The sequence below is a fragment of the Gracilinanus agilis genome, chromosome 1, assembly GCF_016433145.1.
Source record: "Gracilinanus agilis isolate LMUSP501 chromosome 1, AgileGrace, whole genome shotgun sequence".
NCBI classification, from domain to species: domain Eukaryota; kingdom Metazoa; phylum Chordata; class Mammalia; order Didelphimorphia; family Didelphidae; genus Gracilinanus; species Gracilinanus agilis.
The window spans coordinates 542,343,306-542,415,394 of NC_058130.1; positions in this window are offsets into that span (position 1 = coordinate 542,343,306).

Here is a 72,089-nt window from a genome sequence, read left to right on the forward strand (position 1 = left end):
AAGAGGAGTAGCAAATTATTCAACCCACAATATAAATGCAGTAGAGGAGAGAGATTTTTTTCCTACAAGTTAAATGCTTAAAATAGAGAAGACTCATAAACACACATTGACAAAGACTTAATACATGATACAATAACATATAATTGCTAGAAATTGGAGGTATAAATACTTTTATCCACCTTACAGATTTGTTATAAAAAAAAGTAGATCATTTTTTTAAACCCATACTTTCTGGTGGAAGGGAAGGGAAGGAAGTAGGTGGTTTGGAGCTTGTTTTGGAAAATATATGTTGAAAATTATTATTACATGTAATTGGGAAAATAAAACATCTCTAAATTTTTTTTCAAACCCTTACTTTCCAACTTAGGATCAATACTGTGTATGGGTTCTAAAGCAAAAGAGCAGTAAGGGCTAGGCAATGGGGGTTAAGTGACTTGCCCAAGGTCACACAACTAGGAAGTGTCTGAGGTCAGATTTGAACCTAAGACCTCTCATCTCTAGGCCTGACTCTCCATCCACTGAGCCACCCAGCTGCCCCCTAAATTGGTTTTTAAAACGTTACCTTCCATCTTAGTATCAATTCTAAGAGAGAATAGTGACAAGGGCTAGGCAACTGAAGTTAAGAGACTTGCTCAGGGTCACCAGATAGAAATATGCCCATTTTAAAATATCATGTTAATGCTATTACACATGTACAACCTATTTAAAATTGCTTAAAAGTCTCAGGAAGTGGGAAGGGGAAAGAGAAAAAGAGAGGAAGGATTTGGAACTTGAAATTTTGGGGAAAATGTTAAAATTGTGGTTTTCTATGTGGTTGGAAAATATAACCTATTGAAGTTTAAAATAAAATGACAATAAAAGTGACATTAAAACAAAAAAATGTTAATGGTGGGGTGCAGAGAAATTGACATAACATTATAAGCATAGATTTATTTTTTTTAATGACCCTTACCTTCTGTCTTAGAATCAACACCGTGCATTGGTTCCAAGGCAGAAGAATGGTAAGGACTGGGCAATGGAGGTTAAATGACTTGCCCAGGGTCACACAGCTAGGAAGTATTTGAGGCAGCATTTGAACTCAAGACCTCTCTTCTGTAGGCCTGGCTCTCAATTCACTGAGCCACCAAGCTTCCCCTTAAGCATTGATTTAATTCAATTCAATAAGCTTTTATACGTGGAAGGAAAGATGTGAAGTGCCCAGGAAACAAAGACAGAAAGAAACAATCCCTGCCTCAAAGAGTAATCTGCATCCTGCCCTCTGGGAGCCATTTCATCCACAAGGCTGCCATCTCTTTTACACCATTGCTTTTGTCAGCCTTCAAGGCATTAAGCACACTCCTTTGATGTTACTTCCTGCTGAACCTGTGCACCTGCTACTCGCTAACACCCAGGGTGTCTCCTTCCTCATTGGCGCATTACAAAGTAGCGATTGTTGTTCAAAATTGCCTGGTTCAGTTTTCACAGTTGCAACTAATGTATACGGGATCATTCTTTCCATTTGTTGGTTGTTGGATCCTTTTCTTTTTAGTCACTGAGACCCTGGCCATAAACTGCATGTAGATTGAGCCCAGGTTCCAGAGAAGTTTAATGAAAAGAAGGCTTTCAGGAGCCTGGTGCCCTTTGCATGTGGTTTTAGTTTGCTGGTTTTGTTTTTTTTCTTAGAGAAGAGTGAAATACACAGGACACATAAAAGGAATGAAAGAAAAGGATCGAGCTTTTTGGCATGAGTTTGACTTTGTTTCTTGTTTAATGTGGCAAAGATATTTATTTTAAAAGCATCGGTAACATTATCATCCTAACTAACATTTTATACAGTTTACCGTGTGCCTGGCTATGTGGATAGAGCACTGGCCATAGAATCAGGAAGATTGACCTTCATGAGTTCAAATCCAGCCTCAAATACTTTCTAGCTGAGTGACTCTGGGCAAGTCATTGCCTTGGTTTCCTCTTCTGTAAAATGAGCTAGAGAAGGAGATGGCAAACCAGCTGTGTGACCCTGGACAAGTCACTTAACCCTGTTGATTAAGTTTTCTCATTTGTCAAATGAGCTGGAGAAGGAAATGGCAAACCCCTTCAGTATGTTTGCCAAGAAAATCCCAAATGGGATCACAAAGAGTAGGACATGATTTAATAACAATGTGCTACACACAATGTCAAGCCCTTTTCAAATATTATCTCATTTGATCCTTACAGCAATCTTGGAGGTGGGGTGGTAAATGTGCTTTATATTCTCCATTTTACAGATGAGGAAACTGAGGCAAACATAACTTAAGGGATTTGCCCAAGGTCACATAGATAGTAAGTGTCTGGAGTCTAAATTTGAAATTTGGATCTTCTGGTCTCCAGACCCACTGCTCTAGATACTATACCACCTAGTGCCCTAAGGAGTCTCAGAGCCTACGATGCAGAAAGAAGAAATACTAGGAGAGTGCATGGGCATGCCATTTTGCCACCTTCTTTTGTCATTCTGCCCCATCTCATTTGCTATGTGTACATCTGTCCCAGCTAGATGAAAAGAGGCAAAGCTGGAAACAAATCTGATTGTAAAAAATGCCAAAGCTCCTATCTTGCCCTCTACATTCCATACTAAAGAACAGACTCAGAACCAAGATGATGTGATCAGGGCTTGGTCCAGAGTCCTGATTTTAGAGGGCATAAAATTTAGGGGCCAACCACAATGTTCAGCATCCATCCTTAAAGCAGTGTTAAAAACAACAGAACTCAGTATCTAGCAAATGAAAGTAATTAATTAAAATAGGAAACCACCAAATGACAGATGAAATTCTTCTCACTCTATTCTATTCCACATTATCCTGCCCCTACAAGCAGTGGCCTCCCCAGCAATCCCCTGATGATGATCTCCATTTTACACACACACACACACACACACACACAAAGTTGGGTAATTTCCAGTTGATGGTGCCCTGTGTGTTATTCGCTCAAGGCACAATTTGTGGTCTTTGCTCTGGGTTCAAAAGTCCTAGCTGCAGCTCCAGTGAATACCTTTGTATGTTGGAAGCAGCCCTGACTCTTCCAGTAAGTCTTCATAAGGATCTGCAAGTTTAATGTACAGTAGTTTTTGCAATTATCTTGATGCCTGTATAGATTTGCATTTGCTTTCTGGGGCATCCAGGGCATCTGGTTAAAAATGGAATGCAATTCAAATAGCGTTCTGGTTGGGGACTTGAGCCGGGGAGGTTTTTCCTTTCAGAAATATAGCATTCACAGGAACCATTGGGAAGCCCCTTGGCGTCCTGGTGGTTTGTGCCTTCTGTCCAAATTCCCTTTATCATTGCACGTGACTGTATTTATATATAATCCATTTCCACCATGTTACTGGAAAGGCATTTAACTAGCTGCCAGCAAAGCAGATTTCCCACCCTGCTCCATTACAATCCATGAAGTCAGTTGGCAGGGATTAAACCTCGGCCTGAAGAGCTGCTCTCTGTTGTACTCCCTCCTGACTCTTCCCTAAGTGACCCATTATTCACCATGTGTTAATTTGATGTTCTATATTGAATCCCCCTGTCTTATAGAATTATCATGATGCAGTCTTCACCTCTTCCCCACTCAAAAGCCAAGCCAGCCCAAACTTTCCAAATTAAAAGGCATGCGGATCCCCTCATTCAGGAAAAGGCAGGGTCTGGGGGGAGATGAATCAACATTCTCTGAATCCTGGTTGGCTCTGAAAACAGCATCGAGATGCCACAGAGAAAAGCAGCCCAACACAGGAGAATCAATTTTCATTAATGATTTCAGATGTGCAATTGGTCTTGGGTTAATTATTCATTTGCATGAGAGTTCAGATTTATCCCACTGATACAGAGATATCGGAGAGAGTCTTAGCACCTCTGACCTACATTCAATAGATTTATTCAACCCATTTTCACTTCACATGCCAGACTCATCAGCCCCTTATTTGATTATTCAATAAACATTGATTTTTAGCTAGCATTTATTAATCACCTTCTATTTGCCAGGGGCCATGCTAGTCAGGGGAGGCACAGAGACCAAAATGAAGCAATCCTGCTTTTTAAAAGCTTTCACTTGAAGGCAGCTGGGTGGCTCAGTGGATGGAGAGTCAGGCCGAGAGACTCAGACACTTCCTAGCTGTGTCATCCTGGGCGAGTCACTTAAACCCCATTGCCTAGTCCTTATTGCTCTTCTGCCTTGGAGCAAATACAGAGTATGGATTCTAAGATAGAAGAGAAGAGTTTCAAAATAAATAATAAAAAGCTTTCACTTTTCCTGGGAGGATACAACAACACATACATAGAAAATGAAATACAAAAATATAGCCAATGTATATTTTGATAGGTGTTGGTGGGGGATGAGGGTAAGTTTCTTGAAGAGACTCTGGAGAAAGTTTGGAATTCTATGAAAAGGTTGCAGTCTTCTTGAAAAGAATCCATGTTGAGACCCAGAGGAGTCTACTCTAGAATATTCTATACTGAGGGTCCTCAATGATAGTGAAACAGAATCCAGTCTTGGGCAACCAAAAGATCTTATCTAAATTATGCATCCCCTGCAGTCCATGGCACCATGCTCTGTTGACAGTGTTGTTGTTATTCTGTTGTTTTGGTCATGTCTGATTCTTCTTGACCCTTTCTGTAGTTTTCTTGGCAAAGATATTGGAGTGGTTTGCTCTTTCTTTTTCCAGATAAATGTACAGTTGAGGAAACTGACGCAAATAGGATTCAATGTTTGCCCAGGGTCATATAGCTAGCTAGTAAGTGCCTATGGTGGGATTTAAACTCAGGTCTTCCACTCCAGACTCAGAGCTCTATTTACTATACTATCTAGCTATAGTGCTGGGAACCAAGCATACTATTCCAGATGCTGTCTGACCAAAGCAGAGCACAAGAGAAATAATACTTCTCCATTCCTGGATATTGTCAATTCAGCCTAAGATTGTATTAACCAAAGATATACCAATAAATGTTTAATAACCAGCTTTCTGAGGGGAAAGAGAAAAGAACTGTGAGAAACTCTTTTTAAGTTTACTCTATAACAGCATTTTTACCATCATTTTCTTTAATCTAGATAATCACATTCGCAGATTTGGTGTTTGTTTGTTTCAGAAGTGTAAATGGTCACATGGAAAATTTACCTATCGGCTGTAACAAGCTGATTCAAACTAGATCCAGCACACTTCTAGCATAAGCCTTCTTGTCTGTCATATCACCTTATTGACTCATATTGAATTTGCAGTTCATTAAGCCGCCACTATCTTGACATTTCTCAGAAGTGCTGTTGTCTCTTCCATGTCTCTTCCATCTTCTACTGATGCAGTTGATTTTTTGCACTCCATGCAAAATATTTTTCATTTATTTTCTCTTTTTTTTTAAATTTGGCCCATTGTTTTACCCTGTCAAGTGATTTTGAATTCTTATTTTTTAATCTCTTATCTTCTGTCTTATAAACAATACTAAGTATTGGTTCCAAGACAGAAGAGTGGTAAGGGATAGACAATGGGAGTCAAGTAACTTGTCCAGGATCACACACCATGGAAGTATCTGAGGCCAGATATGAATCCTGGACCTCCTGTCTCTAGGTCTGTCTCTCTGAGCTAACTAGCTGCCCTAGATCTTCTTGAATTCTAATTCAATTTAAAATCAAAAGGAAAAAGACTTGTATAAAAATATTTATAGCCGTGCTTTGTGGTGGCAAAAAATTGGAAAATGAAGGGATACCTTTCGATTGGGGAATGGCTGAACACATCGTGGCAACTGTTAGTAATGGAATACTACAGTGCTCAAAGGAATAATGAATTGGAGGAATTCCATGTGAACTGGAATGACCTCCAGGAATTGTTGCAGAGTGAAAGGAGCAGAATCAGGAGAACATTGTACACAGAGACGGATACACTATGGTAAAATCGAATGTAATGGACTTCTCTACTAGCAGCAATGCAATAATCCAGGACAATTCTGAGGGACTTATGAGAAAGAACACTATCCACATCCAGAGAAAGAACTGTGGGAGTAGAAACACAGAAGAACAACAATTGCTTGATCATATGGATAGATGGAGATATGATTGGGGATATAGACTCAAAGCAATCACTCTAATGCAAATATTAATAATATGGAAATAGGTCTTGATCAATGACACATATAAAACCCAGTGGAATTGCTCGTTGGCTACAGAAGGAGGGTAGGAGGAGGGGAGAGAAAGAACATGAATCATGTAACCATGGAAAAATATTCTAAATTAATTAAATAAAAATTTTTAAATTAAAACAAATATGAATAAAAACAATTTAACAATTAAATATTATTTTGTCCCCTGTTAAAGTGCCTAGTCAGTGATACACTGATAAGTTTAGTCCATAATAAACTGATAAATTTATCAGTTCTTTATCTTTATCCCCTTATCAGTGATAAACTGTTAAGTGTATCATTTCCTTTTCTGAAGCAAGTTTTAATGCACCTGAGAGGCAAAGGAAGCCAGAGAAATTTAACAAGACAGAAGTGTGAAAGAAAAAAAAAAAAACTTGATCTTCTTCACAATTGTTTTTCTTGGACTTGGCCTTAAATTTCAAAGAAATAAGGGTTAAAAAGTCTAATCTTGGCTCAAAATATCTGTATTACTCAAAAGAATTAGTCTTAGATAAGGGGTAGGTATTTGCAGAGAAGTTTATCATTGTATGTACCTGAAGAAGGCAGACCGTCCCTCACTTTCCCAATCTATAAAATCAGGAAAAATAATGCTTGCTATATGTAATATTTGTGGAGTGCCTAGTTTGAACTGATATTTTATAAGACGAGACAACTGAAATACTATGTGAGTTAATTCGGGCTATATTGTCTTCCCCTAGATGACTATCATAACTTTCTATTTGATCTCCATTCTCTCCCTCACTAGGATATTCTGCACATTATTGGTAAAGTAATCTGAACATGCCAGTCCACTGCTCAAAAACCATCACTAGCTCCCCTAAATTCCATACTCTAATCTAACATTCAAGGGTTGCATGATCTGTCTCCAATTCCTCTTTCAAGCCTTAACCATATCATCACTTGCTTCTCTCTACCACATCTTTCATCCAGACCAGAGTACTTGGTATACCCTGTTTTCCTGTACTTTCCTAACTCCATGCCTTTGCCCATACTTCCCATCCCCTCTAGAATCCTCAGTCCCTATCTCTTCCCAAACATCAACCATCTATTGAAATGTTACCCATCCTTCAGAATCCATTTCAGGTTTGGCATCTTCCATGGAACTTTCTCTCATCCCTACTGCCTCTTTCTTCAGATCCCTAAATGCACATTATTAGTAACATTTCTTAGACACTCACCACACTTTGAATTTGTCCTATACTGTTTTCCTGTCCCATATCTTTCACTACAATATAATTTCCTTGAGGACAGAAACCATATCGTATTCATTTTTGTCTCTATAGCACATAGCAGAATGCCCTGCATATTGCAACCAATAATTATTTAATCTGTTGCTGAAGTTTGAAGAAAAAGAATATAAAGCTACTTAACTTTAAGAATTAGGAACTTTTAAAACTCAGAGATATTAAAAGATAAAAATAATAATAAATGCATATAACACTTTAAGATTTACAAAACTCTTTATACATGCTGTCTCACTTGAGCCTCACAATACTGGGAGGTAGGTGATATTATTCTCATTTTTCAATTGGGAAAACTGAGGTACATAAGCTAAATGACTTGTCCACGGTCACACAGCTACTAGGTACCTAAGGCAGTCTTCCTGACTCTAAGTTCAACATTCCATCTGCCATTAAATTGTGAGTGATTACTAATGATTTTTATTTAACCATTTTGATATTCTCCAGAAAGAACATACTACAAGCACCGTGTCTATAGTCTGGTTTGGGGTTTTGCAACTTCTTTGCCTCCAGTCTACCATGTGTGAACTAGGGATTCTATTCACCTTCTCAGTCAGGGTGTTGAAAATTAATTAGTGAATGTTCAAAGATGCCTTGAGTATGAACATATTGCATAATTGGTGTCCCATTCTCCACTCACTTCCAATTACACTTCCTGTGTGTGTGGTATGGCCAAGACACCAGATCCCTTTGATTTCCAAAAACCTTTGACTACAGAGCTAAGCTTGACATCATAACGCACTGTATCATTAAGAGTCATTAAAGTGTCAGCACCTTTCCAAGAATTTTACACATTATAATGACTACACAAGAAGGCTCTGGCCCAGCCACTCTGAAGCCCACATTCCTAGTCAAAGCATAGGAGCAAACTGGAGCCCCTGGAGAGTAGCAGAAGTGGCCAAGGAGCTAAAGAGTTTAAAATCATCAAGGGGAGAGATGGGAGGAGCTCTTGGAGAAGGGTGATTTTACTGACACTCCTTCCCCACCATCACTGTATGTAAGTAGATCAATGGGATACTTCCCGGCTCTTATTTCCTTCTTTCTTTTTATTTCACACTATTTCCAATCATATGGCTTCCAGGAAAGCAAGGAATGGGATTCCCATATAGAAAAGGCCAGGCGACTTCTTTTTGGACTATATATTTCAGGACAGAGAGCCAATAGGTCAGCTCTTCTGCTGGGTGCAGTCGCCTGCAGAACGAAGGAGCAGGGGTCAGGCAACATGAGCTGCCTTCCTGGCTTGGCTCAGAATCCCTGGTTGCACCATTTCTCAGTTGCCTGGGGTGATCCCATAGAATGTGCCCTTCTAGTTGGTAAATGATGGTAAACGCTTACTGAAGGGCATTCATTATTAATGATGAGTAAGGGAACTCCTGCCTCCTGTGGCAGAAGTAGATACATTTGCTCTGTATAATTGCCCTGCAGAGTTAGCAATGCGGTCATTCAGAGAAAATAAATTGCCCCTCTTCCCATAAGAGTCTCCCTAAGTGTCATGGGAGAGCCAGAGAGAGGTTGGCCGCTGAAAGGAATCTCTTAAAGAAGCTGTCCGAGAAAGAAGTAGTGGAAGCCAGATGGCAGCAAGTTTGCAATGAATGCTGGGCCTTTGGGGTATGTGTATGTGCACTTGTGTGTGTGTGTGTGTGTGTGTGTGTGTGTGTGTGTTTAATAGTGGTAGAACTGTTCTGTCGGCAGACGGCTTTGTTGAATGAGTGTACACAGTGTGTTTTATTTATCAACTGCTCTCAGCATTAGCCCTTCAGAGGAAGTTTCACCTATAAAAGGAAAAAAGAAGAATAAAACTAAAGCTTTAAGAATCAGAACCAGAAAAGGGATTTCACTTGTTATTGAATCTAAACCTCCTCATTTTACAAATAAGGAAACTGGGGCTCAGAGACATTAAGCGATTTGCCCAAAATCATGTAGAAATTAAGTGGTAGAGGCAGGATTTGAATGAAGCCAGGTGCCCTCACTTCTAAAGAGCATTCTTTCACAGTAGGTACCATCCTGCACCCAATTAAATTTGATATACAAATGCGCAGTTAGGTGGCTCAGTGGATGGAGAGCCAGGCCTAGAGGCAGGAGGTTTCAAATCTGACCTCAGACTCTTTCTAGCTGTGTGACCCTGGCCAAGTCACTTAACCTCCATTGCCTTGCCTTTACCATTCTTCTGCCTTGGGACCAATACACAGTATTGATTCTAAGATGGAAGGCATGGGTTTAAAAAAAAAAGTCAAAAATAGTGCTCTCTACCTCCAGATAAAGAACTGTTGAGTCAGAACTTAGATGGAAGCATATGATTTATCACTTGTTCATTTGGGGTTTTGGTTTCATAAGATTACTCAGAAAAATGAACAATATGGAAATGTGTTTTGCGTGATAATACACGTATAACCCAAACCCAGTCACCTGTCAGCACTGGGAGGAGGAAGGTAAGAGAGAAAGGGAGGTAAGTTCAGATCACATAATTTAGAAAAAGTTACATAGAAATTTGTTATTATATGGAATTGGTAAAAAATAAAATAGAAAAGTTGATCAATAATCAATAAATATTTATTAAGCACCCACTGGGCAGCTTGGTGACACAAAAGACATAGTACTGGGCTGAAGTCAGAAAGACTGATCTTCCCAAGTTCAAATCCACCCTCAGATACTTATTAGCTTTGTGACTCTGGCCAAGTCACTTAATCCTGTTTGCCTCAGTTTCTCCATATGTAAAATGATCTGGAGAAGAAAATGGCAAACCACTTTGCCAAGAAAAACCCAAATTAGGTCATGAAGAGTTGGATATGACTGAAAAATGATTTAAAAAAAAAACAACACCTCCTTTATACCAGGCATGGTGTTGAGTGCTGGGGATATAAAAGGAGGCAAAAGATAGTCTCTATCCTCAAAGAACTTATAATCTAATGGAATATAAAAGTTTGAAAAAGCAAAGGAAGCATGAGGAAGGGGTGAGGGACTCAAAAGAAAAATATCCTCCCCCCAAAATGGCATATATTCATTTTAAGGACAGCCATTTCATTCGTCTTAGCCTTTAAGAAAGTGAGTGGTCTAAGGGTTGAGAAGGATAATTGTAGAAATGGAACAAGAGGCCCCAAAATAAAGTAGATGCAAAGATCTAAGGTGGAGTAGAAGTTTAATACATTATTGACAGGGGGAGGGGGCAGCTGGGTGGCTCAGTGGATTGAGAGCCAGGCCTAGAGACAGGAGGTCCTAGGTTCAAATCCGGCCTCAGACACTTCCCAGCTGTGTGACCCTGGGCAAGTCACTTGACCCCCGTTGCCCACCCTTACCACTCTTCCACCTATAAGTCAATACACAGAAGTTAAGGGTTTAAAATAAAATAAAATAAAAACAAAATAAATTATTGACAGGGAAATCATTGACCTAGGCTAACTAGAATAATTAGTCATAAATGAGTCTGATGGTTTTATAGTAGCAGTGTCTTATGCAACCCACAATACTTCAAGTACAGAGAAACCAAATTGATATCTAACTGGAAAATGTTCAACAAAAACAATAAAAATACAGTACAACAAAGATGTTGTTAATTTGTAGTTTTCTAAGCCAATATGTGACCCACAGGACAGGAATCTTTTCTCTTTTAGTTTGACAGTGCTGACTTATAATACATCTTCTCAGAAGTAACCCATGCAATGGTGTGATTTGAAGATAAGATTCCAATGTGACTATGTACCTTTCCATAAGGAAACTGCCAATATAAAATGCAAACATTTAAAACAAGCATATGCTGCTCAAATCTGTTTTAAAATTTTTAGAAAAAATAGCATTGAAAAGAAGTATATTTGAATTATAACTGTGGTGGCAAAAAATCAGAAAAATAAGGGGATGCTCTTCATTTGGGAAATGGCTAAACAAATTGTGGTATCTGTTGGTGATGGAATACTATTGTGCTCACAGGAATAATGAATTGGAGGAATTTCATGTGAACTGGAAGGACTTCCAGGAATTGATGCAGAGTGAAAGGAGCAGAACCAGAAGAACATTGTACACAGAGACTGATACACTGTGGTACAATCAAATGTAATGGACTTCTGTACTAGCAGCAATGCAATGATCCAAGACAATTCTGAGGAACTTATGAGAACATTATCTACATCCAGAGAAAGAATTGTGGGAGTAGAAACACAGAAGAAAAACAAGTGCTTGATCACATGGGTCAATGGGGATATAACTGGGAATGTAGACTCTAAGTGACCACCTTAAAGCAAATATTAATAATATGGAAATAGGTCTTGATCAATGACACATGTAAAACCCAGTAGAATTGTTCATTGGCTATGGGAGGGGGTGGGAGGAGGGGAGGGAAAGAACATGAATCATTGAACCATAGAAAAATATTCTAAATTAATTAATTAAATACAATTGTAAAGAATTAATCGATAATGAAAAAGAAATAAAAGAAATATATTTGGCAATTTCTAGAGCAGTATTGGTGAAATATTGGCATGCGTGCAGAGCTGGCACTCAGGGAGTTGCTCCATTCCCCCACTTCCCAGTGCCCAAGCACATTTTTTGCATGTCCCGCCCTTCTGTCCAGCCATCCAAAGCCAGCACTTCCTCCCTCTACTCTCTGGGGTAATTGGGATGGGGGGGGGGGCGGCTCACAGACAGCTTGAAATTGTAGTCTGGGCACACAAACTTGAAAACCTTCATCAATGCTGATCTAGAGCCTACTAAGTTGGTTTCGTTCATTCAACAACTATTGAGTACCTCCCATATGTAAAGCACTATGCTCAACACTAAAATGAGATGTGAAGATTAAAAAAGAAATGAGTACTGATTCTTAAGGACCTTACAATCTAATAAAGCCTTATGAGAATTCAGTGGAAGAAGAAATAATTTTAACTTGGGATGATTAGGGGAAATAATCATTAGTATTCTTTGTAAAGTAAATGTTTACACTGATGCTGATTTTAACAAGTTGATGTCAGAGTCCCATGATCATTGACTGCAAAGGTCTCTCAATTTCTAACACAAGAATAACTTGAAAAAGTAGAACAGAATACAGGAGACGTTAGCAAAGATCCATCTGTCATGGACCATACATATTGTATCCATGCACCATAATTTATTTAACCATCCCCCAATTTATTACCATTTTGAGCTGTTTCTACTTCTATAAACTGCCTACTCAATTTTTAAAAATGGAACAGAAATTGAGGCTAGGCTCCCTTCCTATGTTGATCTGTATGCAAACTGTTCTATCTTCTCCATATTGAAAAGACCAACATGAAATTATGAAGAGTGGAACAAGCAGAACTAAGAGAACATTATGTACAGCAACCAGAATATTGTTGAAGAATGACTCATGTATGTCTATCTCCAGAGAAAAAACAGATAAATAAGACATCACTTTCTATATACATATATCTTTTTTGTCAAATGATGCTTTCTCTAATGAGAGGGAGGGAGTTAATTGGGTATGTTAATCTGACAAATAAATAAATATTTTTTTAAAAAAGGAGAGATGTCAGCCAGACCAGCAGTCTTTTCCTCATTAGAAAACGCTATCACAAGGAAGTCAAAGAATATATACCACATGGCCTGACCTTTGGTCTGTCTCTTGGTCCTTTTGGTGGAAGGAAAAATATCCACAAAGTTTTTTTTCTCTCTCTTTACTTAAAATAGATGCAGCATAAGTAGTGATAAGCCAAAATTTCTGCTTAACACTGTCACTGTCAGATATCCCTATTACCAAACAGTGCTCCCATCCAGGTAAAGAAGAAAAGGAAAAAGTAAAGGTCTACATCATAGAGATTGCATGTCCATCCTGACTCCAAGATTGTTCTCTGTCTGAATTAGATTTTCCAGAATAAGAGAAATAAAAAATTGTTCTAAGGGACCAGAGGTCCTTTCAATAGCCCAAGGTATGTTAAAATTAAGATAGATTGTCTTCTCCCAGAGCATGGCTGTAGAAACCCTAAACTTTCCTTTACAAGGTGACATTTCATGGAGGTCTAGCCCCTTCCTTGACACTCACTCAAGCTTCTCTGATTCTGAATCAATGCACTGGTCACTTCTTCTTTAATCCTCCTATCAATCCTGATATTCATATTTAGCCCCACTTCTACTCCCATTACACACACACACACACACACACACACACACACACACACACCCCTCTACCCCAAGGAAGGATGCTGTTCTCTTTCTTCATCCTATCCCATCTTCTGACCTTCCTTTGCCCTAATTTTGGCTCATATCATATAGCATTACCCTCCAGCTTACGGGCCTAAGCATCAGTCCATCCTTGCTCCCTCCATTGAGGCAGTTAAAATTCCTTTGCTTAATGTCACATTCCCATGTATCTATTACCTTTATTTGCTTTCCAACCTGATTTCATCCCATAGAGAGTCCCAGAAATCACTCTGCTAAGGCTCAGGTGAACTGGACCCACTTTATACTGTTATTTTGGCAATTATGTTTTATATCAGTCAACAAACATTTACTAAGCACCTGCTGTGTGCCAGATACCAAGGATACAAACACACAGAATGAAACAATCTCCCGTCTCCACACCTAGCTCTCAGTTTTTTGAGCCACTGAGTTGCTTCTTTGCTTTATTAACATTGCTTAAGCTCTGCAGAAATGCAATAGAAGGCTCAGAAAACCATCTCTGGAGTCTGAGTGACTGAAGGACAATAACAGTAATAATAATAATAGCAACTGGCATTATATAGCACTTTAAGGTTTGCAACAGATTTGCTTTATATTCATTATCTCAGCAAGTCCTGACAAAACCCTACTCTGGCAAAAGTTCCCAATCTGTTCAAGATAGCAGCTTCCTAGAATGATGATGGCTTTACCTAACAGGAAATAAAGGCTTTTAAAGTATTCATTGAATAAACCCAAATACCTGATTTGTGGTCATTCAGCCATTTCAGATGTTATACCTTTTGTGACCCCATTTGAGGTTTTCTTAGCAAATAGTTTACTATTTCCTTCTTCAGTTCATTTTATAGATGAGGACCCTCTGAGGTAAACAGGGTTAAATGACTTGCCCAGGGTCACACAGCTAATAAGTATTTGAGGCTGGATTTGAACTTCAGAAGATGAGTCCCCTTGATTCCAGGTCAAGCACTCATTGCCTAACCCTTTTACTTGCTACACTATATACGAAAAACATTTCTTCCTCACAAAGTTGTGAAAAAATGTTCTTAAAAACCATAAAATTCTACTTTTCCTTTAGCAAACCTGTGATTTCATCAGTGTAGGGGGAAAGAGGGGAAACTAGAGAGGAAACTCCCTTTGCCAAAGTAGATCAGCAACTATTCTACAATGTATAGTCTTAGAGAACTAGCTGGGGCACTGAGAGGTTCACTTACTTGCCCAGGGTTACCCAGCCAGGACATAACAGAGGCAATATTTGACCCTGAAGCCAGCTCCCAGTCTATCATGCCATGCTTCCTCTCAAAATGCTATGTAAATGGTATTTTTATTATTATTTAGCAGAAAAGGTGCCCTGACCAACTCACATTAATATTTTGCTCTGGTAATTTATTTCTCATTGCAAATTAATAAATTGGTGTTCAAATGTATAAATTAATCTTTTGTGAGGTTAGTTATTATAAATCAGAGACTTTTTCCCCCAGGATGAACAGTTAAGTACAAAACTAAGAATCTTGACTTCAGAGTAGAGATGGCATGAGAAGATTATAATCTTCCCAGGTTCCTTCTACCCTGAAGCACCAGGAAAGGAGAACCTCTGAAGATATTACCAGACACCCATCCCTAGTTTAAGCAAGAGTCCATTCCCAGCATTCTCTGCCAATCCATGGTAAATTGACCCTCTATGGGCTGCCTCTTGATCCCTCTGTGCCCATATGAATATAGAAAGATAACTAGAGGAATACAAAGGAATCCTTCTCAGCTGCATATGTGAATAAAAAGAGCTCTCTACCCTCATCCAGAATCAGTGGCCTTGACCCCAGAGGAAACATACAGAACTAAGATAAAGGGGAAATGGCGGTCTAGCTAGAGATCTTGCTGCAGCTTTGACCAATTTATTATCACATGGAGACTGATTGATCACACACTAACAGTGAGTTTTAAGCATAAACAATATTATCTCTCTCCCTTTCTTACTATTATAATCATCTTCAGTTTTATAGGAAGAAAATTCCTCTTGATATCCCCATTAAATGTGTCTTTGCAAAATAATTCTCTTTTTTCACTACATCATATGGATTACTCAGTTTTAAAATATTTATTAATTCTTACAATGTGGAAAAGTGTGGATGTGCAGAGAGAAAAGCAAGCCAGTTCCTACTTACTCCCAAGAAGTTCTGTTCTAGGAAGAGACAATACACAGAGGTTTTAGCAGCAAATCTGCTGGAAAGGTCCCATGGTACTTAGACTACAATGGTAAAAAGGAAGACAATACATTTTTCTGGACCCTTGTTCCTCAGGGTTTTGTTGCTGTCCCTTTACCCTACAATAGGCAGTGAGGGTAGATAGCCAGCTAGCTAGCTAGCTAGATAGATAGATAGATAGATTGAGAGAGAGACAGACAGAGACAGAGACAAATCAATAGATAAATAGACAGACAGACAGATAGATAGATCAAAAGATAGACAGACAGACAGACAGATAGATAGATAGATAGATAGATAGATAGATAGATAGATAGATAGATAGATAGATAGATAGATGGATGGATGGATGGATGGATGGATAGGTTGAGAGAGACAGAGACAAATCAATAGTTCAAGAGATAGACAGGTAGAAAGATAGACAGATAGATAGATAGATAGATAGATAGATAGATAGATAGATAGATAGATGGATGGATAGATGGATAGATAGATGGATAGGTTGAGAGAGACAGACAGAGAGAGACAGAGACAAATCGATAGATCAAGAGATAGACAGGTAGAAAGATAAACAGACAGATAGATGGATAGACAGACAGACAGACAGACAGATAGATAGATAGATAGATAGACAGACAGATATAGATATAGATATGAATACATATATACATATATATGTTTATATACCCATGTGTATATGTATATATAAATATATATAATGTCAAAAATTATTGCAATGAAAGAAAACATCTCCTGATTAAGTCATAGTGATTATGAAAGCTGTCCTTTGATATCTTCTTAAGTACAATTTTCACTAATGGGATTGTCCCGAAGATTAATTAGTAAATCTTATCTTCTGGGAGGATTCAGCACTTTGTCCTGGTTGAAAAAAGGGAGCAGACAGGTTTCCATTGCCTTTCCCCCCATATTCCTTTCTATCAGAGGGTTCCTGAAAGCACACAAAATACCACTTTCACCTCAGGAGGGTGAAGAATTTCTCAGCCTCCACCATCAAGAGTTGTTGAATAAGAATCAAGGAGAGTCCTTGGACAATATTCTTCCCCGTTAGAAAAGGAAAAGATTTCTGGGCCACACCTTTTAGCTAAAGAAGCTATATTTCCTAGGTACCATCGGTCTTGAGGTTGGTAATACCAAAGTTGAGAGTTTGGGAATCTGGCTTTCTATTGTAAGGAGAATTTTCTGTGCAGTGTGACACAGCTGGAAAGAATAAAGGATTCGGGGGGCAGCTGGGTGGCTCAGTGGACAAAGCAAAAGGCCTGGAGATGGGAGGTCTCAGGTTCAAATCTGACTTAAGCTGTGTCACCTTGGACAAGTCATTTAACCCCAATTGTCTAGCCCTTCTGCTTGGAAAAATACTAAATGGAAGGTAAGGGTTAAAGGAAAAAAATTAAAAAGAATAAGTAATTGCCTCAGTACTGAAAGGAACTTTTTTCTTCTACTACTCTTTCTATTCAAGTAGTACAGCTAGCTGGCACAGTAGCTAGAACTCCAAGTCTGGAACCAGGAATACCTGAGTTCAAATATGGCCTCAGGCACTTACTGGCTAAATGATCCTAAGCAAATCACTTAACCCTGTTTGCCTCAGTTTCCTAAATCTGTCAAATGAGTGGAAGAAGGAAAAGGCAAACCACTCATATCTTTGCCAAGAAAACCCCAAATGGTGTCACAAAGAGATGGATATGACTGGCAAACAACTAAACAACAAAATGTAAAGACCTTCTGGAATCTACTCCTGCACACAGGAACTCAAATTCTTGAGCCAGTTCCCCGGAGTGTGCCTGACTTCTCCCTTCATGTTTCTAGGAGTAACTCTAAGAGACTAGTAGTTTCTGGTACTGTCATTCATGAGTCATTCAAACTCCAATATGCTTCCCGTGATCAAGGCCAGCTAGATTTAATTAGCTTTTCAAAAGATATTTCATGCAGAAGGAACAGTGAGGACAGTTGGTATGAAAAACAATTCTCTCAAATATAGACTCACTCTTTTTATCCACCCAAAGTTTCTGGAAACAGTGGGCTCCAAAATTCCAAAAGCTAAGAAACATACACGTAGAGAATATATGTGGCCAGAGGGTAAACTCACAATTCCTGGTTCCCAGGAGTCCCTTTTCCCTACTTCATAGAGTTCTTATGAGTTTCTCCTTTAAGTGGAACTCTCATCTAGATTCTAAGGGCCAGTGCTTGGGTAGAGTCCATAGACTGAACTTCTTTCCTTTATAAGGAGTCATGATCCTGAAGGTATTGCTTTCTTCAGGTGACTATTTATCCACATAGGTCTTCAGGTGCTTCCTCTGTGTTCAGTCACCACCACTTCAGTAGTCAATGCTACCTATCATGGCCACAGAGACTTTGATGAGGCCTCTGAATCTTACAAAAAGCACATGGTCATCTGGGATGAAGGTGGGTGGCGTGGGTAAGACAGGGCAGGGTGAGAGAGAAGGAGAAGGAGAGAGAAAGAGAAAAAGAGAGAGACAGAGACAGAGACAGACAGAGACAGAGAAAGAGAGAAAGAGAGAGAGTGAAAGATATTGAGAGAGAGAGAGTCTCTCATGTACCCCAAGTGATTCCTTTTTAGGAGGAGCAAGAGCTCCTCCTCCATTAGACTGACCTTCTACTGAACTGATTCTGCACTGCCTTCTTTTATTCTTAGGCCAGGAGATGTGTCTGATTTTTTTTCAATCAATCATATAGTGTTTCCCGTATAGTATCATCCATATCTGTCCAATGATCAAAGCACTTTAGCTCCTCTCAAATTAAGCATTTTTTTTTCAAATCTAGTTAACACTTGTGATTGGTTGATTGAGTCAAATGGGCTGTTTGATATTCTGTAATTATGTGAAAGGCTAGAGGGGTTTTTTTCTTGGCAGCAGAGGATGGAATTAAGAAAACAGGATAGAAGTGACAAAGAAGCAAATTTTGGCTTAGGAAAGATTTCCTAAAACCTTGAACTATCCAAAAGCAGATTAGTCTGCTTCATAAAATAGTGCCCATCTTTACCCTTCACCCAATCACCAATGAATTTAAAGGAAAGCTGGATGACTATTTGCCAGGAACCATGGTTGGAGTGGGGATCTTTTTCAGGTGTGAGTGGAACTGAAAGCCCTTCACCTTCTGTGGATTGATAAATTTCCATTCAAGGAGAAGCTACACTTTCCATCTTAACCTCTCAGGATCTTACCAATTAAATTGAAAATTCTGCATGTGTTTTTTTTCCCCAGACAAAACAAAGCACCCCCAAACCTCCTATTTGCCCTTAATATTGATGTAATGTAAGACGTGATGAAAAGAGGGATGGAATGTTTTGTTTCCTATTTATTGCACGTCCTCAGCATGATAGCACTGTGTCCATTTCCCAACAGAATTCCCTCACTGACTTCTAGGAATCAACATTCCAGGAAGCATTGACAACATATTCCATATATAGTTATTTAAATACATAAATACCCCAAAATTATGTTCATATTCATGTTCATGCCCATGTAAATGCTGGTCACTCCTCAAGATTAATTGTACTTAAAAAAATTTTTTCATTATGATGATTAAAATCCTTCTTTATGATGTTTCTCCATAGCTTCTGTCAGGAAGCCATATGAAGCAGGGAAGTGAGACCATTACTGAACTAGTTTGCATCAAGTCAAGCCTTCCCATAGACTCCAGCCTGAATTATCTGAGTGTTTGAAGCAAGGACAGAAGTCTAAATTACTCTGATAATTGTTTCAGTTCCCCATATTCTATATTAAGTAGAGTCTGTATATGAAGGATTTAATGGGAGGGATTGACTTTACTTCTCAGAAAATTATTAAAATGGGGGCAGCTGGATGGCTCAGTGGATTGAGAGCCAGGCCTAGAGGAGGGAGGACCTGGGTGCAAATCTGGCCTCAGACACTTCCTAGCTGTGTGACCCTGGACAAGTCACTTAACCCCATTGCTTAGCCCTTCCTGCTGTTCTGGCTTGGAGCCAATACACAGTATTGATTCTAATACTAAAGGTAAGGGTTTGTTGTTTTTTTTTTTAAAGAGAGAAAAAAATTATTAAAATAGGCATGTGTTAGGGTAGTAGTTCACACACAAATAGAATTTAATAGCTTAAAAAGCAATATCTATCCAATGGTTGGAAATATGAATGGGATATTCTAAGGAAATGGTTGTTGTTGGGGGAGAGTTTAGAGGGATGAAAATTCAGAAGTAGGATACTATCAAGTGAGGTCTCATTAGTCCTGGTGAAACATCCAAAGCAACAGTCTCTGAATAGGATTGGCTATTACCAACAAAATACTTCTGGTGCTAAATTTTGCTGATGACAATAAATTAGCAGTCATTTCTAACAGTAGTAAAGGTAGGAAACCATTCTGCCATTCTGGCTAATAAAATTTGAAACGGAGAAGAGATAGATGGCTCAGTAGATTGAAAGTTAGGCCCAGAAATGAAAAGGCCTGGGTTCAAATCTGACCTCAGACACTTCCCAGCTGTGTGACCTGGGCAAGTCACTTAACCTTATTGCCTAGCCCTTACCAGCCTTCTGCCTTGGAGCCAATATGCAGTATTGGTTCTAAAGTGGAAGGTAAGGGTTAAAAGAATAGGAATTGTGTTGAGAAATTGCAAACCAGGCAGCAATGGCAGCACTGATTTGAAACAGAGAGGTTTTGTGAATGAAAGAAACTTGGAAAGCATTAGATACACACTGACACACATGTGCACAGTATCCTGGAGTGACAGACTAGGAGAGATAGCAAATTAGATAAGAGGTGCTGTTATCTCTCAAGAAATAAAGTCAAAGCTATTTTTAGCAATAGATGCAGGAGCTCTGGGTCTGGAACAGGGAGGGGACAGCTTGTTTGTCACTTGCTAATTCCAGTAAGATAGCCTATCATACAGAGCTTGGTTTTAGGTCACTAAAAACAAGACAGAAGCAAAGGAATTGGAAGAAATCCAGAAGTCAACAGCAAAAGCAGCAAAGGTAAATGGAGAGAGTCACTTTGTTTGATTGAAATATGGTGAGGGGAGAAAAAGGTGGAAAAAGTAACATCAAGTGCTAATAGGAGGGCAGAGACCACATGGTACAGTGCAAAGTAGAGGGGGCAGCTAAGTAGTTCAATGGATGGAGAGCCAGGCCCAGAGATGGGAGGTCCTGGGTTCAAATCTGGATGCAGACACTTCCTAGCTATGTAACCCTGTACAAGTCACTTAACCCCATTGCCTAGCCCTTACTGCTCTTCTGCCTTGCAACAAACAGTATTAATTCTAATACAGAAAGTAAGAATTTAGAAAGAAAGAAAGAAAGAAAGAAAGAAAGAAAGAAAGAAAGAAAGAAAGAAAGAAAGAAAGAAAGGGAGAGGGAGAGGGAGAGGGAGAGGGAGGGAGGAAGGAAGGAAGGAAGGAAGGAAGGAAATATTGGACCAGAGTCAGAGGACCTGGATTCATATCTCCCCTTTAGATACTTACTACCTGTACAATCTCATATAAATCACAAAACTTCTCTAGGCCTCAGTTTCCTCATCTACAACATTAATGAGTTAGACTAAATGGCCTAAAATGTCCCTTTTATCTCTATGATTCTATGATTTTAAAGGTATCAAAAGTAGAAAATTATGTTTAATTAAGAACAGACAACTTGAACTTGGCATAAGATGAGACAACAAGAGGCAGCTAGGCAGCGCAATTGATAGAGGACTGGACCTGGAATCAGGAAGACTTGAGTCCTAAAATGGTTTTAGATACTTACTGGCTATGTGACCCTGGACAAGTCACTTAGTTTCTGTTTGCCTCAGTTTCCTCTTTTATAAAATGGGAATAATAATAATAGCACCCACCTCCAGGGATATGAGAGTCAAATGAGATATTTGTAAAGTGCTTTGCAAACCTTAAAGCTCTTTATAAAATGCTAATGATGATGATGGAGTAAGGACTTGCCCACTCTCAAATAAATAGCTTATTTATACGCTAATCCCCACCAAAGATGATCTATATATAAAAATCAAAGCTACCTAAGTCTCAGTGACAAAACAGAGGAAACATCAAAACTTAAGAAATGCAACGTGATGGTGAACTATTTTTAAATTTGTTGATGGTTGCAGTGAGGTGGCTCAGTGGATAGAGAGCCAGTCCTGGGAATGGGAAGTCCTGGGTTCAAATTTGGCCTCAGAGACTTCTTTGCTATGTGATCCTGGACAAATCACTTAGCCCCAGATGCCCACCCTTTATCCCTCTTCTCTGCCTTGGAACTTGATTCTAAGACAGAAGGTAAGTGTTTAAACAAGCAAACAAAAAAAAACTGTTAATCACAGCTTTGAATTGCCTTCATTTTAATGACTGTGCAACTGCACAGTATCACTGAAAATTTTTTATTGTTTAGTCAATTAGTTGTATCTGACTCTTTATGACTCCATTCGCGATTTTCGTGGCAAAAATACTAGAGTGGCTTATCATTTCCTTCTCTAATTCATATTATAGATGAAGAAACTAAGGCAAATAGGATTATTTAAACATTATTTAGACAATTGACTTACCAAAGGACAAACAGTTAGTTAGTGTCCAAGGTCACATTTGAACTCAGATCCTTCTGGCCAGCACTCTGTCCATTGCGCCAGCTCGCCACAATGATTGTAAACTTAATCTTGGCCTCATTAATGAAGGAGAGTAGGTATGGCAAGATAGATAAACGGAAATCTTGTGTTCTTGTTCTGAATACTAGATGAGTGAGTTCCTCAGGGAATAATAGCAAAAGAGTGGCATTGATTTTTTAAAAAAGCACAAAAGTTACCAAGGACACCTCTTTCCTGGCTGGAAACCTAAAATGTTATTTTGAGACAATGAAGGACTAAGTCCCATCCTCTTCTACACTGACTATTCTTCTCTATTGCCTTCATGAGTTAGCTCAGGGTTCTTCTATAGGACTCATTTAAAGGCAGACCCACTTATTGATGCATAAAAAATAGAGCCAAACATTTACTTAGAAATGGCTGAATAGTTCATTGTTGGCAATTAACCAAACTTTGCTGAGCCTCAATTTCCCAATCTATAGAATGGAGCTATGTTTATAGTACCAATTTCATAGGGTTTTGTGACTATCATGCGATAATATTATATTTTGCAAACTTTAAAACATGATGTGAATATCAGTGATTTCATAACAATAAATTAAAATAATAAGAATTCCTGTCTCCATTTATACATCTGTAAAAAGGAGATGATAATAATTTCTTCCCCAGGTTGTTGTGAGGCTCAAATGAGATAATATATATAAAGCATTGTACAAAGCTCTAAAAGCTATATAAATGCTGACTATCATCATCATCATCATCATTATTTCACAGATCATAGATTTAAAGCTAGAAGGAGCCTTAGAGATCTTCTGTTACACATAAGTATGTATATACATGCAAAGCAATAAATAATAATCTAAATAATTGAGAATGTATTAAATATTTTTAACCCTTAACTTCTGTGTATTGGTTCATAGGTGGAAGAGTGGTAAGGGTGGGCAATGGGGGTCAAGTGACTTGCCCAGCGTCACACAGCTGGGAAGTGTCTGAGGCCGGATTTGAACCTAGGACCTCCTGTCTCTAGGCCTGACTCTCACTCCACTGAGCTACCCAGTTGCCCCCAACAATGTATTAAATATCAATGATCATGGCTGGGTTCCATCAACATAATAAAAGTGAGTATATGACCCAAATTAATCTATAGATATAGTAATCATTAAATACTTCATAGAATGAAATCAAACTCATTATGGACTGAAATTCAAGAAAGTCAAGGAAAATAATGGGAGGAAATAGGAACAAGATATGCTTTAACATGACTACATGTCTTATATGATAAAGCATATTATATGGCAAACATTTTATATTTAAATGCCCACATTATTTCTTGTTATATTATAAAAAGTAATATTATTGTATAATGAATTTTTAAAAATAGAAAAGGATGTTGGTGTAAAAATTTGGTATAAAAATATGAAAGACATAGCAAATTAGCAAGACCTAGAATGAAATGTATAAAACACTCTAATGTTCTATTAACCCCAAGAACTCCAAAACGTGGAAGAAGAATCACTTTATTCTTCCATCACAACTGATCAAATTGAGGACCACTCTGATGGGAAAAAAGTTTAGACCTACTTATACTACATAACACAAATTGCAAATGGATATAGGATCACAAATAGGATAAAAATTCATGCCACAAAAAGTCTAGATATAAATGAAAAATTACTTTTCAAATATGAATGGAAAAAGAATCGACAACTACTTGTGACATAGAAAATATAACAAAAGGCAAAATAAATAATTTCAATTCCATAAAATGTAAAAGTCTTGCACAGACATAATCATTACTATTATAATAATAAGATATGGGAGGAAATCTTCTCAGTAAACATCTCTGACAAAAGCCTCATATCTAAAATCTATAGAGGAGAAAAGCAAATCTATAAGATTAAGAAACATTCACCAAAAGACAAGTCATTAAAGGATAGGAACAAAAAGGTTTGAAAAGAAAAGCACAACGTATTAACAACCATCTGGAAAACTGTTTAAAATTACTCAATCAACAAGCATTTAGTAAGTGCTCTCCAATATGTGCCAAGACTTGAGCCAGGTACTGAGGATACAAGGAAAAAAATGAAATAGCCTCTGCCTTATTGGAATCATTAAAAATCAGAGAAATGCAAATGAAAATATCATTTTATTACTACCTATTATCCATAAAAATGATAAATATGTTTTAAGGTGGAAAATGTCAAATTAGGGGGATATGAAAAAGAAAGCTAATTTTGGGGGGGGTTATGAAAGAAAATGTGTCTAAATTGTTTGTGTCCTTTTACCCAAAGATCTTACTATTTCGTTTAAGCCTCCAAGGAAATTATTGAAAAAAATTAAAAGACTCAGTTGTACAAAAGATATTTACTGATGCACTGTTTGTAAAAGCAAACATTTTAAAAATAAATGATATGCCTGCTGATTGGGAAATACTGGGATCAGTAATCGATCTCATCAAATTGGAGGTTACTTTTAATTATGCAAATCAAAAGCCATCCAGGTCAGTCTTTGCCTGTGTCCTGTCAAAAGTTCAAGCCAGATAGCCCAACATGCTTCGCTCTCTCCTGACATTGAGTGGATATTGGGGAGGCATCAGGGTGGACTATTATGTCTCATTCTCACCACATAGCCAGCCTATCTTCTTTGCCATCACATTTTGATGTGTGCCCTGTACTCTAGTTGTTATTTATACCTCCTTATTTGTTAGTTTTTGCAGCTGGCTGGCACCCACTATGTGCCTCTTTATTGCATTTGGATTACACTCATTTAATTGTTTGGAGACTAATATTCCATGACATACTACCATTCCATAACACTAGTAAAAGAATTGATATTAAAAGGGGGGGGGGGGAATCCTTTGTTTCTGTGAGAAGTTTGAAGGTCATTAAAAGGACTTTGTAATTTCCTGAAGGCAATTTAACCTGTTCTCCTTCACTTTAATTCCAATCCCAATTCATGCTCCATTTTATCATTTTCTAGGTAAAATATGTATACATTGATGTTCAAGATCTAAATGTTTTTTATCTAACTCTATGTCATGAACTAGATATTAGGAATTCTTCATCCCCTTGGCCTCCCCTCTTAGAATGGCTAGGCCAACCTCTACTGAGCGATGTCTCCTATCTATATTTCAAAATTATTCAAGATTTCTGAAAGATAGAATAACAAAGATAACTTTGTTTGATATATCTCTGATCATTATCATCAGGTGAGTTATAAAACTAGGATATGGGTACTAGCCAAAGGTGTCTGTCTTTGTGTTGGAGGAGATCCAGTAGAATCTTAAGTTAAACATAAGAGTTAATATTTGATCCTAGAGGCAATGGAAAGACATTGGACTTTATTGAGTAGGGTAGTTATATGGTCAGATATGTGCTTAAGGAAATTCACTTTAGTAGCAGTGTGAAGGTGAGTTAGAATGATGAAATACCTGAGGCAAGAAGACCAATTAGGAAGATATTGCAATAAGTTAGATGAGAGTCAATAAAGGTCTGAACAAAGAGGAAGTTGTGTGAATAGAAAGAAGGATTCAGATATAAAAGTGATGGAAGCAGAAAAAGCAAAATTTAGTAACTAAGTCAGGGATGACCCTAAGGTTTCAAATTTGGGTGAGTAGGAGAAGAATGGTACCTTCAACCATAATAGGCAAGTAGGGAAAAAGGGAAGATTTGTAGAAAAGATGAGTTCAGTTTAGATACATCAGATTTGAGATGTTTATGAAATATTCAGCTTTGAGGAAAATTATTCCTGAATTGTATTATTTAGTAGGAATATTTCTATATGAAAAAATTTTCCCTTAGACTTCCAAGGTCAGGCTATAATGGCCTGTCTCTTGGCTAAAGTTCCAGATTCCCAGGCTAGCAATGTGGGGTGAGACCTTTTATCTTTTGATAAGACCTTGAAAGGAGTAAAGGCAGTACTTATCAACCAAGGTGAACTCTATTTGAAAGTAAGATGGACCAGCCACATTTCCCTGGTATCTTCATTAGTTAGGCAAAAATCCACATCCTCCTATGATGAAGCAATGAAAGAGAAGCTGAGCTCTCTAAGTTTACCTTCTCTTTTGAAATATCCACCAATAGGGACTGTCAGAGGAAGTCCAAGGGGCAAACTGTTAGGCCAATCAGAAAGAGTATACACCTCTCTTAAAGAAGAAAGTCGAGGCTCACTTGGATAGAGAAGAACCATTCTTTGTTAGTTGAGTCATGCAACTGCTAATAAACAATGTTATTCTTAGGGAAATGGCCTCATATTCTTTATTGGTTAAAATCCAGACATTACAGCTTGACATAACAATAGGCAATTGATGATGTGTGACTGGAATTCATGGAATAGACTTGAAGAAACTGAATATCTAGATGTGAGTCACCTGTTTAGAGATAATAGTTAAAACCATGGGAGCTCATAGAGTTACCCAAAAAGAGTATAGTAAGGAAAGATCTAAGAAAAAACTGTGGGGACACTCTCAGCTAGAATTTAGAGAATTTCTAGTAGATTTCTAGAAAAAGGTAAAGAAAGGAAGGAGAAAGGGAGAAGTGGGACTAGGAATCATTCATATATTGCTCATTTTTGAACATGAAACAAAACTGCACATAGTAGGCACTAATTAATGCTTGAGGCAGTTAGAAGACTCAGTAAATAGACCACTAGGCCTGGAATCAGGAAGACTTGAGTTCAGATCTGGCTTCAGATACTTACTAGTTATGTGACCCTGGGCAAGTCATTTAAATTCTATTTGCTTTAATCCAGTGGAGAAGGAAATGGCAAATCACTCCAGTATATTTGCCAAGAAAATCTCATGGGCACTATGGTATATGAGGTCATGAAGAGTCAGTCATGACTAGACAACAATAAAAGCTTGGTGAACAGATAAATTACTGTTAAGGGAAGAGGTGAGATTTTGTAGAAATGACATTAGAACTAAGTCTTGAAGGATGACTAGGTTTCATTGGTAAAACCCAATGGAAGAACATTCCAAATGTAAAAAATGATACCCTGAAAGTCCATTGACAAGCTCAATCAAGATACATATCTTTGAAAGAAAGAGTAGTCTAATTTGTTTATAGCATAGATAATTGAACAGAATTAATGGGAGAAAGGGGCAGCTAAGGGGTTTAGTAGATTGAGAGTCACACCTAGAAACAGGAGTTCTATGTTCAGATATGACCTCTGACATTAAACCCCATTGTCTAGCCCTTATAGCTCTTCTGCCTTAGAACCAATACTTAGTATTGATGCTAAGATGAAAGATAAGGGTTTTAAAAATATTAAACTAAATTTTAAAATTAACACAAAAAAAAGAATTAATGGGAAAGAAAGTTATGAAGTTAACTTAAGGTGAGATTTAAGGAAGAACTTGGTATACTATAGTAGAAAGAACTTTAGATTTGGAGTCAGAAAACTGGGATTTGGCTTCTAAACCAGACAATCAATTAACCTAATTTAAGTGTTTATTTACTGTACTGTTTAAATATTTACTATATACCTTAGAGCTATTCTAGCTCTGAGGATACAAAGGCAAAAATGAAATCTTCTTCACCCTCAGGGAGCTTACAATCTATTGGGGAAAGAGTATGATCCCCTACTTCCTTTATGGCTTTGGGTAAACCATTCTTTGAATCTCATTTTCTTCATCTATGAAATTATGAAGTTAGGGGACAAGTAGGTAGCTCAGTGGATTGAGAGCCGGGCCCAGAGATGGGCTCAAATCTGGCCTCAGAAAATTCCTAACTGTATGACCCTGGACAAGTCACTTAACTCCCATTATCTAGTCCTTCCTACTTTTCTGCCTTGGAATCAATACACAGCATTGATTCCAAGACAGAAGATGAGGATTTGAAAAAATTATAAAATTAAATGAATTGATTTTTAAACTGTTTTAACTCTAAAGCTTATCATGCTAAGAATTTTGGATTTTATTCAGTAGGCAATAGAGATCCACTACTGGGTTATGGGCAAAGAAATTTCCAAATCTGCCCAGAATATGATTAATCTGTTAGCTATAATATGACAGACAGGTTGGTGGGGTAAGTAAGCCACAGGAGCTGTGGACATCAATTGATTAAGAAATTATCCAACGATGCCCCAAACAGAGTGGTAGTGAGGGCCAAAACTAGGTCAATGGCTGTAACAGTGGAGAGGAAACAGATAAAACACAGATTATGGAGACAGAATCAATAGGGTCTCACACATGACAAAATTTATCCAAACCAAAGTGGGCAGCTGAAACACTAATATCTAACATTTAGACAGGACTGTGAGGTCCTCAGAAGGTTTTCTATATTCTCTTAAGTTTTATAAGCACTGTGTGATGCTGCTGCTGTTGTTATTCCCATAGTAAAGATAAGGAAACCAAGGTTCAGAGAAGTTATTCTTTACCCAGGGTCACCCAGCTTATAAATATCAGTAAGCAGGCTTCACACCATGGTCTTCCTGACTCCTGATTACGTGTTCTTTTCCACCATGTCACACCTCTCATAAAGAACAGAACTTGGTTCTGAACTAATCTGTTGGGCCATGCTTGTTTTGAATGTGACATGACACATATTAATTTATCATAATTAAGTCCATTCCAGACCCCTTCACACGGTGCTTCAGGAATAATAGTCTTGTTTCAGTCAGTGGTTTTTCAGTCGTTATCTGACTCTTTGTGATCCTAGTTGGGGCTTTCTTGGCAAAGATCCTGGAATGGTTTGTCATTTCCTTGTCCAACTCATTTTACAGATGAAGAAACTGAGGCAAACAGGGTTAAGTGATTTGATCAGGGTCACACAGCTACTAAAGTATCTGAGGTTAAATGTGAGCTCAGGAAAATGAGTCTTCCTGACTCCAGGGCCACTCTATTCAGTGATCCATCTACCTGCCCTCAGTAATACTATCCCATAAACTATGATCACCTGTTCTTAACTGCAGTTACAGACCGCAGAATAAGAAATTGGATCTTTGTTTACATAGTTCCCTACTTAAAACCCAAATGCATATGAACATAACTTGCCAAGGGAGAGACAATCTTTTAAATCTTTTAAAATATCAAATAGGGGGCAGCTAGGTGGCACCATGGATAGAAAGCCAGGCTTGGGTTCGAATATGACTTCAGATACTTCCTACCTTTGTGATCCTGGCCAAGTCAAGAAACCCCCATTTGCTTACCCCTTGCCCTATTGTTCTAGAATTGCTACTAGGACAGAAAGTAAGGGTTTTAAAAGAATTATAAGAGCACTTACAGAGAGATAGAAGGTACACCTCTGAGATTATTTTAATCTACCTCATTTTATAGATGGGGAAACTGAGGTCTAGGGAGACTGAAGTGACATTCCTTGAGTCATCAGAGGTGGTCATTAAATTCAGGTCCTCTAGCTTTAGGGGTAATTCATTTGCCACTCACTTTTCCCATATTACTTCCCAAATCATTCCGCTTTTCTTTCTTAATCTTTAAAGCAGATACGTGAACCATATTTTTACCACAAGTAGATATTACGATATATGTGTTGAATATCAGATGATTTTTCAGCAAGAAGTTGTTAATTAATGGAGGGGGAAGGGGAGAATCAGGAAACATTGAAGTCAGTCATTTAATTTCCTTCCATATTCAGAACTGCCTGAAGCAATTTCCTGGAAGGAATTCCAATTCTTCCTATTGAACTTCTTTAGCAGCTGGTAACTAAGTTATCAACTCCTGTGAGGGAGATACTTGAGCCTCCAAGGACAATTTGGGTGTTTTCTATATTCATGATGTAGTCACCTTTACTGCAGAAATGGGACTGAAATACTTTCTAGGTTGCTACTTTAATTAAAGAAAACAGTGTAGTTGAGCAAAAAAAAGCTTAGGGCTTGAAGTTTAAAATATCTGATTTCTCAGTCTGGCTCTGCTGCTAATTATTTGTGTGACCCCGGATAAATGACCTCATTTCTCTGCTCCTCAATTTTATCATCTATAAAAATCACAGAATTTTAAAGTTGGATAAAAAGAGATCTTGACAATCATTTAGTTCAACTTCTATGCTTTCCAAATGAGAAAACTGGGGGCCAGGGAGATTGTAACTTGTTCAAGTTTACATAGTTCCTTAGTGGTAGAATTGGGACTTTGATGAATCTCACTATTCAGAGAATGATCATTATTACCCTCATCACCATTATCATCATCATTGCTATCAATGAGCACCACCAATATTGCATTACTTTATTAAAAACTACAGGAAATGGTATTGTCTATTTTTCAATGTGTGATTTCCAATAATAATAATAGTTAACATTTATCTAGCCCTTTGGATTTTCAAAGTACTTTGTGATGGTGAAAGATGAAAAGACCGAAGAAACAAAGGGTCAATATTCCGAGCAGAAAGATTTGTCAAGCCATTCGTGGCACTGTCTAACAAATTGAAACAAGGCTTCTTCCTCAGTTTAGGGCTGGACCCCAACACAGGAGGAGACAGACTTTTATTTATTAAAAACAATTAATTAAATGAGGCCAATTCATATTAAAAGGAAACAATACAACATTCAATAATCTGATTTTTAATTGGAGCAAAGACTTACGGACTTTCCGAGTTGAAAAGGGTTAAACAGGTATAATTTCCTGAATTCAGAAAAGGAGGAATTCCACTCCCCAATCAGTGTCTATAAACAATCAAAGAAACCTGGAAACAATAACTGATTGCTCATCATTGGAGTCATTTAACAGATAAGACATATGGGTTGTGAGAGGAATGAGGACTGACTCAAAAGAATCTTGAACTCAGCATTAATGTGGCAAAGGTGACTTTACTTCATCCTGGTGAGGATGGGTACTCCTGAGCCAGTGTTATAGCCAGCAAGCAAGTACAAGGAATGGGAGCATCCCTTTTATTAATGTGTGTCAGTCCCACCCTACTAACCCCCTTAGCCCCCTCATTCACCACTGGGCGGTTCCTAGAGAGTTATAATCGAGTTCCTAGAATCAGTTGATTGGAATGCAATTTACAATCCCAATCATTCATATTAAAGAAAAGCAATTTTACCTGTCAGCCTCTTAAAGGACCACCCTATCATATGTTCCTTGTCATGCCCTGCTGATGTGGATATGGAGAAAAGGAGCTTAAGCTAAGAACATGAAACAACTCAATTTTCTTTTCTTTTTACTCCATGATATGGGCTTATACAAGAAGTCCACCATCTTGTCAGGACCTGTTCCTCCCAGGTTGCTTGAGATGTATAATTAGGAGAAACCCCTTATACTGATCTTTGGATCTGATTGTATTTCTTGTCAAGGTAATATGGGCTCTTGGTTACTGGTCTCAAAACAAAAGGGAGACGTGGTCCAGTATCCTTGCCATGCAAGACTAAGTTCAAACTGTATAATAAGCTTTTTTCTCCCAATTCCCACAAATGAGCAAAATTTTTTCACAGAACAGAATTTGGAAAAGGCTCATAATTGATTAGAAAGGGAAGTGAACTAGCTCCAGAATTGAGGTGCAAGATGGAGTCCCTTGTGGTTCACTCAATTCCAACAATTAACCACTGTTACTTATTGCTCTGATCCCCTCAGTTCCCTCAGTTTTATAGTTTTAAGGCACTTGAGCCTCACAACAACCTTGAGAGCTAGGTGCTATTATTTATCTTCATTTTACACATGAGAAAACAAACTCAGAGAGGTTATGCGATTTGCCCAGGGTCCCAAAGCTAATAGGAATCTGAGGCTGGATCTGAAACTGGATCTAGCCGGCCCCACTATGCCCAGGATCCACCACATATCCAACAAAGAATTACGTATCAACGTTTATGATTTTAGATTGGCTGGACATGAAAGATCAGTATGGGTTTCCTGGCAGCCCTCTTGTCTACTTCTAGGGAGAAGAAGTTAATAAGCAAATCATCCTATTGGTTCACTCTGTTGTCATAGCAATATTTGCTCAGATTTATCTGAAATCTAGATTTTCCAGATTTATGAAGTGACAGCCCTTACCACTCCTTCTGTTTTTTGCAATTGTCACACACTTACATGCCCACAGCCAAAAGAAAAACTTTTCATAAAACAACCTACATAAATAATTTGAGTAGCACTCAAATTTTAGCCCACTATGAATAAGAATTTATTTCTGCTTTTAACACACACAAAAAATCTTTAACATAAAATAAAAATTTGCAAAAATACATAAATTTTTTATTTATAAAAATATTTTAAATGTTTGTCTTACCTTAATATTAATGTGATGATTCTGTTTACTTTTTGACACAAAGTTTCTCAAATATGATGTCACTGATGATATTAATACTGAGGCTTTTTCAAGTAAGGAAGATTGATGTTATATCTTTATAACAATTACAGTGGAAAACTTTTCACCCAGAGAAGACATGCAGATGTAAAATTTATATTGCTTTGTTTAATAAGTCAAGGAATTCTTTAGGAATCTGTAGCCAAAACATAAGATCCTTCAAATTCAAAAGCCATTTCACACATACTCTTACAAGATGGGCAAACTTTTTAAAGAGGGGGCCAAAGTTAAGGAAATGCTCATCCTTCAGTCTGTTTCGAAGTTTCATTGTATTGTATCCTACTCATTGTATTCATCAGATAAGGAATAATGTCCTGCAGCTGGATAGAACATTTCAGGGGGTCGTATCTGGCCCGCAGGCCATAGTTTGCCCATCACTGCCTTAATGTGTTTTGGGAGGAGTAAAATCAGATGCATCATATTTGTCCACAGCAATGAGGTTCCTAATCAATTAATATCTGAAATATATAGATCTTTTTTTTAAACCCTTACCTTCCATCTTGGAGTCAATACTGTGTATTGGCTCCAAGGCAGAAGAATGGTAAGAGGTAGGGGCAATGGGGGTTAAGTGGCTTGCCCAGGGTCACACAGCTGGGAAGTGTCTGAGGTCAGATTTGAACCTAGGACCGACCTCCCATCTCTAGGCCTGGCTCTCAATCCACTGAGTTACCCAGCTGCCCCCATATAGATCTTTAAAACAAAAAATAATTGTTTCTACAGAGTAGTCAAGCAATTAATTTTCAAGGGAAATGATTCCAAAATTGGGGAAAATGAAATTAAATTATATATATATTTATATATATGTATGTATACACACATATGTAGCCATCAATAATTTTTCAATACATGTAGTTACTTTTATCTTTCTGAGTCACAGGATAAATGTTAAAACTTTTTATCCACATTAATTCCTTATGCTTTGATGAATCTATGATTAAAATATGACTTCATGACATACATTGTAATTAGAAAAATGTGAAATTTTTGTTCTAGTCCTCATTTATTTAGAATCAATTCAGATCAACAAGCATTTCTTAAGCACTACTTTGTGACTATGTATTAGGGAAATAAAAAGAAGTAAAAATAGTCATTCTTCTCATGGGGGGGGTCAGAACATAAAATGCAGAATAAGTAAATGACTATATATAAAGATTTCAGCAGGCAGTTAAGTGGCTCAGTGAAAAGAGCATTGTGTCTGGAGTCAGGAAGACCCATCCAAACATCGCCTCTGCTTACTAGCTGTGTGACCCTGGACAAGTCATTTAAACCTGTATGCCTCAGTTTCTTCAACTTTAAAGTGAGCAAGAGAAGGAAATGGCAAATAACTCCAGTATTTTTGCCAGGAAAACCCCAAATGAGGTCACAAAGAATCAGACAACTGAAAGGGCTCAACAGCAACAGCAACAGCAACAAAATTCAAAGCTAATTTCAGAGGGAACAAACTAGCATTAAGGGGAGACCAGAAAAAGGCATCTTGTAGAAGGTAGAATTTGAGCTGAGACTTGAAGGAAGCCCAGAGTCAGACAGAGGACCAAAAACATTCCAATCCTATGAAACAGCCAGTGAAAATACCTTGAGTCATGAGATGAAGGTCAAGCATGGAGGTTAGTTTCTCTGAAAGTACATGGAAGGAAGTAAAGTTTTTAAAAAAAAAACCTGGGAAGGTAAGAAGAGATCAAGGTAAAAAGGACTTTCAAAGCCAAATAAGATTTTATATTTGACCCCAGAGGCAATAAAAAGTCATTGGAGTTTGTGGACTAAAGGAGTGACATTGTCAGGTTCCAGCTTTAGAAAGATCACTTCAGTAGCCCAGTGGAGGATGGACTGGAATATAGAAAGACCTGAGGCAAGGAGACCAACCATCAGGCTATTGTGAAATTTTAGGTGTGAGGTGATGAAGGACTGTACCAGTCTGGTGGCTATGTCAGAGGAAGAAGGAGGCTCGTGCGAGAGATGTGAAAGAAGGTAAAATTAACAAATTGGTAAGGTAAAATTGGCAAAAGATTGAAGGAAAAGAGGGATGGAGCAAGGAGAGTGAGAAGTTAATGACAACACCTAAGTTGCCAGCTTGGGTAACTGCAAGAATAATGCTAAAAAAGTAAAAAGAAGTTAGGCAGAAAGGGAGTGTTTGGGGCAAAAGATAATGAATTCAGGTTTGGGCATTGTTGAGTTTAAGATACATACAGAGAATCTAATGTGAGACATCCAATAGACAGAATTTTTCCCCAAAAATATCCATTAAATATAACAGGAGGAAATTTTTGTATTAAATTCCTCTTTCTCATCTTTATTATTGTCACTAAGAAAAATGGCAATTCCATCTTTATTTTAAAACCTTTGCATTCTGTCCTACAACAGATATTAAGTATCAGTTCCAAGGCAAAAGAGCAGGGCTTGGCAATTGGAGATAAGTGATTTTCCCAGGGTAATACAGCTAGAAAGTGTCTGAGGCCAAATTTGAACCCGGGGCCTCCTGTCTCTAGGCTGTGCCACCTAGCTACCCCATTTTTTTCTTGAAATTCACCCTTAAAACTGCTATGGCATGAAAAATGCATGTTTCATAATAATGTTGAATTGTCTTGTGCTCTGCCTCCATTTAATCACATTTTTATAGTCTTCCTTTTAATTTGTGGTTTTAAAAATAGATTGCTGTTTTAACAACCTGAAAAACTATATGTAGCTCCTCACTCATGAATTTTCATCTAAGTTATTATGTTGGAAGCCTACAGTAGTTCTAAATTGAGGAAGGGACCACATTTTTCACTAGCATTCATAGGTCTACCATTTTGTCTTGACATTGACTGAACTCTCTTGGTTATATCCAATATAATTTTTCCACATTTTATTATTTTCCCACATAATTTAGTTTTCATTTTTAAAATATGCCAATTATATTAAAGTTTTCTCTTGATGTGGTGTTACCATCAATAGATCTTCAGAATAACAAATCGTTCCTAACATCAGTTTCAACAATATATCACGAATATGTAACAAAATAAGCATCTCTCAGTTGTATTAACTGCCAGCTGGTGTCAATTTTCTATGTCAGTCTCTTTTCTGTTGACTCTCATTTGACCTTTGTTTGCATTGAAAAAGGGGGACCTATTGATGTGGGAATTCTACAATAAATATATACAATAGTTTGTGTCATTGTTTTGCAACCTCCCCCCAAGAATTTCCTTCAAAACCCCCAAGAAGGAAACACCCCCTTAGTTTGGAAAATCCTGTCCTAAGCAATCAAGTTCTTCTGGAACTTGAAATAGATCCTGATTATTACTCAAGAGACCTCTTCTTTGAATGAAACACTCAACAAAAATTGGAAACTCAGGAAAGAAATGACTGCATTTTACCATAATTTCAGTTTTTTGATAGCAGTATAAAGGAACTAGACAGTTGTTTATCTTCCACGTGGTGTGAAAAAGTCTTAACTTAGGAAACAAATGTCTTTCAGATGACCAGGAAGCTCACACTGTTACTGCTAAGTAGCTTAGCTTCAGGACAAAGCCATCATGATTGGCAAAGTATTGGCATTGGGGGCAGAGGGAATATTCAAAGGTCAGATTGCAGAAATTGATTATTGTGCAGATTGTTGGAGGCTGCTGGATCACTGTAGCTCAGGAGACCTGAAGTCTAGAGTACTGAGCCAATCAAATGCCTGCACTCAGTCTGGTATCTCTCTGGTGATCTTCTAAGAACCAGGTGGCCGTAGTCACATCTTTTCTAGAGTCTTATTTATACAGGGACATTTCTGTCTCAGAAGAACTTTCAAGGTAATATTTTCTTTCGCTGAGTTAATTTCTAAAAGATCACGAAAGAACAGATATAGAAAGATCTTACATATTCTCTATAACTTAACTGATTGTTGCAGTCCAAAGACCAGCCTAGTTAAGTACAGAGAAACTTATCAGCAGAAAGTTGTCTTTCAAATGATGAATATTTTTGGCCACAGTGTCTCATGGAAATATATAAAAATGCCAAATGGTCCTCAGATCAGTTAGTCAACAATATCTACTACATGACAAGCACTATCTTAAGTGCTGGAGATGTAACAAAAAGTAAACTATAGTCCTTGTTCTCAAGAGCCTCATAGTCTAATGGAGAAGACAATAGTCAGTGCACTATAAACAAACAAAACAATTCTATATATAATATCTATAGCATATATAAAATCTATAAGATAAAGTTGTGTGCGTGTGTGTCTGTCTGTGTTTCCCATGCAGACTTGAAATTAAAAGGTAAATAAATTGTGTAAACTCTTACCATCAGATTGGAGACTAAAGCAAAGAGTCTCAATTTGTGAGCATCTGAACTACTTGACCACATCACACCAAACCCATGAAGCTGAAGGTGCAGGAAGAATGAATGAACAAGGTTCAGTTGCACTCTCAAAGTTGATTACCTTTTATCTCAGGGTCTTAAATTTGAGTTGGCATAGACCTGTTTCCAAGACTTTTTATTTCAGGGGTTTTTTAAAAGTCAAATTTCAGTATTTATGCAAACTGGGAAAAGATTATAGACAGGAAACATCAATCAACCAGAATTTTTATACACTTATTATGGACTAGGAACTATCAATAAAACAACAACAACAACAACAAAAAACAGCCTCTGCTCTCTTACTAATTCATTAACAGACTGGATAAATAATACTTCTACTAGCAGCATTTCCATTTTGAAAAAGAATTCACAGAAAGATTTCTAAAGGAATTAATTTCAGAAACTCGGACAGCTAGAAGATATTTTTTAATTAGTGAGACCTTTGGTTCGTGTAAAGCATACTGCTGAAAACCATTTATTCTCCTACTTTCAGAAGTCTAACCTTTTCTCTCAAGGAAAATCTTGGATTGATATCTTTCTAGGGTGCGATGGATTATACTTCTCTGAAATCTGTTGTGGGATATGGCTAATGATGTGTGAGATTCAGTTCTATCTTGATGCTGTTACAGGGAGGGATCAGCTGAGAAGTTTGTTTTTTGTTTTTATTTTTTACTCTTCTTCCCATGAATTCTGGTAAAATAGAACCCTGGAGCATAAGGGAAAATGAGTTTACTTGGTTGAATTTAGCTCTTTACTCTAAAGAGTTATCTTAGTGATTCTGATAGCATCTCCCCTCTGGGAAAAATTTGAAAAATTCTGTAAGGAAAAAGCTGCCATGTCTCTTGCTCTCCCAATAAAAAGTTAGATAGTTATTAAACTGTCCCTGGAGCTATTGTGATTTATAATCATTTTTTAACAGTTTCCTTTCAAGGGTATTTCCTTCAACTAGGGCATAGCTCAGACTACTCTAAGGTTGCACTTAAGAAAAAATTGTATTCCCAATTGTCTGATTCTCCTTTGCTACTGCAGCGTGGCACAAAGTACAAAAGTGGGCATTTTTTGGCTTCCTATCCTTTCTCTTAAGATTAGTCAGCAACAGCAAACAACAACATCAACAACAGGTATTCATAGAACCCCTACTCTCTGCAGTGGCCCAAAGGAAGAGAATTGAGCAACCCCAAGTAGTGGAAAGTGTGCCAGACTTGGGGTCTGGAAGTCCTGAATTCACACCCTGACACTTAATGATCACTTAAGTGGCCAACCACCTTTCGTGTCCATCTTTCACCTAATTCTCACCTGTGGCACCAAGAACCTGTAGCATGTACAATGGCCACGCCCTGGTAAAACCATCTCTGCAGATGAGCTAAACCAGGTTGAGGGTAAACAACCAGCCTTAAATCCATGAGTGAGGTTAGGGAAATGTCTGCTCCAAGCATATGAAGACTTCCTCCTGGCAGGATGATCAGATGAGAACAGTTCATTCCAATAGGTATGAAGGTGACTGAAGCAGGCACTACAGAGCACTTAGAGATTGGTCAGTCTTTCAAAGAAGCAAGGGTCATCCACTGCATCCAAGGCCATCGCCAGTCATCCTGACTTCTGTCTTGCCACTGGACTTAGATGGCTCTGGAACAGAAAATGAGGCTGAGGACTTTGTACAATTCTGCCTCACTTAAAATCAATTCACCTGTAAGTCAAGACATCAACACCATGATGTTTTCTTCAAAAATGAAGGATGCAGGGCAACTAGGTTGTTCAGTGGATAGAAAGTCAGGCCTCAAGAGAGGAGACCCTGGGTTCAAATTTTACCTTATAACTTCCTAGCTGTGTAACCCTGGGCAAGTCACTTAATCTTATTTGCCTAGCTCTTATCACTCTTCTGCTGTCTATAAATACTGTGCATTGATGGAAGGTATGGGTTTGTTTGTGTTTTTTTGCTTGTTTTTTTTTTTTTTTTTTAAAGAGAGAGAGTGGAGGATAAAAGAACCTGGCATACTATGGTCCATGGAGTCACAAAAAGTAAGACTTGGCTGAATGACTTAACAACCACAAAAATCCTGATTCTTATGAATATATATTAAAACTATGCAATGGGGCACTGGGCATTGCCACATTGGCTAGAGAGCCAGGCCTGAAGTCAAGAGGATCTGGGTTCAAATGTGGCCAGACACTTTCTAGCTGTGTTACTCTGGGCAAGTCACTTTATCTCCACTTGCTTTGCCTTTGTCCTTCTGTCTTAGAATTGTTACTAAGATAAAAAGTAAAGGCTGTGCACCCAAACTTTCGACTTGCTGAGAAAAATAAATGAGGGGTTTCATATAGACTTTATTCCTCCCGGAGAACACAGTTGCCCCATAATCCTATTACCTTCTATCCACCTAACCATGTGAGAAGGTTCAAGTATAATATCTTAGCTTACTTTCTTTAATACTATAAGGTGGGGGGCTGCTGGGTAGCTCAGTGGATTTAGAGACAGGAGGTCCTACATTCAAATCTGGCCTCAGACACTTCCCAGCTGTGTGACCCTGGGCAAGTCACTTAATGCCATCAACCAGCCCTTACTACTCTTCTGTCTTGGAACCAATACACAGTATTGACTCCAAGACAGACGGTAAGGGTTTTAAATTTTTAAAAAATGCGATAAGACGGCCTAAAACTCTTATGAAAAGAGCCAAAGATGTTTTAAAGTAAACACAGTGAAATCAGTTTTGAAAGAATAATTTATTATTCCTGGTCACTTCACCAAAAATAAGCAACAGCTTTATCTGCTTCTTTATCTCAGCCAGGGCTTGCTGGGTTCATAATCAATATAATTAAGTTCCTATTTCCTTTTCCTTTAAGAAAAACAATATTAGGTACACTGTCATAGATAGAGTAATCCCAATCTTTCAACCTCCACCTGAGCATGTGATCTTTAAGGACTTAAAGGTTTTTTTCCTTGCTACCCTTGAGTGATTTTTCTGGTTTTAGTTGAATATGAGGAAATATCAAAAGCCCAGGAAATGAGGGTCTACATAAAGCAAGAGATGGTTTGCAAGTCTGTGGAAAGAAATGGGGTGACCATTAAGAGTTAGCATGGGTTCATCAAAAGAACTCATGCTAAGGGGGCAGGTGGGTAGCTCAGTGGAATGAGAATCAGGCCTAGAGACGGGAGGTCCTAGGTTCAAATCTAACCTCAGCCACTTCTCAGCTGTGTGACCCTGGGCAAGTCACTTAACCCCCATTGCCTAGCCCTTACCACTCTTCTGCCTAGGAGCCAGCCAATACACAGTATTGATTCCAAGATAGAAGGTAAAGGTTTAAAGAAAAAAGAACTCATGCTGGACTATTCCAGTTCGCTTTTTAGAGACTTTTAGAATGCTTTGAATAAATCTTAGGGGATTACCTGAATATTATCTGAAATTAAATGACTTGTCCAAGGGTTAACTAGCTAGTAAGTGTTAGTTTCCAAATTTGACTCCATATCGCCTTGACTCCAAGACCAGCATTCTGTTTATTACAACATATTGCTTCTAATACAAAGGAAAAATAATACATCTGTAACTCTGCTGACCTCAGCAGCTTAACTACATACAGATTGATCCCAATGATTTGGCCAACTTAAGTGAGAACCCAACTCAAACTGTGCGTGATACTTCTGGTCTCTGTTTGCTAAGTAAAAGGGAATATTATCTGTTTCCTAGGAGAACATATATTCACACTGGCGCCAAGAATGGCCCCGTGGAAGAACGAGAAAGTGTCTTTGTGCTGTATTTTCTCAGAGCTTTACCCCCAGAGAATGGTATTTTGATTCGGTAGAAACCAGAATTTTCTGAAGGTGAAACCCAAGGCCAGACTAAATGTATGTCATTGCTAAAGGCTTCTCTCTTTCAGAAAACTAATAAGCTAGCAAATGAACATTTGTCAATGATTCCTTGCAAAGATTTCCAAAGAAATAAGCTGTTCCAAGTGAAAAAAGAATTGCCCATCCTGATTTTGGAATCATAGGACCTCAGAGAAATAAGGCACTACAGATATATCTGGTCCAACCCTCACCTGAACAGGAAACCTTCTAAAATGTGCCAACCATTAGTCATGTGGCTAATTCTTAGAAATCTGCAATGATTTTCCTTTGTCACATCTCACCTTAGGCAGTAGCAATGATTTAAAAGCTGCTCCTCAGTTCTCTGGCTTGGAATTTAAGGTAGGATTTTCAGTTCTTGGATGGTTTACCTCCTCTTGTAATTCTAGAGTAATACTTCTCCACATGTGCTCTGTGAACCCCTGAGAGTCCCTAAGACCCTTTCAGGGGGTCCTCAAGATTAAAACAACTTTCATAATAATACGAAGTCATTACTTGTCCACAAAAATACTAAACCCTTTCCCAACTACCTATCTATATGTGTAGGGGTTTATGGGGTGTTCGAGAAGGACTAGCACTTCTGGTGTAAGGACTGCTCATACAGCTTTAGTGTCTAACTTTCACTCCTCTCACCTGTGGCTCCAAAAGCCTGAAGCATGCACAGTGGCCACAGCCCAGGAAAACCGTCTTAGCAGTCAGGCCAAACCAGGTTGGCGGTAACAGAAAATCTTTAGACCTGTTAGTGATTTAGGAAAATGCAGACCCCACGTGTGTGAAGGCTTCCTCTGGCATAATGGGCGAATGAGAACACTTTGTTCTAAGGGTCATGAAGGCAGCAGAAGCAGGTGCTGTGGAGCACTTAGAGCTTGATCAGACATAGAAGATGCCACAGTCATCCCTTGCATTCTGGGCCAGTGCAGTCATCCTAACTTTTGCCTTGCCACTGGACTTCGATAATTCTGGAAAAGAGTAAAGCTGACTTTGTGCAACTCTTCCTCATTTAAATCTAACTCAAGAGCAAATCCACCACTGTGATATTATTGATACTTTTAGAAAATAAAGGAAGGGGGCAGCTAGGTGGCTCTGTGGATGGAGAGCCAGATCTGCAGTCAGGAAGACCTGGGTCCAAATCTGACCTCAGACACTTTCTAGCTATGTGACTCTGGTCAAGTCAGTTAACCCCAATTGCCTAACCCTTATCACTCTTGATTCTAAAACAGAAGGTAAGGGTTAAAAAAAAAAAGAAGATAAAGAAAAGAAACAAATAACAACATATTTGTGTAAGTAAGCTCAGATTTTTTTCATGAACTTTAACCAAAACAACATATCACAATAGACTGAATATAGAAGCAGATATGAAAAACTACATTTCTTCTATTAAGTAAGACACACACATATATAGACATATGTATATATGTGTAATAACATGTAAAACACCACCACTTTTCTCATTCATTTTTTGTTTTGAAAAATAAAGTTATTTTCATAAAAATAAAGAACTTATGTTAACATGTATTGGTTTTATTGTTAATTTAAAATATCAAATATTTTAATAATTTTTCTATTTCAATTTCTAATATAATAAATATAGATAAATATAACCCAAACAAGCAAAAGCTTTGGGGATCTTCAATAATTTTTAAGCATCTGAGAGATCATTAACATGTTGAAGAACTAATTTCTTTAGAGTATATCCTTTAATGGCACCTCGTTTCTAACAGGCAATGTTCCCGGATCTCTGTCCTTGGCATCCTAGTCTTCTTTATCCCATGAAAAGAATTTCTGCTTTCCTAAGTTTAGTACTAACATGTACTTGAATCACAAAATTTAGAGTTGGAAGGGCCCTCAGCAGGAATCCAGTTCAATTCATACCTGGAAAGGAATTCTCACCCCAAGTGGTCATCTAAATTCTACTTAAAGACCTCCAATAAGTGAGAAGTTCATTGACTGATAAAAGACATCCCATTGATTGATAATGGTTGTAAAGCACTTAACACAATGCCTGGCCCAAAGTGGACACTTAATAAATGCTTGTTCCCTTTTCCCTTCAACTTTACCCATTATCCTCTGAGTTTATTTCCTAGAGAGAGATTTCAAATGGGCTCTCTTATGAGGTAATGGGATCCCCCACTGAAGGTCTTCAAGTAAAGTCTAGGTGACCCCTCAGCAGATGTGTTAATGCCCATATATTTGGTCAAGTATGGGTTAAATTAGATGATCTCTGCGGTCTCTTCCCACTGCAACATTCTGTGATTTCTGTGATTCCTATATGGAAATAACTATATTAACAATGCAAATATCTTCCCAGAACCCATGTTTGTCAGAAATGTAATATCCAGGGGTAAAGATAATATAGGAGGTATAAAGAATGCATTCCAGGACATATAAGATAAGAAGTGTTGCAGAATAATACAAAAAAATGTCATTAAATATTAACTAAAATAACATCAAATGTGCCAGGAAACATACATTATATAACTGGGACTTGGCATATGGGAAAGGGGGAGGATAGGGGTGATGGTGAGGTTAAGGAAAGTAGGAAAGTGGATCATTTTTTAAGAGACTGGGCTTTAAGGTGAGGAAAGATAAAGACTTCTAGCAGATCCATCATAAGATGGACCAGGCTTCAAGTCCTAGAAGTTGGTAAGGAAAGGACACAGGATATTTTACCCAAAAAAATTCCAGGGAGTAGGCCTCCTGAAAAGTTAACCCAGCCAACTCTTTCCTCCATTTCCCCAGGTGACTATTGATTATTCTTCCTGATTTTGTCTACAAACTACCCCTAAGTCACTCTAAAAGTACTCAATCACGCTTACCTTCAGAGGAAGTAGAATATTATTTCAGAGCTTTTAGAACCAAAAATATATCTCCTCAGCTACCTATCCCAGAATCACAGAATCTGAGAGCTGGAATGAACCTCAACCAATCTGTGCTGGATAAGAATCCCTGTCTTAAATGTATCTGACAATTGTTCATCCGGTATCTATTTAAAGACCTAAAATGATGAGGAATCCAATACCTTCTCAGACAGCAACTTTCACTTTGAGACAGCTCTAATTTTCCAACCTGCTGAGATCTTTTCAAATCCTAATTCTACCAGCAAGTCAGTAACCCTTTGTTTCACTGGGAAATTTTGGTAAGCATATCAAGTTATTGATTAGACAGAGTTGAACATCTTTCTATCTTCTCCACAAGAAGAGTATAAATGACTTTATCAAATGGGCCAAAATGTAGATAAACAATGATTGACTCTGGTGGAGTCAAAGGACTGAGGTTGTGATCTCACCTCTGACACCTGCATTATTTTGGGCAAATCACTTGACCTCAATGAACCTCAGTTACCCCATTTATAAAATAAGGGGAACAGATTAGATGGCTTATGAGGTTTCATTATTGTATTTCCATTTTCTTCAACATGCCCTTGTCAAATGAAAATCTTTTCTGCAGAGGTCTCGCTTAGATTTCTCAATCAATGGCATACAGTATTTGGATTTTAAAGTGCCTTCATAACCTATCCCCTTCCTATCTTTCCAGTCTTTTACACTTTACTCCCCCACCCCATTCCCCATTTATTCTTCTCTCCAGTGATATCCAGTGATTGGCCTCCTTGCTGTTCCTCCCAGAAGTTATTCCATATACCAACTCAGGGTACTTACACTGGCTGGCCCCCATGTCTCAAATTTACTCTTTTCTTACCTATGCCTCCTTAGTTTCCCTGGTTTCCTTCAAGTTTCAGCTAAAATTCATCATCTTCAAGATGGCTTTCCCAATGTAAGGATGGAGGATGGGACAAAAAGAGCCAGAAGAAGGCTGTTGGTGATAGTTACTGACAGTTGGGACCAGAGAGGATTCTGAGTAATTCTCCAGGAGAGGAAAGAGGAGAGAGGGACTTCTGGCAGAGGACTGAGAGAGGGAGGAGGAGAACATCTCGGCTCAAATCCAGTCCTGAGGACTTCCTGAGGATCTTTCTTTGGACACTAAAACCCTGATTCCCTGGTCAAAGATTCCATCGCATCTCACCCAGCAAGACTTCAAACCAATGAGTCAGCTAAGTTTTGGGATCCATTTTGGGAGCCATCTCTTAGACTCTTTCCCCCATTACTCAACCTTGCTGAGAGACCCTTTCTGGTTTGACTTGCAATTATAGAAAAGGATAGAAATAGGAAATAGAAATAGAAACTGAAGGAGAAGGGGCGAGGGGAGATGCTTAGAAGTGGGATCCCCAAAGGTTCCCACCGGAGTGACAGACCCCATAGAAAGAAGAGGGCATCCCAAAATCCCTCTGCCCTTCACCCCTTTCCCTATATTGATATTAATAAAAGATATTCATTAGTCAGATAGCGTTCCTGAGTGCCTGAGAGATGAGGGGGAGGGGAATCGCAGCTTGGTCTGGCTGCCTCCATCTTGAAGCCAGACCACCCACTGTGAAGTTGACTGACCTCGGGGGAGGCTTGCATGAACTCCATCCTCATTCAGAATTGGATTGGGGTACCCAATACCTCATCTTATAGAGAAGCTTCGCCTCCAACTCCTGTGGGGTGACACAACCATCCAGGTCACCCAGTTTCAGGGTGACGCCCCCTCGAAGTCTCAGCAGTGTGCATGTACAGCAGGAGGGGAGAGCTAGAAGAGAGTCTCACCCCCTACATAGACTCTATCTCCTTTCTATCCCTAACATTGGTTACAGGCTGGCTCTTATTATTATTCTTACACCAGTCACCAATTTTCCCAATGTCATTGCCTTCTCTCTGAGATTAATCTCCAGGGTAACCTGCATATATCTTGTGTACATGTGTTTGGTTTTTTGGCGTGTGTGTATGTTGCTCTTCTTATTCATTGGTGAGTTTCCTGAGGGCAGGAATTATTTTTTACTTTCTTTGTATCCCTAGAGCTTAGCACAGTGCCTGGCATATAGTCAACACTTAATAAATATTTTTTCACTTGACTTCTGCTCAGGCTCAAAGAATTGTCTTTTCTAAATACAAAAGTTGTTCTCAGAAATGTCAATATTGTAGCATTTCACCTACCAATCAAGGGGAGAGTAGATCCCTATATGGAGTAGTCTGGATCATAGGACTCAGGTGAATCCCTTTCAAATTCAGTACTCTCATCCATGCTGCCTTCAGAAAGCAGAATGAATAAATTCCCAGGATATCAGAGCACTTGATAGAGATTCTGGTGTCTATGGATAGTCTCACTTCAATTTTCCCGCATAGAGAGAAACACAAAGATTATGGAGATGCTGACTAGTGGCCTCCTGAGTTCCACATTGTCTAATTTTATGCCACCCTTGACACTGCTTGGTCATAGAACTGATTGGTGAGTACCACTTATTATTTCCACTGACTACCACTCCTCTGTGGGATTAAACAGAAATCTGGTTAGTTTATGCGAAACCCAAATCCACCTTGTTACATCTCACATTGCCTCAGTTCTAAAGCTGATGAATGGTAGACAAGGAGGGGGAAAAAGACATGAAGCATTTTGCAAATACAGCCAACCGTGCCTGGTTTCCTTTTGGCTTCATGAAAAGGTAAGGAAGAAATAGTAAAAAGCCAGCAAGTCCATTTTCTCATTACCTCCAGACCCAAAACAGGAACCCCCTGATAAAACTGAACCTTCGGAGAGTTGTGACTCAGAGTCATAAAGGAATTCAGGATCTCAAACTCTAAGCAATATATTTTACCAAAGCCACAGACATGTGGCTCTCTTAGACTCAGGACAGTTGGCTTGGAAATGTTTGTTCACTCCATGTCACTTAGAGAACCACTCGTAAGCTTTGAGAAATAAATACTGTTGTCAACACCTCTGAATTTCTTGTACACTTGATAGGAATAATTTCTTACAGATTGTGAAGAAATACTAATGTTTGAGACAAGTCTCTAACTCATTTTCAAATTCATACCACTTACAATGGTTGGGACTACTATAACTTTTAAAAACTCTATGCATTTTCATAAAGAGGCTGTGTTGTTTTTGTTTGTTGAGTTGTTTTTAGTCTTATCTGACTCTTCATAACCCCATTTGGGTTTATTTGGCAAAGATAGAGTGGTTTGCCATTTTCTTCACCAGCTTATTTTACATATGAGGAAACCGAGGCAAACAGGGTTAAGTGACTTGCCCAGGGTCACATGCACTAGTAAGTTTCAGAGGCCAGATTTGAACTCAGGAAGATGAGTCTTCTTGACTTCAGGCCCAGTACTCTATCCACTGGGCCACCTAACTGTCCAAATTATTATCACTGATAACTATTGCTGGAAATAATCTTCCCAAAGAAGACGTCTGACCGTGTCACTTCCCTGCTCGAAAATCCTCAGTGGTTCTCTATTCTTCCAGAATGAAATTGAAACTCCTCTTCTTGACATTTAAAGCCTTTTCCAGTCTGGCTCCAGTCTCCATTTTCATACTTATTACACATTACTTCTCTTCTCACACTCTGCCTTCTGTCCTAACTAACCTATTTGCTGTTTCTTGATCTCAGTATTTTGTGTCTCATCTCCATGCACAGGCTGTCACCCAGGCTTTCAATGAACTATTCACTTTACCTATGAATCTTAGAATCAGTAGCTTACATTGAGGTTCAACAAAGATACCGTCTCCCATAGAAACCCATTCCTGATCCCTTCGTGGCTGATTTTCTCACTTTCTCTCCACTCAAATCATTCTTTCTTTACGTAGTTGTACAAATATCATCAGGCCGCCTGCCCCCAAATGAATAGTGGCCTTCTGTCATAGCTTCATATTGTCCAGGTGTTGTTTTTTAAAAATTATTACCTCCAGTCTTTGATGGATACTGTGCATTGGTTCTAAGGCAAAAGAGTGGTAAGGGCCAGGCAATGGGCATTACGTGACTTGCCCAAGGTCACACAGCTAAGAAATGTCTGAGGCTAGATTTGACCCCAGGACCTCCTGTCTCTAGACCTGGCTCTCAATCCACTGAGCCACCCAGCTGCCCTCACACTGTCCAGTTCTGTGCTGCCCCTGGCATTGCTTGCACATAGAGATGATCAATGAGTACCACTTACAATCTCTACTGATCGCCAAACAGAAGCCTGATTAACTTACACAAAACACAAACCCACCTTGTTACCAGAGCAGGTTTCCAGAAGGGATGACATCTTTGTTGAAGATGGAAGCTAAGAATTCTAGGAGTCCGAGATAGGGAGGGTAGTTCATCCAAAGGTCTCTCCCAGCTCTGAGATTCTGTGATTTTCCTATCTTCAAATAATCAATGTAGTAATTCAAGGAACCAATGCATTTTGGTAGGTATCATGGTGGCTAGATTTGGAATCAGGAGGTCTGGATTTGAGTCAGGACTATGGAACACTGGGGAAGCCCTTTCGCCCCTCTGAGTTTTAGATTCTTCATCTGTAAAAGGGACATGGCAATAATTGTACTGCCTACACTACAAGGTTATACAAAGGAAAGCACCTGGTAAACCTAAAAGGACCGTGGGCACGTGAATTCTTATTACATGAGGAATCTCCTCAAGGTCAGAGTTCTTTTTTTTTTTTTAAACCTTACCTTCCATCTTAGAATCAATACTGTGTATTGAAATGAGTAAATAATAAATATTAGTGGATGATATAATGGTTAGAGGTTCCTTATAACAGTATTGAGTCCAAGACAGAAGAATGGTGAGGGATAAGTAATGAGAGTTAAGTGACTTGCCCAGGGTCACACTGCCTGAAGTGAGTTTGAACCCAGGACCTGCCATCTCTAGACCTGGCTCTCAATCCACTGAACTGACTTCCTGTCCCTTCCACTTTGTTTTTGTCTTTGCATCTCCCTTTCTTCATACTGTCTATTTGCTTTTAATAAATGCTTCTTGAACTGAACTGAATATTTAATTCAGGGATTCACAACTGTTTGGGAGTTGGTTTGACTGCTTTAATGATACATTTTCCCACTTTGGCTGTATGGTATTTTTAGAAATAATTAAGTGAATTTTAAACTAAAGGCATAAAGTCTTGTGAAATCTCCTAAGATAATTAGTAATACGTTAAGATTTTGTAAAACTTGAGACTAGGAATCACTAAGGGAGTTATTAACATTCCTATTTTTTCCATATGTATTAAAAAGTATGTCATGTGTACATTTTTTGAGGGAAATTATCATTAAACACTTACCTGCACATTATTGCATTAGTTTCATCAAATTATAGAGAATAGTTTATTATATATATATATGTGTGTATGTACATGTACATACACACATATGTAGGGCATATAAATGTGTATGGTATATAAGATAAGCTTAGCAAATAAATCCTGCTGTTGGTATGTGTAAAAAAACACTCTGTGTGTGTGTGTAAAGATATGTGTGTCTATACATTATATATGTATGTATATAGGCACACACACACACACACACACACACACATATATATATACACCCCCTACCAACAGAATCGCTTCTGTTTGCCTGAAGCACCAGCACTAAGCCCCTTGATTTAATTCCTCATGAGTCTCTTCCCCATCACACACCAACTAAACATTCCAAAGTTTCTGTGCAGTGCTTGCCACTTGTCACTGAGTACAGCATAAATCAAGAGACTCGGTTTGACTTGGTGGTAGGGCATGGTAATATAACAAGAAAAGGCACTTCAAGACAGAAAGAAACAGAGAGAGTTTACGGTGTATTTTTCTCCTTAACTGTAATAAATTCATCAGTAGTACTTCATGGCTTTCCTGGAATAAGGATAAAAGAACTTTTAGAAAATGGGGAGTTCAATCCTCTAAACATGCTTTATGAGTTAGCAGCTGGTTAGTATTTGACTGAAAAGAATTCTGACTGTATTTTAATACTCACTAATCATAAGTCAAATAATGACAATTCACATTTCTATGGCCCTTTAAGGTTTATCAAGTGCTTTCCCCTCTGCAACCCTGTGATGTAGGCAGTACAATTCTTGCCATCTCCTTTTTACAGATGAGGAATATGAAGCTCAGTAGGGCAAAGGGGCTTCCCCAGGGTTCCATAGTCCTGACTCAAACCCAGACCTCCTGATTCCAAATCTAGCCACCATGGTGCCTACCTAAGTGCACTGACTCCTTGAATTATCACAATGAATATCTGATGATATGTAAATCGCAGAATCTCAGAGCTAGGAGAAACTTCAGAGGTCATCTAGACCAGCCTGGGCCTGAATCATGACAGTTCTTATAATTGCCTTTGGTTTCTTCTTTTCTCTAAAACACATTCAGCTCCTTCAACCTTTCCTTCTAAAGTTTGTTTTCTAGACTTTTCATGGTCTCTCATAATTAGAGAACTGTACTTCAAAACAACTCTGAGGTACCACCTCACACCTAGCAGATTGGCCATTATGACAGTAAAGGAAAACGATAAATGTTAGAAGGGATGTGGCAAAATTGGGACAATAATGCATTGCTGATGGAGTTGTGAATTGGTCCAACCTTTCTGGAAGGCAATTTGGAACCATGCCCAAAGGGCGTTAAAGAATACCTGCCCTTTGACCTAGCCATACCACTGCTGGGCTTGTACCCCAAAGAGAAAATAAGGAAAAATGCATATACAAAAATAATTAATTTTTAAAATAGCCTCACTCTTTGTAGTGGCAAAAAAAAAAGGGAAATGAGGGGGTGTCCATCAATTGGGGAATGGCTGAACAAACTATGATATGTGATAGCGATAGAATACTACTGTGCTGAAAGCAATAATGAACTGGAGGAATTCTATGTGAACTGGAACAACCTCCAGGAATTGATGCAGAGTGAAAGCAGCAGAACCAGAACATTGTACACAGAGACTGATATACTGTGGTAAAATCGAATGTAATAGACTTTTGTACTAGCAGCGATGCAATGACCCAGGACAATTCTGAGGGACTTATGAGAAAGAACACTATCCACATCAGAGAAAGAACTGTGGGAGTAGAAATCCAGAAGAAAACATATGGTTTGATGCGTGTATGACTGGGGATGTTGATTTTAAATGTTCACTCTATTGCAAATATTAATGCAAATAGATTTGGAACAATGATACATGTAAAACCCAGTGGAATTGCTCGTTGGCTCTAGGAGAGGGCAAAAAGAAGGGGAGGAAAAAAACATGAATCATGTAACCATGGGGAAAATAAAATTTAAATAAATAAATAAATAAATGTTTTAGAATAAAATAAATACTTATCAGTCCTGGGAAGCAGGATTGTCTAGCATTAAAAAAAGAAATGTGGTGCCTGAAGTTGAATGTTATATATCATCTGTGGTCTAACCAGGACAAAAGATAGTAGGATTATTATAACTGATATTTGGACACAGTTTCATTTGCTTTTTTGTCTTATCAGAACCACCTACTAGGTGAGATGGCAGAGTAGACGAAGACAGAGAGGACAATATGAGTCCTCAAAATAAAGTGCCAAAGGCTTAATACACTGAAAATGGTGGGTATTGGATAGATGACTCCAGATAACACAATGTGGGCATAGCCACTGTGCTATTTTATCAATGCCCCATTGTGGTATTGGGGCTGCAGGTTTAGTAGAGTTTCAGATTCTAGATAACAGCAAATTGCTATCCTCTTTGCCCAGATAATTGTGACAATATTTTTATGATCATAAACTCCCAAACTTGTCATGAATTAATAGTATATCTCCCAGCTCTAGTTTTACTTGGATACCAACTTCAATGAGGCTTTTTCTGACCAGCAGATTAAATGAATGTTTGTTATAAGCCTAAGTGAGATACTGATATTAGTCAAATTATTCTGTAACTTCTCACTGATGAAATACAGCAATTCAATAAGGCATTTGCAAAGGATTGCACAGAAGTGGATAGAAATAGATGAAGGCTAGAGTCAAATTATTTTTTTAAATAACTCTTACCTTCCGTCTTAGAATCAATACTATGTAGTAGTTCCAAGGCAGAAGAATGGTAAGGGCTAGGCAATGGGGGTTAAGTGACTTGCCCAGGGTCACACAGCTAGAAAATGTCTAAGGTCAGATTTGAACATTAGACCTTCCATCTCTGGACCTGTCTCTCAATCCACTGAGCCACCCAGCTGCCCCCAGCATCAAATAATTTGATTGATTAGATCTCCACACCTATAGACAACTTTAGAATCTACCAGTAGACATCCATACAGTCTAAGATTGCTCTAGTTTTTGCAGCAACCACCCCGTACGATTTATTCATTTAAACTTGTGGTCAGTTAAGACGTCAAGATCATTTTGAAAGGAACCACTGCCAAATCAGCTTTCTTCTATCTTGTAATTATGACATTGATTTTCGAGCCCACATAAATCCTACAGCGCTCATTTGGAGAATGACTATTCTTTTTAGGAATTAAAATACAGTAAAAATTGTTTTTAGCTAACTCCAAAGGTAGATAAATGAATGAAGGAATTGTTTCTCTGTGCCAAACTATGATCTAAAAGGAGGAATTAGTGACAGTGAAATAACTGGAATCTTGAGCAAAAGGGACTATGTCATCTTTGTGTACTCATTAACAAGTATGAGGACACTAGGCCTAGTAAGATATATCAGATGTATAGATTTTAGGAAACTATTTTCAAAGGGTTGGTCTAGTTCCATAAAAGGGAAGACTAGTGACAGGTAGAAGGCTCTGCAACGGGAATTTCTGACAATGCAGTTAAGCAGACAATAAGCATTTATTATGTGGCCTCCACACTTCAGGTGCTGGGATTACAAATACAAAGAAGGAAATAAAACAATCTCTGCTCTGAAGGAGTGGACAATCTAATGACAGACTCCTGCTTAAAAAGAAAAAAAAAAGAGAGAAGAAATGCCATACAAGGAGGTAGCTCTCAGATAGTTTTGAATTAAAAGGATATGTACCAAGATAGAAGGAGGGACACATAACTAAAAAAGAATGCAAAAGAATGTCATAAAATTTTAAAAAATCATATTGGGAAGGTTCAGATGTAGGATGAGCTAAGGCTTATGAAAAATGCTTAGGAGACCAGGGCAGTGAGGCAGTACAGTAGATGGAGCACCAGGAGAATTGGAAGGACCTTGGGTTCAAATGTGGCCTGAGACACTGCTTAGCTGTGTGATCCTGGGCAAGTCACTTAACCCCAGTTACTTAGCTCTTAATGTTCTTCTGCCTTAAAATCAATATTTAGTATCAATTTTAAGAAAGAAGGTAAGGATTTTAAAAAATGCTTATAAGACCAGAATAGTTACTTTGTATGTCTCACTGGGTCAGGAATGGAGGTGGGGAGAAAGTGTTTCTCTCAACAAAAGTTCTACTCTAATATCTTATCATAACATGGATTTAAGCCTGTGCTCCTCAAGGCTACACAGAGAGTGAGGTCTACCATGATCTCAAAAGCTAAAAATGCCCTGATAATGGAAATATGAATTTGCTGTCTAAGGAGCAACTTAGGTGGTAATAATCATCTCTCTGAGAACTAAGCTGTCTCTGCAAAGCAGACATATAATTAGATGGTATTCAACAACCAACTCTTGCTTTGTTACACAATTACAGAAACAGAACCTCACTCATTGACAATTTCACTTATAAATCAAAAAATAGGATAAAATGAGTTATCGTTATAGATAAGGATGGCTCCAAGTTTCTCCTCAGAGAAGAGAATAAAGGAGTGGTGGAATTAGTTTCATCATTTACCTAAAGCAACAAATAGATGTGATTTCATGGAATGCTTAATCATCTTACCTTGCATTGTGCATAATGTATAGATAGGATCAAACAGAAAAGAACTGAAGCTTGTAGTAGAGGGTGAAAAAAATAGAAAAACGCTGTGAAAAATATGAAAAAAATCGAAGAGGAGACTGAGTAGCACAGTGGATAGAGTGCCAGATCCAGTGTAGGAGGACCTAGGTTCAAATCTGGCCTCCGACATTTCCTACCTGTGTGCCCTGGGCAAATCACTTAACCCCACATTGCCTAGCCCTTGCTGCTTTTCTGTTTTAGAACATATACAAAGACAGAAGGCAAGGGTTTAATATATATGCATATATATTATATATGAGAAGAAATTAAGTTAACAAATACCTTGAAACTTGGAGACAGTGAGCATAAGTAAGATGGAGAAAAATATATTAGAAAAGATGGCCCCATATGAAGAAATAAAATATACAGGAGCTTTATCACCAAACACTACAATTATTTTCCTTAAGAAGAATTTTGGAGAATACTGATGAGGGACTGTAATGGCATCCTTTAAAATAAATGAAACTGACTATATTTTAACAAGCAGGAAGCAACTGGATATAAATTAATCAACATTTATTAAGCTCTTACTAAATTTGTAGATATAGCCATCATTTCAGAATCAGTCATTTGTGTACCTTCAGATCAGTAATAGATTAGAGGAAATGTCAAAGAAAACAACAAATTAGAAGAAAGGAAAAAAACTGAAACAACACATGTAGTTGGAAACCTTTGAACTTGGTCCATTGAAATAAACTATTCACTACAAAAATGGGAAATGAACAAAATTGGAAACATTGATTATAACTGGTCTTCTAGGAGTCAATATTGTATTCCTTCTCAGATTATATTTATTTCTTTTTGTACACATTATAATCCTCATTTGAGTTTATCTTTGTATTGCAGCACCTATCACAATACATTACACATATAAGCACTCAGTAAAGATTGATTGGTTTGGACTGAAATGTATCCATATCTTGAAGCAGTTCAGTACATAAAAAAGAGCAGCCATAAAGCTGAAAGAGACCATCAATGATTTAACCCAGGAAATGCTTAATCTTTTTTTCCCTTTTTTGTGTGATATAATTTTATTTTGTAATTAATTAATTTATTTAGAATATTTTTCCATGGTTCCATGATTCATGATTTTTCCCACCCCTCTTCCTTTCCTCCTTCTGGAGCTGACAAGCAATTCCACTGGGTTCTACATGTATCATTGTTCCATACCTATTTTCATGTTATTCATATTTTCAGCAGAGTGATTTTTTAACATCAAAACCCTAATCATATCTCCATTAAACTACATGATCAATCATCTTCTGAGTTTCTGCTCCCACAGTTCTTTCTCTGGTTGTGGATAGCATTCTTTCTCGTAAGTCCCTCAGAATTGTCCTAGATCATTGTATTGCTGCTAGTAAAAAAGTGTGTTAGGTTTGATTGTGCCGCAGTGTATCAATCTCTGTGTACAAGGTTCTCCTGGTTCTGCTACTTTCACTCTGCATCAATTCCTGGAGATCATTCCAGTTCACATGGAATTCCTCCAGTCTATCATTCCTGTCAGCACTATAGTATTCCATCACCATCAGATACCACAATTTGTTCAGCCATTCCCCAATCCCCCTCATTTTCCAGTTTTTTGCCACTACAAAGAGCACAGCTATAAATATTTTTGTGCAAGTCTTTTTCCCTTTGATGTTATATTAAAAGGAGGTCACTAATATCTATTTAATGTATATGAAGATGGAGTACAGAGAGATGCTAAGATGGCACTTCTCCTTTATAACAGCTGCCCAGGCAGGATCCTTTAGGTCAAAGTATTTATCCCTTCAGGACCCACCTGGGGTTAATTGATATTAATTATTGGGCTCTTCAGCTGAGGTAACATTGGTAATCTTGATTGCGTGACTCCCTTCCCAATTCAGGAAGGTACTTTTAAACTTGAAATATATTTGCTAAGAAGGATAATGGTGTGGGATAGAGGTAATAGGAGACCCTACTTTAAATTGATACTAATGAATCTCTAACTGCAGGCAAATGAAGGAATCAAGATGATAGCTTCTCTCTGGTACAGCCTGGCCAGGGCTAAACCAGAGGAGGCAAACTGCTGTGAAATCTTCAGCTTCTTCTTTAGTAGATCTTAAGCCTAATCAGTTGAGATATCCACCCTTTCCACCCTCTTCTTCGTCTCCTGCCCACTTCCCGGATCCCTCCCAGGCCCTGGGAAGCCTAGATAACTAAGATGATGAACTTCCTAATATCTAGGGGTAGTAGAAACAGAGATTGTGGTCTAATACAGATTGATGACAGTACAAGAAACACAGGAGGAGCTTTCAGGGTTGAGTTTGTAAGTCTCTATCTCCAAAGACCAGGATCCACACTGATCTCTAGCCTCAAGGATAGGTCAAAACCCAAGAACCTCTGTTAGGGTTCTCAACTGCTCTCTCCTGAGTCAGCATGCCTCTCTGGGAACATTCTATCTAACTGATTCACCTGTCAATCAAAAGTGAACTTCAAGCTCCCAGAGATTGATTATAACAATGATCTCTTTGAGATATAAACCCAGCAGTGTTATGGTTGGATCAAAGGGCAGACATTCTTTTAAAACCCTTTGGGTATAATTCCAAATTGCCCTCCAAAATTGTTGGATCAATTCACAACTCCACTAGCAGTGTATTAGTGTTCCAATTTTGCCACATCCACTCCAACATTTATCACTTTCTTTTGCTGCCATATTGGGCAATCTGCTAGGTATAAGGTGGTACCTCAGAGTTATTTTTATTTGCATTTCTCTAATCAAGAGGAATTTACAACACTTTTTCATGTGATTATTGATAACTTTGATTTTTTCATCTGAGAACTGCCTGTTCATATCCCTTGACCATTTGTTGATTGGGGAATGGCTTGATTTTTTTTTATTGTAAATTTGACTTAGTTCCTTATATATTGGGGAAATTAAGCCTTTGTCAGAGAGTTTTGTTATAAAATTTTCCCCAATTTGTTGCTTTCCTTCTAATTTTGGTTGCATTTGGTTTTGTTTATACAACCCCTTTTTAATTTTATGTAATCAAAATCATTCATTTTATATTTTATAATGTAACACTTAATATTTGTAACACTTAGTATATTGTAGTACAAAGTCACTTGCAAAAGTCACACTAGAGCACAATGACCATCATCTTACATAACAACAATCTAGAGGAAACAGTGAGATCTAGTTAAGGTAGGCCAAGTAAAGAGATTTGTAAATGAAACTTGGAGAATGATAAGCACAAAATGAACTAGATCTGCTGTCATTTTTATGAAGACAGCATTTCTATTAGCAATAGTAATGGAACCATCGCACTTGGACTTAACCATTCCAGTACCCAATGTGTTGGATAAGCAGCCCTGAAAAGGACTCAGCAAGCTCTCATACCAAAGGTGTTATTCCTCCCTAAACTGATATACTTCTTTGGTATCCTACTCTCACTTGTGGCTCCAAGAAGCTGTAGCATATTCAGAGGCCACATCCTGGTAAAACCATCTTGGCAGACAGGCTAAACCAGGTTGAGGGTAATTATCTCAAATCTGTCAATGAGTTAGAGGCAATGTCTACTCCAAGCCTGGAAAGGCAGATGAGAACAATTCCAATGGCCATGAAGGCAACTGAAGCAGGTATTGTGGAGAGCTTAGAGCTTTTTTAGGAATTGAAGATGCCAAGGTCACATTGCCATCACAGGTCATTCTGACTTTTGTTTTGCCACTGTACTTTCATGACTTTGAAGGAGAGAGACTGATAATTTGGTGTGATTCTGCTTCACTTAAATCCAACTCATGTTCAAGTCAAGACATCACTTTGTCATGTCATCGGTCCTCTTAGAAAATGAAGGACAAACAACAACAACCAACTTGTTAGAGAGAAAGGTGGTAATGATACTCAAAACAAGAAATCAGAAAGAATAGCTAGAAATAACCAAAGACTTGATTTGTAGACAAAGGACTTTGGTTCATTCCTCAGTCATACTTTGTCACTAGTAATTAATCTTTTTAGGTGTCAGGTTCCTTATCTGTAAAATGAATATTAGATGGTCTATGTCACATGAGATTCCTTATGTTATAAATCTATGATCTTTTGTCCCTTCATCCTAAATTGGCATATGAAAGAAAACTATCAGAGGTAACACAATTTTAAAAACACTCAGGACTTGATTCCCCAGATAGTTGTAAGAGAGAAAAGAGACTCACAAAATATGGATGGAAAATCAAAGGTAATGCTCTTACCAAAACAAGAAGACCAGAATGGCATCAGCAACAACCAATTCATGTGCCTGCTTTTTAAATTATAAAAGCTTTATGGGAATGATCTATATGTCCATCAAGGGTGTTTTTAATGAAAATATGAATAGGGAATAGGTTGGCTTTCATAGATGATTTTCTAAAGAATAACAGGCACAAAAATATGAGCTGAAGAAAACATAAGATACCATTGGGTTTATTTCATATTGATTTTTTAAAAGCATTGTGCTAATAGAACAAGATGCATCTTTGAAGCCTTCCTCAGATGAGGTGTCTTCCATGTGTACATTTAAATTTTAAAATAACCTATGATTTTATAATATGCCCAGAGACAGCAAGAAATATTATTTCATGGACATTTAGTTATCATATAATATGATACAAATGATGAGTATTTGCAAAAAAAAAAAAAGCAACCATGAAAATAATTGCAGCTCTTGCACCAATAGAGGTGATCCTAGATGTGGAGTAGGCAGTTTGGTGGTGCAATGGATACAATGCTGGGCTGGACCAAGGAAGAAAGACCCAAGTTTAAATTTGGCCACAGACACTTACTGTGTGACCCTAGGTATGTCACTTACCCCACTTTGCATCAGTTTCCTCCTCTGTAAAATGAGCTAGAGAAGGGAATGTCAAACCCTCCAGTATCTTTATCACAAAAGTCCCAAACACAGTCATGAAGAGTCAGATAGGACCAAAAAAATAACTGAATAACAACAAGATGTGAGGTGCTAGAGAAATGCTTCATCAACCTTACAAATTAAAGGAATCTTCTCTAATCTTTAGACACTTCAGTGGGAAAAGATGAGGATGGGGGGAAATTCCCAAGATTTATGGGAAAGAAATAATGATAACCAATGGCATACAGATTATTAAAAAGCTTAATTCCTCTATAGCTTAAATCCTTTGTTTATCAGAAGCAGTAGGAAATGGAAAAAATGGATCACCAAATAGCATCCCCAAAATCAAACTACCCACACCTAACCCAACTGGAAAAGATTTTTATTGGTATAAGAATTATGCCTCTCACCTATATGATCAAGGAGGAAAAAAGAATATTGAAAAAGTGTCAGAATTAATATGATTCAACCTTAAATAATTTAAATAAGTCATTAAAAGTCCAAAACGGGAAATTGACAACAAAAACAACATTGACATGAACTATAGCAATAATACCCAGGAATGTAACTAATTTAAGTTAATTAACACAAGGAGACCAAAAGAGCCCAGAAAGTGCATTATTCATAAAATATGTTTCATCATATTCATCAATATTCATCAAATACTTGCCTAACAGAACAGAGAGAGAGGGCCACCTAAGGCAACACCAGGCAAGAATATAAACTTGTCTATAATATCTTCTAAAGAAGGACTGTAGGAAATTATAAACAGTATTGACTGACAAATCAGAGAGAAGTAATGAAAGGGAAGACCAACTTAAAGAAAGTTTAGCAAGACATTCAACTAAGTCATCCCAAGGACAACCAAAAATGAAAATGGAACAATTATAAACAGAAGAAAAATTAATACAATGGGGGGTGGGACATTTCCACAAGCTATTTTTTGCCATCAAGGATAATGGAACTACCACACTCATCTAACCATGATAGTCCCTGAGGAGCTTATAGAAGAAATAGAAATACCACAAGAGAACAAAGGCAAGAAAAGCAGATAGATTGGGTCAAAATTCTATAGAGAAGATCCATACTGAGGAAAGGGTAAAAACTGTTGGGGTTTTGACAGACCGATATACAAGTTATCTGTCATTTGGAAGAGGTATCATGCTGATTTTATGTGAATCAGTGGAGAGAAGTTTCCAAGTTGAAAGCTCAATATAACTAAGCATATTGAATTTAGAGCTAGAAGTCATCTAGTTTAACTCCCAGATTTTACAGGTGAAAAAACAGAGGTCCAGAGACTGGCCCAAAATCATACAAGTAGTGAATAGTGAAGTAAGGATTCAAACCCAGAGTTTTCCTTTTTTTCTTTTTCTAATCATTTTTTTCAATTAATAGAATTTATTTACAAGTGTCTCGGTCCCTCTCCTCCCCTCCCTACTTCATAGAAGGCATTATTTAGGAAATGGATAGATAGACAAACAGACAGATGGGTAGAGAGATAGGCAGACAGAAAAATAGACAGAAAGATAGATTGATAGAAGAGACAGAGAGACAAATAGACAGAGAAATAGGTAGACAGACAGATGACTAGATAGATAGATAGATAGGTAGATAGATAGATAGATTATGTCTTTCATATTTCCATGTTTTATTTCATTCTCTGGTGGTGATATTTGCAAGGTATTTTTCAAGGATTAAATCTGTACCTGTATATAATGTTCTCTTGGTTCTTTTCATTTTGCTGTTCATTATCCCCTGTACTTCTTTCCAAATTTTTTTTTAATTAGCTTGTTCATTGTTTCTTATAACTCAGTAGATTCCAGCACAACCATATATCACAATTTGTTTAGCTATTCCCCAAGTGATGACCATCCCTTGCAACCACAAAGAGAACTGTCAAAAATATTTTGCAATATATAGTTTCTTTTCATTTTTCCATGATGTACTTGGGAATCACGGTCTCAAGATAGGAACAGTTTTATAACTCTCCAGAACCCAGTTTCCTGTACCAAACCCAATGGCTTTAAATCCAGAGATTCTAAAATCAGCAACTTCAAATCCATGGTACAGAGGGAAAGATGCTGAATTTGAAGTTAGAACAGTTTGAATCTCAGCTCTCACACTTAACATCTGAGCAACCTTGGTCAAGTCACTTACTTGGGGAGAGGGAAGAGTAGAGTAAATGGGTGAGGTCCATCCACATAAATCTATAATTCCATGTTCCAGGTCTCTGTAACTGGTGGTGTTGCAAAAGAGCCTGGCTGATGGATATGCAGAAGGGATTCCTGGGGATTTTTGAAGGGAAATAAGACGTACTAGATGATCTCTAAAGTCCCTTGCTAAGATTCTGATTCTATGAATGGGTTAAAAGAATCCATTATATCCTGAACTCAAAAACAGGCAGGTCCAAACCTGTGGCTGGAAATTTCTGCCAAAAATCTGGATGTATCCAAATATCCAGATGTTTGTAATTGTGTAGCTATAGTCCTAGATGATGCACATTTGAACCTGAGTAAGGCTGTGCATCAATATGCTCGATACATTTCAAGAAAATGAGTGTAAAGCTGGATTTAATATAACATAAATGAAAACAAAACACACATACCAAAAAAACCAGACAATAATTTCATCCGGAAAAAGAAAAGAAAACACTCTTGTGCCACTTGGCTGACACCTCTTTTAGGTCATGAGAGTTGAGTTATATTAATTGCTACCAAGTGGTTTTCTCATTTATCAATAAAACCACAAAGTGACACTTCCGGGGCTGGGGTTTCAGTTTGGGTACCAGGATCTCCACTAAACTCTGCCAAAATCCTACTGAAAATCTACAGGCTTTGGGTTTCACTTGGGCTCCCCGAGAATTCTACTTGGACACGTCCAGGGTGCAGCCAAGCTCTCTCTTCTATTTCATGTTGCCTCCTAAGAAGTGTTGATAGAAACTGTGTTAACTCCAATAGTTACCAAGCTGTGCATACTCAATGAGTGACACAACCAGTATTTTCACACTAGGGTGGGTCTCTGTCTTGAGAAATTTTTCTGGTTTTCAGAAATATTCATCACTGAAACAATGGATAACATAAATACACACTAATTGAAAAAAAAGATCCAGATTTACTGACAAAATGGAATTTATAAAACTCTGATACTTTTGGAGGCCATCTCTTTTCAGACAGGGAGCTGGTATTATAGAGTTATGGGAGAAAAGCAAGGAACATGGGAAACAAAGCCGCGACATCGATTTACCAAATCAAATCACCAACATGGTGTCTTTGTTAAGGAATGCTCAAATGATGTTGATGGCACTGAAGCTATCTCCATGTGAGGAGCCCTTTACCAGTGCAACAACTAGGGACCCAGAAAAGCTATTTTTTATGGGGAGGCAATCTGAGTAATAATAATGATAATAATAATAATAATATTAGCTAGCATCCATATAGAGCTTTAAGATTTGCAAAGGACTTTAGATGTTATTTTCTTTAATTCTTATGACAAGTAATGTACTCTTTATTATCCTCATTTCACAGATGAGAAAATGAGGCAAAAAACATAGGAGACTTGCCCAGGGTAACTAACAGTCAGTAAATGTTTGAGACAGGATTTGAACTCAGCTCTTCCTGATTCAAAGTGTAGAATTCTATCCACTATACCATCTTAGTGCCTTATCTGATATGAGCATTGAGAGAAGAGAAGTTTGAGAGAAAGAGATAAGGAAGGTGTTCATTCTGGGTATGGGAATTGGGCTATGCAAATTCAGAATAAGATTGTGTAATAGACAATTAAACAAAGTAAGTTCTATTATTCAGTAGTACAGTAATGAAATAATACTAGAAAAATAGGTTGGACCCAGAAAGGGGTGTGTTGGTTGGATTTGTTTTTATTTTTTTTTTAATATTAACAACCAACTCTCCAGGAGGGAAATGCATAAACATGCTTTTAAAAGGTTAATGAGATTTATTAACATTTTCTGCATCACTCCCTTAAGTCTAGATAATCACCAAAACAATAAATCGAGCTCTGATTTACAGTTTGTTGATTTCTAAAGTGTGAATACTCACACTGAAAATTTAACAATTAGCTCTCCAAGCCCATAGGAGCTACTTGGTCCCAGATCAGAGAAAAGGGTCTAAGTTAAAGAACTTCAATTTTATCCCATAGGCAATGAGGAATCACTCAAAGTTTCTGAGCTACCAAAATGATACAGTGATGCCTACAGATTAAGATCATCTGGACAACTAAATGAAAAGTAAATGTAATAGTGTATAATAATAACAACAGTAACATTTATATGGCACCTACTATACGCCAGACCCACTGTACTAACTAAGCACTTTGCAAATATTATTTATTTTAATCCTCACAACAACCTTAGGTGGTAAGTGCTGCTATTATCCCCATTTTACACTTGAGGAAACTGAGGCAAACAAAGATTAAGTAATTTGCCCAGGGTCCCACAACTAGTAAATGTCTGAAAGTGGCAGACCTGAGTTCAAATAATACTTGTAAAGTATTAAATCTGGCTTCAGACACTTCCTAGCTGTGTGACCCTGGGCAAGTCACTTAATCCCCATTGCCTAGTTCTTACCACTCTTTTGTCTTGGAAGTAATACATAGTTCTAAGAGAGAAGATAAGAGTTTTGGTGGTGGTGTTTTTTTTTTTAAATGCTACATAGTGATCCATATATCTTGTATGAGGTTCATGGGATCATAGGATCACAGTCTTTGAGATAGAAGGGATCATTGGAGTTATCCCTTCCTCACTTTCCCAGTGAGAAAATTGAGACCCAGAGAAATGACTTGCCCTAGGTCAAATAGGTAGTAAGCTGGGGCTTGAATCTAGGAACTCTACATTTAATTCAATACTCTTTGGATGGTATTGTGCCAGAAGTCAGTCATAATGGAGCCTATAAAACAGAGAACTAGGTCAGCTTACATAGCCTCAAACTTTTATTTAGGGAATATTTTCCCACAGTTGCACGTGTTTTAGTCAGCTCTCAAACTGTCTCCATAGAATTCTAGCATTAACCTTTAACATTTCTTAATATCCCTGGACTTAATATCCCAGTGCAATAATGATGAAGACAGTGGCTTACATTATAGCTTCCCAAAGGAGGCATCTTCCTCTTTGTTGCTTATAATCCAGATAGAGAAAAGGGCTTTAAAATTGTTTTAATAACTTTAAAATTATTTACTACTTTACTAAAATTTTCAAAAATTATTTTATATATTATATAATATGAAATAAATTCATATAAGTTTTATATTATATGACTTATATTGTATAAAATAAGTTTTATTGTTATTTATTTAAAATTATTTAAATTTAAATTTAAAAATATTTATTTATATTTCAAGTTACATAAAATAAAATTATATATAATGTAAATCATGTAACAAAATAGATTTATAGAATATATAATTAAAAATTTAATCATCGGAATTAAAATTTAAATAATTTTCTAGAGCTCTAGGCAGACAATTGAAAAATGCCTTCCTTCCCCACCTCTATCTTTTGTCTTGCCTTAGAACCAACCATAATTTTCTCCTGTGAGCCAATAGGATTATATTGTTCAAAATAAGAAATTATATATTCTGAACACAATTCCAAGAGTATGTTGATTCCATAAAGAAAAGATTGCCTGGCCTGTGCACCACCAAAAGAGATTTTTCTTCCCTGGATAAGTAAGATCTCTTCCTCTCACTTGTTTTGACTCCTTTGATATTTTTAGGACTACTTACTAAATGTATATAACAAGATTAGGGTTATAACTAAGTGGGTCAATTGTTCGGAATTATGAAAGAAATTAAATGAGATGATCTTTAAGGTTCTTTTTATCACTGAATTTACTTTTTAAATGGTTAGCGATTTTGACCATATCACTCCCTTACTCAATAAATTCCAAGTAGCTGCCTATTGCCTCTAGGATCAAGAAGAAAATATGCAATTTTAAAAGTACCTACTATGTGTCAAACATCAAAGATAAGTGCTTTGCAAACATTATCTCTTTTGATCCTCACAACAAACCTGGGAAGAAGATGCTATTATTATCCCCATTTTGTATTTGAGGAAATTGAAGCAGGAAAAAGTTAAGTGACTTGCCTAGGCTCATACAGGTTGTAAGTGTCTGAGAGTAGATTTGAACTCAGGTCTTTCTGACTCCAAACCCAACTTTCAATTCACTGAGTCATCTAGTTCCCTCTGATCAAGTCTAGATTCTATTGTTTGGCTTTTGAAGACCTTCACCAGCTGGCTCCAATCTATCTTTCCAGGATTATGATGAATTCCTCTCTTTCACACATTGTACAGTCCTTCCATACTGGCCTCCTTGCTATTGCTCATACATGAAGTTGCATCTTCCATCACCAAGCCTAGAATATACTCTTAGAACCTCAAGACTCTTATAATCCCTTCTTTCTCTTAAAGCTCACATGAAGCCTTTCCTTATCACCCCAATTAATAATGTCTCTCAACATTCTTCTCCCCCCCCCAAAAAAAATTCCATGTATATACCTATATATAATTTTCTGCAATAAAATGTAAGTTCTGTGAGGGCGGGTATTGATTCATTTTTGTCTTTTAATTCCCAGGGTCTGGCAAAATCCTGGCAAATATTAGGAACTTATTGGATGTTTAATGATTAACTGAGAGTTGAAACCCAGAGAAAAAGAAGTGTTAAGGCAGTGCCTAGATGCTTTAGAAATGTTCCAGTAACCAAAAAAACTATATCCTTTTTTGTTGTTTGGTCATTTTAGAAATGTCCAACTCCTTGTAAGCCCATTTGGGGATTTCTTTTCAAAGATACTGGAGTGGTTTGCCATTTCCTTCTCTAGCTCACTTGACAGATGAGGAAACTGAGACAAACAGGGTTATGTGACTTGCCCAGGATCATGCAGCTAGTAAGTATTTGAGGCTATATTTGAACTCAGGAAGATCTTCCTTACCTCATGCTGGGCACTCTATCCACTGCACTGCCAGACTGCCCCATAAAAACCATATCCTAGGGTACTAAAAAAGTAGATGTAATTCCTGTACCACTTTCAAAAATGTTTGACATTTTTTGGAGAACAAGGGAGATGGTTTTCCCAAACCTTAGGCTAATGAACTTGATTTTATTTCCTGGAAATAAAAAAAAAAAAAAAAAAAAAAACTAGACCAGTGATGGCAAACATTTTAGAGCTGGAGTGCTGGGCCCCACCCCCTAAACTGAGTATTGTGCCTCCCCCCAGAGACCAAGTGCTGTGCCTCTCCCCCCACCTCCTCCTCTGTCCCCCCCTTACCCCAGACAGGGGAGGAAGGAAGCACTCCCATTGGGCTGCTGGGCAAAGGGGCGGTTGATAAGAGGTGCCTGTGGATAAAGGGAGGGGAGTGGCCCCAGCACTCTGCCCCCTCCAGCTATGTGCCACACTGTGAACTCTGCCCTCCTCAAACCTAGCTCCTCTCCAACCCCACCACAGGAATCACCTTCACCACTGACTCAACAGGCTGCTGTCTGTACCACACCCTCAGGCAGCATGTGAGCCCCTCCCCACAACCTCCAGCACCTTATCCCAGACAGGGGAGGGAGGAAGTGACCCTGCTCCCCGCTGGGCAGAGGGGTGGGTCATGTGAGATATGTCCTCCAGTGTATGGAGAGGGGGAGGGGAACAGCTCAGTCCTTCTGGCTTTCTAGTAAGGAACTCTAACAAATGACTACAGGTGCACCCACAGAGAGGGCTCTGCATGCCCTTTTTGGCACTTGTGCCATAGGTTTGCCATCACTGCTCTAGACTATATCATAAGGGGGAACATTGGTAAGTGTTTAAAAAAGAAATTGGTCATTAATAAGGGATAGAGAGAGACAGACAGATGTAGAGGAGAGAGGACTAACCTCAGAATCAGGAAACCCTCTATTGAAGTCTTAAGAGTCATTTAAATTTGCAGTGGATCAGATAATTCTCTAAGAAACTCAATTATTGACAATATGCCTCCATTGAAGGAGTTTCCAAATTGGTGAACTTCTTCCCTACTCTAGTGAAATCTTTCATGTCATTCTTGCAAATAAGATAGAAAAATGTGGACTGGGTTGGAAAAAAATTAGCAAACTCATAAACTGAATGACCAGATTCAATGAGTAGAACATAATGGATTAATGGCAACCTAGACTGAGGCCTATAATGAAATGTTCTCAGAGTGAGAGGAATGAGTTCCTATTACATGTCAGGCACTGTGCTAAGCATTTTTTACAAATATTATCTCACTTAATCTTTGTGACAACCCTGGGAGGTAGATGTTATTATTAATGCAGTTTTACAGTTTAAGAAACTGAGGCAAACAGAGGTTAAATGATTTGAGCAAGGTCACACAACCAGAGGTTGGATTTGAGCTCAAGTCTCTCTGACTCCAGGTCAAGGGTTCTAACGGAGCCACTAAGCTGCTTTGGCTGTTGTGGAAGAGAAAGAGAAGGAAGCCTTTACCCTTTGACCTTCTTGTGGGACATCTTTGGCCATACTCTATTCAATACTTGGATGAAGGCACAGATATCATGCTTATCTAATTTATGTCTGATATGAAACTGAGAGCAATAACTAACTCATTGAGTGATAGAATTAGGATCCAAAAAAAGAAAAATCTCAACAGGCTAGAATAATAGCACCAATCCAAGATGATAAAATTTAATGGATATAAATAGTGAGTCCTATACTTGGGTTCAAAAATTCAACTATAAGAGTTGGAGGAAGTACGACTAAATAAAAGTTCATGTGAAAACGATAAGTTTAATGTGAATGGCAGCCAAAAAAAACTAATGTAATTTCAGGCTGCATTAATGGAAGGCCTGGTGCTCTGAAGAAGGAATATGCTAGTCGCTTTATACTCTGCCTGGTTGGGCCACATGTCTAGTTAGTATTATGTTTAGTTCTGGATGTCACTCTTTTTGTCTTTTCTTTTTTTCCAAAAAAGACATTGAGAAATGGAGTGTGTAAAGGCAAAAAAAAGGAGGAAAATACACCAGGGTTATGAAGGACCTAAAAACAATGTCACAACAGATGAAAGTACTAGGAATGTTTAGCACTAAAAAGAAAAGATTTAGGAGGACATGATAAACTGTATTCAAGTGTTTGAAAGACTGTCATGTGGAAGAATGGTTCAATTTTTTTTCAGTTTTGTACAGGAGGCAAATATAAGACTAATAGAAGTTACAGAAAAACCTCTTTTGGGTAATTTGGGACTTTGTTTTTAAACCATTATCTTCTGTCTTAGAATTTATGCTAAAGTATCAGTTCTAAGGCAGAAGAGCATTCATTAAGTGACTTGCCCAGAGTCACACAGCTGGGAAGTATCTGAGGCCAGATTTGAACCCAGGACCTTCCATCTCCAGGTCTAGCTCTCTATCCCAGTTGACCCCATATTTTGTTTAAACAAGGAAAAACTTTCTGATAATTACAGCAGCCCAAAAGTGGAATGAGTTGTCTCAAGAAGTAGTGAGTTCTCTGTTACTTTTGTTATTTCTGTCATTTGGCCATGTCTGACTCTTCATGCTCCCATTTGGGGTTTTCTTGGCAAAGGTACCAGAGTGGTCTATCATTTCTGCCTCCAGCTCATTTTATAGATGAGGAAACTGAGACAAACAGGATTAAATGACTTACGCAGGGTCACACAGCTAGGAAGTGTCTGAGGCCAGATTTGGCCCCAGTTCAGGCACTCTCACCACTCTGTACCACTGAGCTGTCACTAAAGGTCTTCAAATGGAGATCCTATAATCAGTTTATCAAGACTGTTGTAGGAGGATTTTCTTTTCAGGATCAGGTTGGACTTGATTAGAGATTAGATAAAGCATTTATTAAAGATTTTCTATATGATTGGCATTGTTGGATATACAAATACAATGAAAAAGGCTGTCCCTGCTCTCAAGGAGCTCACACTCTACTAAAGGGGGTGGGGGGAAGCCACATAAAAAGAACTAAAAAGTTGAGGGAGGGAGGTGGGGAAGAGAGAAGGTTTTTGTATTAGTCCCTTCAGAGATGATCTCTGAAGTCTCTCCAGTTTTGAAATTCTGTGATAATTCTACGTTACTCCTTCACTCTATGGTCCATTAGTGAAATATTTCATGTCATCCTTAAGAATAAGATAAAAAAATATGAACTAGATTGGAGAAAAAAATTAATTCATACCAAACTGGAGGATCAGACTCAATGAGTAGGAGACTGATCTCAACCCAAATGGGGGCCTCAAGTGGAGCATTCCTTGAGGGGAAAAGGAGAGAGTAAACATTCATATGGTGCCTATTCCGTGTTAGGCACTGTGCTAAGCACTTTTTATAAATATCATCTCATTTGATTTCTCACAATGACCGAGAGAGGTAGATACTATTATTTACCCCATTTTACAGTTGAAGAAACTGAGGCAAATAACGGTTAAATAACTTTGCCCGATGTCACACAACTAGTGTCAGAGGCTGGATTTGAACTCATCTTTCTTACTTCATAACCAGTTCAAACTGGCCTTCTTGCATAACACTTCATTTCCCATTCAGGTTCCTTGGCACAAGTTATTTCTCATGCCTAGAAATTGTGCCTCTGTCACCTTCACCTTAGAATCTCTAATGTCCTTCCTTCAAAATTCAGCTCAAGCAAAACTTTCTACCTGAAACTTTTTTCTGATTCCACCCAGCTGCTAATGCTTCCCCCAATGATTATTTTCTATTTATTTTGTACATATTTTTATAAATACATTATATGTATATATGTGTGTATGTTTCTCCTGGGATCATGAAAAGCTTTTTGAGGGTTTTTTCTATCCTTTTTGTGTGTCATTCATTATCTCTTATTTTGCTTTTCAGTTTGTATGCCTAGGCTACTTGGTGCAGTGGATAGATTTCCAGACCTGGACTCAAGAATACATGAATTCAAATCCAGCCTCAGGAATTTGCTAGCTCTGTGACCCAGGGCAAGTCACTTAATGCTGCTTACCTCGGTTTCCCCAACTGTAAAATGATCTGGAGAAGGAAATGGCAAACCACTCCAATATCTTTGCCAAGAAAACCTCAAATGGGGTTGGTTAGAGAATGTTGGATGCAACTGAATGACAACATGCCCAGGCAATGAAGGAAAGAGAAAAGTGTCTAGTTGTGGGACAAGTGCTGAACTCGGAGTCATAGACCCTGAATTTAGATTCTCACTCTCCTATTCACTATATTTATGACCTTGATCTCCCTGGTGGAGAGGGTTGGACTAAATTACCTTCAAGTCCCTTCCATCTATAATTCAGTGATCCTGTGAGTTCCTTAGGTCTATAGGTCAGAGCGTACTTAAAAATTTGCTTTGGCAGAAAAAAACATCATAACCAGGGAGCTCCCTACATAAAGGAAATCAGAGACTCAGACCACAGGAAAACATCTGAGTAACTAACAAAGTGCATGGCATAGAGCAGGTGCTTAATAAATGCTTGTGAATTGATTGACTGATTCCGCCAAGGCTAGTGGATTATAGCAGAAAGTAATGCTAGGAATCAGGATCCCTGATTATCTACTTCCATCACTAACTGTCTCCGTTACCTTTGGTAGTTTCTTTAACTTTTTTCTACATTTCTATGTCTTCATCAGTAGATCTAAGACCAATCATTAGGGAAAAGTGCAAGTTATTGTTATTTCTTTCCAGAGCTGGCGGGAAAGCAAGTTTTACTGACTTCCTCATATTGAGGAAATTCCTTTTGTATGAACCTTTGTCCAAATAATTTTCAAAGACACCCATCTCCCCATATTTGTGTTGGCTTGGCCAGCACAAAACAGGCCTATAAATGGCTCTGATCTTTAACCAATCTTGTGCCTACCAACAGGTTAATGTACATTCCTAAAGTACTGCTTTATGAAGTCACCAGTTCCTGTCCCCTTCTTGACAAATCCAATAATGCTCTGTGTTGGAATACTCAATAGTTATTAAGATAAACAAACCTTCTGTGATGGACATCCTGTTTCTCTTTCGTGTCCTTGACAACCTTAGTCACCAACCAGTGACTATTTCCAAAGGGAGACAGGATAGTGTTATAGAAAGAACAGCTAACTTGAAGCCAGAGACCTAACGCTGGCTCTTCAGTTTATTAGCTGTATACCCTTGAGCAAGTTACTTTACCTGAACAACTAAACAGGATAGTAGGTAGAATGCTGGACCTGGAGTTGGGAAGAACTGAGCTCAAATCTGGTCTCAGACACTGCTGTGTGACCTGAGGCAAGTCACTTAACTTTGCATGCCTCGGTTTTTCCAACTGTAAAATGAGAATAATGACAGCATCTACCTCCCAGGGTTGTCTTGAGGATCAAATGAAATAATATTTTAAACTGCTTAGTACTTTGTCTGACGCTTAGTAAATCCTTGTTTCCTCACTTAACCTTATATTCTTTATTTGTAAAATGGAGATTGTTATCTAGGTGACTCATGGAATAGACTGCCAGGAGTCAGGAAGACTCATCTTCCTGAGTTCAAATCTGACCTCTGATAATTACTAGCTGTGTGATCCTGGTAAGCCACTTACCCCCTTTTACCTCAGTTTCTTCACCTGTCAAATAAGCTGGAGAAGGAAATGGCAAACCACTCTAGTATCTTTGCCAAGAAAACCCCAAGTGGGGTTATGAAGGGTCTGACATGACTGAATAACAAAAAAAAAAAAAAAAATGGAGGCAATAATGCTTGTCCTTACTGCTAAAACAGCATAATGAGAAAATATTTGCAAGATATAAAGCAGTATAGATTCTGATCAATCAAGTCCATCCTTGACTCTCCATTCTCACTCACCCTTCCATATCTACTCACTTGCCAAATCTGGTGTTTATTGTGCATCCTTAATATCTCTTACATCCATTCCCTTCTCTATTCATGCCACAATTCCCCTAGACAAAGCCCTTATAGTCTCTCATCCAGACAACTGCAATAACTTCCTCACTGGGCTCCCTGACTATGGTTTCTCTCCCCTCTTCAATCTATATTCCATTCATAAAGTCCCAAAATTGTTACTTTTTAAGGACAAACCTGACTATACCTTCCTTCCTCTTCAACTTAAAACACCTCAGTAGGTCACTATTAATCTTAGGCAAAATTATAGACTTCTCTTTTTGGCACTGAAAGCCCTTCTTTCACAATTTGACTCTATCCTATCCCCTTCACATACTCAGTGCTTGCTGCCCATCCACAACATTCTAGTTACTATTCCTGTGCCTTCAAATTGGCTGTCCCCTATCCCCAGAATGCTCTTCCTCCTCACTGGCCTCTTAAAAGTATCAAGACCCAGCTTAAATGGAATTTTCTACAAGAGGTCTTTCTCAGATCTGCCCCCTAACCTACTTCCAGTTGTCAGTGACCCACTCCAAATCACTACGGATTTTTTATATATCCTATATTTTTTCATCTGTAAACTTCATTATCTTCCCCTACTAGAATGTAAACACTTTTAAAATAGAGTCAGTCTCATTTTTTATTTGGAGTCGTACTGTATAAACAGTGAGTGCTTAATAAATGTTCACTGATGGATTGGTGTGCAAATATAAGGTTTATAAATGTCAAAGGTCCTTTCTCTGGACCTTCTATTTCCCGTAAAAGAATAGAAGCACCCTTATAAGAAATGAGGAAAAGGACAATTTCAGAAAAACCTGGAAACATCTACATGAACTGATGCAGAGTGAAGTAAGCAGAACTAGAAGAACATTGTTTACAGTAACAGCAATATTGTATGATAACAATTGTGAATGCCTTAGCTCTTCTTAGCAAGACCGGGATCTGAGATAATCCCCAAAGACTCATGATGAAAAATGCCATGTACCTCCAGAGAAAGAACTGATAGAGTCTGAATGTAGACTAAGACATACTATATTTCACTTTCTTCATTTTTTTATTTGTTCGAGTTCTC